The 72,089-nt window shown below is 37.3% G+C and overlaps 1 protein-coding gene across 1 annotated transcript; it reads left to right on the forward strand.

Moving 5' to 3' along the window:
* The first annotated feature begins 21,055 nt into the window (after positions 1–21,055).
* On the forward strand, positions 21,056–50,347 carry FSCB (fibrous sheath CABYR binding protein). The gene is given in 2 exon segments (XM_055309047.1): positions 21,056–21,130; positions 47,307–50,347. A coding segment is annotated over 1 exon segment (3,033 nt). The 5' UTR covers positions 21,056–21,130; positions 47,307–47,314.
* Positions 50,348–72,089: the final 21,742 nt, after the last annotated feature.

Raw genomic sequence — 72,089 nt, forward strand, 5'->3', positions numbered from 1 at the left:
TGTTTAAAAGTGAGTCTATTTTAGGGTACTAGGGATATCTCACTAAGACAAATCTCTTTAAAGAGGATAAGCATGTAATTCTCACCTGATCATTTGCTTCTTTTGCAGCCCCAAGTAATATAGCAGTATTTTTAGATTCTTTCTGCTATGATCTATTTTACCCTCCAAGTAAAGCAGCTCTTTTTCCCTTGTTCTTGAAGTGCAAATCATTAGCAACTCAGGATTTACTTCCTTGTTCTACCATTGGGAACAGCTAGCCAGAGGAAATAATGCTTTAGATTGCACAGGTGTGAGTAGGCATCAGACCACTGGGTCTTCCAATTACAGAAGCCATGTATTTAGTCCTCTGAGTTAACTCATTGAAATCCCTTTCCCTGAGGTGGAAGTGCATTTCCTCCTTGCAGTGAATGAAATTCACCACACAGTTCCAGGTCTCTTTAAAGAAATACTTTCTTCCCTATCCTTCAACTCCAGATCCTTTTATACCTCAATTTGAGTGAGGGGTTTGAGGGCTGTGAAATTTTACAAGGCGTACGTATGTTCTATCACCTCCTTTAGGATGTGTTATGTATGGTATCTTGTTGACTCAGCCCAAGTTCTTTTTTCACATCCTGTTGCATTTACTTTTATACATCTTTGATAAAGCATAGAAGGCACTAAAAATAAAGAAGGAAACAATTAACATATTCCATGATATAGATTTCATTGAAAGTTGATTGTTTTTCATCTCTAAAGGAGTAAGACTTCTGCTTTACCATGACAGAGTATCAGCAAGCACATTTACCTTCTCAATATAACAACAACAACAAAAGAATGGAATCCATAAAACAAGTGTTTTCAGACATTGAACAGTAAACAACATAGGACAATGATTCCTGAGAGAAGGGAATCATACCAGGTGAGCTCTATAATTGTCTCTGTATACTGCCTAGAGAGGTGTCCAGATAGCAGCAAAGAGCAAAGAATTCATCATGACCACATAAACATTATAAGAAACATTAAAAAGAAATCCTTCAAGTGGAAGGACAATGATACCAGATGGAAATATGGATCTGAGGAGAGGAATGATGAGCACCAAAAAGTGTCAATATGTAAGTGTAGCAGAACTGAAAGTCATCTCTAAAGTCTCCACTTAAGCCCAGTGCACAGGCTTATACTAACAAAAAAGGAAAGAACTATATTAATAGTCCTTTAGGAAAACTGATAGGTTGTATAGTGACAAAGTGGTCACGATTTTCAAACCAAAGTTAATCTCCATAAAGTCTTTTGTACTACTATCCATGCCTATCTGGAAGGACAAGATCAAGATTAATGGAGTCTTTGAATTGAGGATGTTTGCTGCACTGAAATATTCATTACTTTTCAGCTCTGTGTCCTAAGTTTAAGAAGAAAACAGCACAGCAAAAATATTCTTTTTGTATACTTTGAGTACATTGCTCTAACATAGTGAATATTGCAAAAGCACTTTAAACATTTCACGATACCCAGTTTTAGGCAAATTATCTTTATATGTGGGTGGGCCTTGATTTGAGTCTATTAGTTTGTCTGGAAGGCAGATTGCAGAGACGAAGTTAGTCTTCTTTGTCTGGAAGCCAGTATTGTATAGAGGGAGAAGGACAGGTGGATTTTATAGCTGCTCAATGTGGATAGGGCTTCCGGTACTTCCCAGAAACATCTGTACTCTTCCATAATACAACAAAGCAAGTAACTTCATCTTTAAAACACTAAAATTTTAGATGATCGTGTAATTCAAGAAAATTTTCTTTCTGGTATATTTTATATTTGTTGAAGAAAAAGGTAAACTTTCATATTTTACATGCATTCATGATTATTGTTTTTTTAGTATCCATATTTTTCAGTTGTATGAAGTTTAATCATAACATTTTATAAGTTTTCTGGGCAGTAGAAAAAGGCTCAGGGATCAGGAAAATACTTCATGAAAGGCAATTTCAAGAGTATTGCCTCACATGTATTGGAAATTATCCTAAATATAGCTCATGTTAGACTTTCAGAGCATCACTGATAATTTCCCACTGTTTTGGAAAACTAGGAATTTCAAATGTAGAATATTTCCAAACAAAGCAATAGACATTAGAAAGTAGATTTTGAAAACTTCATTGGAAAGCCAAGGCCTTGTGAATGATGTCAGATCTGATTTTACAATGAGACTGCAGGTAGCAGCAGCATTAGTTCATCAAGCATTATCACATCAGTGTGATATCCAGATGCGCAGTATTTAGAGACAGCCCTTTCTTTTTAACGCATTGGAATAACACATGGAGTAAGAGAACTAGCATGTTGAAATACAAATTAAATACACTCAAAGGCATTGGCAGATTGATTTTTAGACATCTCTATGATATTAATGATACAGTATTAAGTGAAAGTATTTTCTAATGTGCACTGTGAAATTTTCTCCTATTCACTATAATTTTATATGAAATGTTGAAATCATTGTTCAACTTTCTTCATTAGTGTAACTCTTATGTGATTACAAGATGATTCTTCTTCAGATAAATGTCTTATTTTAGCCATTTTTCACTCTGGGGGTAAAATTGATATATGCTTAAATGGTTATACATTATATAATCTTTGACCATATTTATTATATTGAGTAGGTTAAGCATACACTAGTCAGAAAAGCAACAGGGTGCTGGGACATTGGTTTTTATGTTTCCTTGAAAATAGTTTTGATGTGGAAATGTTGGGGTTCAGAGCCAATGGCCAAGAAAGAATTCTTAAGACAAAAAAGTGATTTTATTATAGCACAGGGACAGGATCTGTGGACAGAAAGGGCTGCCCTGGGATTGTGGAGAGCAGCTGATTTTACACTTTGAGTTTAGGGAGGTAAAGACAAGGGAAGTTTCCAAAAGGATTTTCATATGTTAAATAACACTCATAGGATCCTGAAGGTCTGGCTATCCTCAATCTAAGGGTGTTTTTCCCTGTAGCAAGGCATTAACATTAAGACATTTGGGAGTTCCTGGAGGAATGTCATACTCTGCCTGCCTCATGTATTTTTCAATCTGCTACAGGTTATAAAGAAATTTAATTTTATCTACATTTCCATTTGCTTTTGTTCTCCACAGGAGTTTCATACATTCCTCTCTATTTCCCCATCTATAAAACAAAAAATATATATTTAGTATATGTAATCTTTATAGAATGGGAATTTGTTTACTTGTCTGAATAATAGAACAGGAAATGATATACATGTGTCTCCCTTTTTATACAAAATTCATTATTGATATTTTGATTAATTTCAAATAAGTCATTCTTGTTGGGTGTCCTGATCTTTGGAGTCAGCTTACCACACCCTGATGAGAAGGGATGGTTGGAGAATCATGACCTCACTGGCTTCCCTACTATACTAGTAATCACTAATTCAGTAAACAATGAAAAAGCCATTTCTAATTATTAGTAAATGTTTGTGTAATAGACAAATATCCACAAGGCAAAACAATGAATTAAGAAAAAAATATGAATAGGTTATGTTAGCAATAGGACTATTTTTTAAAATTTGCAATTCTATTTAGGGGAAAACTGTGGACTTCTTTTCATACCATAGGATTGGATTGGTTCTTTGGTTTTTGTGCTCATAAATTTACATCTCACTGACTTTGCTTGTCCATTTTCCAAAAAGGTATTCTTTATGTTGGTTACCATAGAAACCAGAAGTGCTCCATGTATATGTAATTCTTTGCACATATTCCCTTCCCTTTCTTGCGTTTGAAGTCAGATAAATTGCCTTATGTGCCATTTATGTAGAATAACCTTTGTTTGCTTAAGTCTTCTGTGAAACAAAGCATTATAACTTAAAACATGTTACTTTATATTAATCTAAATCACAATGTTGACTTGTGAGTTGTGTTGAAAAATGACAGAAGAAAACAGAAATATTTTCTAAATAAAATAGCACACCACTTTAGGGTTGAAATTGAGTAGGAAAATCAAGACATCAGTAGAGCCCTTTAGAGGAGCTCTAAATGTTATGTCGCTAAACCAAGAAGAAAAGTCTTAACATAATTTCTGTATTCAAAGAATGGCTGTTTTGGCAAACATTATAATCAGTTACATAGAAAGCAGTTCGTGAGTAACAATTGGGGTCCAGCTTTGTCCTTGGATCAAAGGACTATAGAGACCTTGAGGATGGAGGCACTGTTTTCAAGGTGTTTTCAAATTAGTTTGAATGCAGGGACTATGTAGAATAGAGGCTGTGGAAGTTAAATTTTTCGAAGTCATACCACTTGAGGATATGCAGCATATATGTGCAATTTACACAATGAGTACACACTGATGAGACACTTTCGTCCCTTCTCTAAGTTTAGTCAAAAGCCTCCTGTAAAGATGTCCTCCCCACCAGTTTCTTTTCCTATGCAAGTTTTGATTTTGGATTATTTGCCTTTCCTGTACAGTCCCCCCAATAATATTTAAGAGAGGGTAGCATATAGAGCTAAAAAAGAATGTTGTACCGGTATCCAGGAAACCAGAATTTAACCTAATTCCACTAACTTAGTCTTTGGCACTAATTAGCTGTGAAACTGTGTGCCCTTGAGCAAGTCACTTTACTTCTCTCTATTCCTTGGTTTAAATCAGTAAAGTAAGAGAGTATATGAAGGTTCTTTAGATTCTGTGTCATCCGAGGAAATGAATTCTGATTCATTTATCTTAAAAAGATATTTTCAGCTTTTTAACATAAATTCTAAGCAGTCTGTTAGAATTCCCCAGAAGCCTCCAAAGTTATGTGAGGAATTTCAGCTGAATAGGAAAGCAGTGAACAAGCTGTCTTGGCCTGAGTCACCTTGTGGCTTCAGCGTGTTGACAGGTGTGAAGAATGCCCACATTTTGGGGGCCATTTTCCAATATGACAATCTCTATGAAGCAGCCTCATGATTGGGCCATCAGGAATCCACACCATCTGCTGAGTTAATTTGTATGGTTAAATATTTGGGAGTTACTGGACTACTACTAGGTTTGCTCATGTCTTCACTCTCATTGTGAATGTCTGTTGTCTGCCACTTTCATAGTTTTATTATGAGCAATAAATGAGTGGATGTAAGAGTATTTTGTAAACTGTAAAGTGTCATAGAAATATTTATTATTGCTTATAATAAGTGTTTTATGCCGCGTTGTGTGTTCCGATGAGAGACGAAATGATTACTGGGAGTCCAATACTTTGGAACAAAGAGACACCCAAAGGGGCTGCATGGCAGGCACTGCCTGCGAGTGCAGGCTCGGAGGTGAAGCACCTGAGTCCAGTGGACTCTTGATGTTGTTATCATAGATGTAAAGAATGCGGAAGCAAGGAAGGAAAACAACTCAAGAAACCAATCCCCTGAGTCAGCAGCCAGGGACTGCAAACGTGACCAACTTCCCGGGTTCCAGAGGAGCATTAACTAGGGGACTGCGGGGGTTGGGAGAACCGACGTCGGGCCTGGCTATCTGATCTACCGTCGTTGTTGTTTTCAGGTCGTACAGTTTTCAGCACGGACTGCGTGGCAGGAATCATCAGCTCTTGTCATACACATAGAGCTGATGCCATTTATGCCTATTCCTGTTCTTGGTGTTTCTTATACTCGCCGAGGTCCTGTTCTCCGACACTTTTAGTGTTCTAACCACCACAAAACTATGATCATTATAATCAGTGTTTTCACTTTCGGTAAAGGTGAAGTAGTAAGTGGTAAATACCTTTTTCCCACCTCGGTGTCCTCTTTGCCTAAATTGCTTCCATTACCATCCGCAGTGCAGAATCCTTAGCCTCCTTTCTGAATGTGGCTTTCAGATTGCTAATCTCACTTCAACAGAGCTCCTCTTGAAGATTTACCATCCTTCCTAGATCTCTCAAGTCTGCTTGTTTTCTCTTCCTTATTCCTTGTATATCACTCATCTGGAGATGAGGAAATGTCTTCTTTGTTTCTCATGGCTGCTTCCATACCTTCTCTCTCTCTCTCTCTCTCTCTCTTTATCTTAAACCCCTTCACCTGCAACCTAGGGTTTTTGTTGCTTTTGCCATTAACTGCACCACTCTTTAGTAATGTGACAGTATATTCTAAGCCCGTTATAGATACCACTTATTTAATCTTTACAGCAATCCTATGAGGTCAGGATTTTTATTGTCTTCATTATCTCCTTTGACACCTAACACAACTGAGATATAGACACTTTGAGTAACTTGCCTACGATTGTAGAGTTGTAAGATGCAGAACTAGCATTCAAACCCTAGCAGTATGGCTTCCCTCTACGATTCATGCTTTATCTGTACTGTCTCTATCTATAGTGCTTCTGGCCCCATTTCTCTCCATTCCTTTACTGTGATTTATTTTTCTTCAAAACACTTAATACCACCTAAAATATTATACATTTATTTGTCTGTTTGCTTATTACCTGTTTCCCCCTGCCAAAATGTCATCATCTCCATGAAAGCAGAGATTTTGTTTATTTGTTCAGTGCTTATAAGTGTATGAAATATAGTAGAAATTTAAAAAATATTTGGCGAACGAATGAATGAGCATCACATTAGGTGTTTATTTAGCAACTGCCTCTCTGCTGGAGCTGGGACACCGCAAACAACCTTTCTGCTTTGCAGGCTGGCTGGATCTCTGTTAGGATCTGCCAAATAGGGGCAGGAGGGGGAATCTGCAAGGCTAGAAAAGGAGACTGACTCCTCCCTGTCTGTTGCCTGCTCCTGTCAGCATCTTCCCAGCAAAGCTGCTTGACTTCAGCAACAGCAGTTTCTTGTAGCTGCAGGGGATCCAGATTGCAGCTTTTCTAATGTCTGTAGAACCAGCCCATCATGACTACTCAGAGATAACAGCACCAGTGCCCCCTTCTCAGAAATCATGAGTTTCAGGCCCTTGGGTCCCTTCTCCAGGCATCTAAGTTTTAGTCATTATTATCTCTTTCCATTGTTCCCTAGCTGTTGAGAGTTGTAAACTGCTCCTTGTAATTACTATTTCCATGAATCATAGGTTTTCTCTTTTTGTGTTTTTAATTTTCTAATACGGAGCTAACACTTCTTTATATTAAATTTTCTGCTCTAATCAGTGGTATAGTTTCTGTCTTCTGTCTCCTAACCAATACAGAATTGGTATGAGGAATCATCTCAGGAAAAAAAGATCTCAAAGATGGGAGCTGATGACTGGCTTGGTTGTACTTGAGCCTAAATAAAGTGATGAGTTCTGTATAAATGTATAGTGGGAGGTTAGTAACCCATGGTATGGAGTGTTATCAGGACTAATAAAAATTTCTGCTGCTATTGATTAAAGTACCTGATAGTCAAGTGCATTGGTAGTTATGACTAGTATGGCAGTAATGTGACTATAAGCATTGTAGCATGAGGTGGCTTCCTTTGAATACACAAGAGTATTCATGGAACAAATTCAAACTCAGATCTTTAAGCTCTCAGCCAAAGTCATTAACAGAGAATCAGAGAGCTTCTTAGAAGAACATTTTATTTCTTAGAGCTCCTAAAAATAAGCTACAAAATTTAATTGTACAGGTTGCAGAATTAAAACATAAGTTGCAATCTTGCCAAGTCTCTTATAAGGAAGAGAATTGATTGGGAAGAAATTAAAACTCAAGACTGGAGTAGGAGCATCTGAATGCATTCATGTTGAATGTGAATATTAGTCAATGGATAGTTTCATGAAAACCAACAGAAAACAGGAGGAAAAGAACCATATTTTAAATGGTTAATAATAAAAGTACAGAAAAGTATGTTCTTTAGTAGAGAGATCTCTATGGGTCAATCCAAATGTCAAATTGTTTCTGCCCAAAGAGTCACTGGAAATGGGAATGTTTGAGTCTATCAACACTGAAAAATGGGCTGTACTGGTAGGAACCATACTGAAAGCTCTGTTGTCATTCATGGAGTCCGATGTCCATAGTGGCCAATCTGCTTGTCATCAGCATCTGTCAGAATGCTTCCCTGCTTCATTGCTCACAACTACAAGTGTAAAAACCCTAGTCTTGCTCCTGATTTTAGTTACTTTCCTACTGTTTTATACCATCTTCTCATTCATTCTAAATTAGAAGGGTGACAGTCTATAGTAGCTGCTTCATGTGTTGATACATAATAAGACCCTAGTGATTAAATTTTCTTTTGGAATAAATACTGGGTGTGGATTTGAAATGTTGAGTTTATGGTAATATCAGCGCATGAGAGATAAACATGGTGTAGAATTAAGTGGATAAACTTTGGAATTAGAATTGTTTTGAAGCGGGATCCCTGGGTGGCGCAGTGGTTTAGCGCCTGCCTTTGGCCCAGGGCGCGATCCTGGAGACCCGGGATTGAATCCCACATCAGGCTCCCGGTGCATGGAGCCTGCCTCTTTGCCTCTCTCTCTCTCTGTCTGTCTCTCTCTCTGTGACTATCATAAATTTAAAAAAAATAAAAAATTAAAAAAAATAAAAAAAAAAAGAATTGTTTTGAAGCTTGGCTCAGACACCCATTAGCTAGGCAAAATTTGGGCAAGTTACCTAAACTCTCTAAGATTCAGTTCCTTAATCAGTTAAATATCACAATAATAACTAATTGATAGAATTTTATGAGGGTTAAATGAAATAATGGAACATTCAACATATTAGTTTCCTATTGCTGCTACAACAGGTGACCATAAACATGTGGCTTAAAACAACACAAATTTATTCTCTTATAGTTCTGAAGGTAAGAAGTCTGAAATGGGGGCACCCAGGTGGCTCAGTTGGTTAAGTGCCTGCCTTCAAGTCAGGTCATGATCCTAGGGTCCTGGGATGGAGTCCAGAGTCAGGCTCCCTGTTCAGCCGGGAGCCTGCTTCTCCCTCTCCCACTCCCCCTACTTATACGCGTGCTTTCTCTGTCAAATAAATAAATAAAATCTTTTTTTTTTTTAAAGAGGAAATCTGAAATGGGTCTCAGTAGGCTAAAACCAAGGTTTCAACAGGTCTGTATGGCTAGTAGATGCTCCAGGGGAGAACCCATTTGTTCACCTTTTCTAGCTTCTAGAAGCTACCTATATTCCTTGGCTTATAGATCCTTCTTCTACCTTCAAAGGCAGCAGCGTGGCATCTTCAAATCTCCCAATCTTTGCACTTCCTTTTTTCACTCATAAGAAAAAAGTACATTTAGTTAGTTACATTTGGACTACTTGGATAATCTAGGATAATCTCTCCATCCCCAAATCATTGATGAACAACTTTAATTTCATCTGCAGTTTTAATTCTCTTTTGCCATGTAACCTAACATATTCACAGGTTCTGGATACTTGGGAGGTCTTTGGGAGATCATTATTCTGCTGATCACACTTAACCTTAAATAAATAGTGCATGTGAAGTGCCTGACACATGGTATCGCATTAATAGAGATATTATTTTTTAGTACCATAGAAAGTTCTACAAATACTTCTTTAGATAATTAAGAAAAAAAGGAATACAAATAGTCTGGGGGAATTTAAGCAAATAATGACTAGTGTATGGATGAATTCATGCCTTGTTGAAAAAAGAGAGCATTGGTCCACCTACTGATATTCACTGTAGCACATTTTGTCTTCTTCCTTCTCCAAGCATCATCTACATTATCTCACGAGAGAGCCCCATATCCTTTGAAATTTTCTTTTTGTCAATTATCAAGTATGTTGGCACGCTTTATAGTTCCACCAGGTGTTCTGATATCACTGATATTTACCTGGTTGAATAGTCAAATATTTATTTCATGACCATTCAGAAAAATTGGCAGTATTGTTAATTATGCAACTCAATACTGTTGAGGATATCTGTCTAATCTGAGAAATTGCTCTCTGACAAAAACATAATGGGCCTGGCAATTATTTTTTCTCTAGGATCTATTATTTTTTATTTTTACATGTTAGAAAGTTATATTTTGGTTTAATATTTTTTAATGATATGTATAAACAGATTATTAGAACCATCAGTGTATTTTTGAATTTTTTTAAAAAATTTATTTATTTGAGAGAGAGAGAGAAAGAAAGGGAGCAGGGGAAGGGGCAGAGAGATAGATAGAGAAAGTCTTAAGCAGGCTTCTGCTGAATGCAAAGCCCGATGCAGTGGTCAATCTCAGGACCCTCAGATCATGACCTGAGCAGAAAGCAAGAGTTGGATGCTTGAGTGACTACACCACCGAGGTACGCTTTTTAAAATAAAATTTTAAAAATTTATTTATTTAAGATTTTATTTATTTATTCATAAGAGACAGAAAGAGAGAGTGAGTGAGTGAGAGAGAGAGAGAGAGAGAGAGAGAGGCAGAGACATAGGCAGAGGGAGAAGCAGGCTCCATGCAGGGAGCCCGAATGCAGAACTCGATCGCGGGACCCCAGGATCGTGCCCTGGGCCAAAGGCAGGCGCTAAACCACTAAGCCACCCAGGGATCCCCATCTGTTCATATTTTCTGCCCAGTCTTTCTTTAATTGGATTATATGGGGGGTCTTTTGGGGTTAAGTTGTACAAGGTCTTTATGTATTATGGATACTAACCTTTTATTGAATATGTCATTTGCAAATACCTTCTCCCATTCAGTAGGTTGTCTTTTAGTTTTCTTGTTCTTTTCCCTTGACTGCACAGAATCTTTTGATTTCAAGGTAGCCCCAATAGCTGATTGCTTTTGTTTCCCTTGCCTCAGGTGATGACATATCTAGAAAAATGTTGCTGAAAAGGTTGCTAATAATAATCAACTATATAATTGTGGACTTATTTCTGGGCTTTGTGTTTTGTTTCATTGATCTATGTGTCTGTTTTTGTGGCAATACCATATTGTTTTGATTACTACAGCTTTATAGTATATCTTGAAATTTTGGATAGTGATGCCTCCAGTTTTGTTTTTCTTTTTCAGGATTGCTTTGGGTATTTGGGGTCTTTTGTGGTTCCATGCAAATTTTAGGATCTAAAATTTAGATCCTAAAATTTAGGTTTGTTCTAGTTCTGTGAAAAATTCTGCTGGTATTTTGATAGGAATTGCATTAAATCTGTAGAGAGCTATGGGTAGTATGGACATTTTCACAACATTGGTTCTCCCAATCCACCATCATGGCATGCCTTTCTATCTGTGTCCTCTTCAGTTTTTTTTTTTTTTTGTATAATTTTTTTTATTGGAGTTCGATTTGCCAACATATAATATAACACCCAGTGCTGGGCAGCCCGGTGGCTCAGCGGTTTAGGGCCACTTTCAGCCCAGGGTGTGATCCGGGAGACCAGAAATCGAGTCCCAGGTTAGGCTCCCTGCATTGAGCCTGCTTCTCCCTCTGCCTGTGTCTCTGCCTCTCTCTCTCTCTCTCCCTCTCTCCCTGTGTCTCCCATTAATAAATAAATAAAATCTAAAAAAAACAAAACAAAACAAACAGCCAGTGTTCATCCCATCAAATGTCCCCCTCAGTACCCATCGCCTAGTCACCATGCCGTCCCACAACTCCCCTTCCATTACCCCTTGTTCGATTCCCAGAATTAGGAGTCTCTCCTGTTCTGTTACCTTCTCTGATATTTCCCATTCATTTTCTCTCCTTTTCCCTTTAATCCCTTTCACTATTTTTTTATATTCCCTGTATGAGTGAAACTATATAATGTTTGTCCTTCTCTGATTGACTTACTTCACTCAGCATAATACCCTCTAGTTCCATCCACGTCAAAGCAAATGGTGGGTATTCATCATTTCTAATGGCTGAGTAATATTCCATTGTATACATAGACCACATCTTCTTTATCCATTCATCTTTCGATGGACACCGAGGCTCCTTCCACAGTTTGGCTGTTATGGACATTGCTGCTATAAACATTGGGGTGCAGGTGTCCTGGCGTTTCACTGCATCTGTATCTTTGGGGTAAATCCCCAACAGTGCAATTACTGGGTTGTAGGGTAGCTCTATTTTGAACTCTTTGAGGAACCTCCACACAGTTTTCCAGAGTGGCTGTACCAGTTCATATTCCCACCAACAGTGCAAGAGGGTTCCCCTTTCTCCACATCCTCTCCAACATTTGTTGTTTCCTGTCTTGTTAATTTTCACCATTCTCACTGGTGTGAGCTGGTATCTCATTGTGGTCTTGATTTGTCTGTCCCTGATGGCAAGTGATGCAGAGAATTTTCTCATGTGCATGTTGGCCATGTGTGTGTCTTCTTTGGTGATATTTCTGTTCATGTCTTTTGCCCATTTCATGACTGGATTGTTTGTTTCTTTACTGTTGAGTTGAATAAGTTCCTTATAGATCTTGGATACTAGCCCTTTATCTGATAGGTCATTTGCAAATATTTTCTCCTTTTCTGTAGATTGTTTTTTAGTTTTGTTGACTGTTTCTTTTGTTTTGCAGAAGCTTTTTATCTTGATTAAGTCCCAATAGTTCATTTTTGCTTTTGTTGCTCTTGCCTTAATGGATGTATCTTGCCAGAAGTTGCTGTGGCCAAGTTTAAAAAGGATGTTGCCTGTGTTCTCCTCTAGGATTTTGATGGATTCTTGTCTCACATTTAGATCTTTCATCCATTTTGAGTTTAACTTTGTGTATGGTATAAGAGAATGGTCTAGTTTTATTCTTCTGATGTGCCTGTCCAATTTTTCCAGCACCATTTATTGAGGAGACTGTACTTTTTCCAGTGGATAGTCTTCAAGCTTTGTCAAATATTAGTTGACCATACAGTTGAGTGCCAATTTCTGGGTCCTCTATTCTGTTCCATTGATCTATGTGTCTGTTTTTGTGCCAGTACCACACTGTCTTGATGACCACAGCTTTGTAGTACAACCTGAAATCTGGCATTGTGATGCCCCTGGTTCTGGTTTTCTTTTTCAATATCCCCCTGGCTATTCGGTGTCTTTTCTGATTCCACACAAATCTTAAGATGATTTGTTCCAACTCTCTGAAGAAAGTCTATAGTATTTGATAGGGATAGCATTGAATGTGTAAATTGCCCGGGTAGCACTGACATTTTCACAATATTAATTCTTCCAATCCATGAGCATGGAATGTTTTTCCATCTCTTTGTGTCTTCTTCAGTTTCTCTCAGAAGTGTTCTATAGTTTTTAGGGTATAGATCATTTACCTCTTTTTTGGTTAGGTTTATTTCTAGGTATCTTATGCTTTTGGGTGCGATTGTAAATGGGATTGACTCCTTAATTTCTCTTTCTTCACTCTCATTGTTAGTGTATAGAAATGCCACTGGCTTCTGGGCATTGATTTTGTATCCTGCCACATGCCAAATTGCTGAGTTCTAACAATCTTGGGATGGAGTCTTTTGGGTTTTCTATGTACAGTATCATGTCATCTGCTAAAAGGGAGAGTTTGACTTCTTCTTTGCCAATTTGAATGCTTTTTATTTCTTTTTGTTGTCTGATTCTTGAGGCTAGGACCTCCGGTACTATGTTGAATAGCAGTGGTGAGAGTGGGCATCCCTGCTGTGTTCCTGATCTTAGGGGAAAGGCTGTCAGTGTTTCCCCATTGAGAATGATATTTGCTGTGGGTTTTTTGTAGATGGCTTTTAGGATGCTGAGGAATGTTCCATCTATCCCTACACTCTGAAGAGTTTTGATCAGGAATGGATGCTGTATTTTGTCAAATGCTTTCTCTGCATCTATTGAGAAGATTTTTTTTTTAATTTTTTTTTATTTATTTATGATAGTCACAGAGAGAGAGAGAGAGAGAGAGAGAGAGAGAGAGAGAGAGGCAGAGACACAGGCAGAGGGAGAAGCAGGCTCCATGCACTGGGAGCCCGACGTGGGATTCGATCCTAGGTCTCCAGGGTCGCGCCCTGGGCCAAAGGCAGGAGCCAAACCGCTGCGCCACCCAGGGATCCCTATTGAGAAGATTATATGGTTCTTATTTTATTCTCTTGTTGATATGATCTATCATGTTGATTGCTTTATGAGTGTTGAACCAACCTTTCCTTCTGGGACAAATTCTACTTGGTCATGGTGATTAATCTTAATGTACTGTTGGATCCAATTGGCTAGTATCTTGTTGAGAATTTTTGTATCTGTGCTCATCAGGGATATTGGTCTATAGTTTTCCTTTTTGGTGGGGTCTTTGGTTTTAGAGTTAAGGTGATGCTGGCGTCATGAAATGAGTTTGGAAGTATTCCATCCCTTTCTATTTTTGGAACAGCTTTAGTAGAATAGGTACTGTTTCTTCTTTAAACATTTGTTAGAATTCCCCTGGGAAGCCATCTGGCCCTGGACTTTTGTGTCTTGGGAGGTTTTTGATGACTGCTTCAATTTCCTCCCAGGTTATTGGCCTGTTCAGGTTTTCATTTCTTCCTGTTCCAGTTTTGGTAATTTGTAACTTTCCAGAAATGTGTCCATTTCTTCTAAATTGCCTAATTTATTGGCATATAGCTGTTCATAATACGTTTTTAAAATTGTTTGTATTTCCTTGGTATTTGTTGTGATCTCTTCTTTTTCATTCATGATTTTATTAATTGGAGTCTTTTTTAATAAGGCCAGCTAATCGTTTATCTAACTTATTAATTCTTTCAAAGAACCAACTCCTGGTTTTGTTGATCTGTTGTACAGTTCCTCTGGTCTCTATTTAATTGAGTTCTGCTCAAATCTTTATTAACTCTCTTCTCCTTGGTGTAGGTTTTATTTGCTGTTCTATCTCCAGTTCCTTTAGGTGCAAGGTTAGCTTGTGTATTTGAGTTTTTTCCAATTTTTTGAGGGAGGCTTGTATTGCAATGTATTTCCTTCTTAGCACTGCTTTTGCTGTATCCCAAAGATTTTGAATGGTTGTATCTTCATTTTCATTAGTTTCCATGAATCTTTTTAATTCTTCTCTAATTTCCTGGTTGACCCATTCATCTTTTAGCAGGATGGTCTTTAACCTCCACATGTTTGGGTTTCTTCAACATTTTTTCTTGTGATTGAATTCTAGTTTCAAAGTATTGTGGTTTGTAAATATGCAGGGGACAATTCCAATCTTTTGTTGTTAGTTGAGACCTGATTTGTGACCCAGCATGTGGTCTATTCTGGAGAAAGTTCCATGTGCACTTGAGAAGAATGTGTATTCAGTTGTGTTCGGATGCAAAGTTCTGTATATATCTGTGAAATCCATCTGGTCAGTGTACATTTAAAGCTCTTGTTTCTTTGGAGATGTGCTTAGATCTGTCATTTGCAGAAAGTGCTGTGTTCAAGTCTCCTACTATTAGTGTATTATTATCTAAATATGTCTTCACTTTGGTTATTAATTGATTGATATACTTGGCAGCTCCCAGATTAGGGGCATAAATATTCATGATTGTTAGGTCTTCTTGTTGGATAAACCCTTTAAGTAGGATATAGTGTCCCTCTTCATCTCTTACTACAGTCTTTGGGATAAACTTTAATTATTTGAGGATTGCTACCCCAGCTTTCTTTTGAGGACCACTTGAATGGTTCTCCAACCTTTCATTTTCAGGCTGTAGGTGTCCTTAGGTCTAAAATGAGTCTCTTGTAGACAGCAAGTAGATAGGTTTTGCTTTTTTATCCAGTCCAAAACTGTGTCTTTTGATGGGATCATTTAGCCCATTCATGTTCAGAGTTATTATTGAAAGGTATGAATTTATTGTCATCATAATACCTATTCAGTCCCTGTTTTTGTGGATTATTTCTTTGGGCTTCCTCTATCTTTTACAGGGTCCCCTTAATATTTCTTGCAGAGCTGGTTTGGTGGTCACATATTCTTTCAGTTTCTGCCTATCTTGGAAACTCTTTATCTCTCCTTCTCTTCTGAATGACAGTCTTGCTGGATAGAATATTCTTGGCTCCATGTTCTTCTCATTTAGGACACTGAATATATCCTGCCAGCTCTTTCTGGCCTGCTAGGTCACTGCGTCTCTGTGGAGAGGTCTGCTGTTAATCTAATATTTCTCCCCAAATAAGTTAGGGATCTCTTGTCTCTTGCTGCTTTAAGGATTTTCTCTTTATCTTTGGAATATGCAAGTTTCACTATTAAATGTTGAGGTGTTGAATGGTTTTTATTGATTTGGGGGGGCACCTCTATATCTCCTGGATCTGAATGCCTGTTTCCCTCCCCAAATTAGGGAAGTTCTCAGCTATGATTTGTTCAAATATGCTTTCTGGACCTCTGTCCCTCTCGGCGCTCTCTGGAACCCCAATTATACATAGATTTTTTTCCTTCTGAGGCTATCATTTATTTCCCTTAACCTTTCATCGTGGTCTTTTGTTTTTCTCTTTTTTTCCTCAGCTTCCTTCCTTGTCATCAACTTGCCTTCTATTGTCACTCACTCGTTCTTCTACCTCATTAACTCTTGTCATTAGGACCTCCAGTTTGGATTGCATCTCATTTAATTGATTTTTAATTTTGGCCTGATTAGATCTAAATTCTGCAGTCACGAAGTCTCTTGAATCCTTTATGCTTTTTTCCAGGGCCACCAGTAGCTTTATAATTGTGCATCTGAATTGGCTTCCTGACATCGAATGTAATCCAAATTCTGTAACTCTGTGGCAAAGAGTACTGTTTCTGATTCTCTTGTGGTGAGTTCTTCCTTCTAGTCATTTTGCTCAGTGCAGAGTGGCTGTATGAGTGGGCTGAATCAAGAATATCAACCACGATATAAGTATGTTTCAGTCTAGATGATTCTATGAGGTCAGAGACCAGAAATTGAAAACAAAGATCAGAATGAAATAAAACAAAAGGACCACTAAAGTGAAAAACATATTTTAAAACAAAGCAGTAAAAAATAAAAGGCCAAGAATCCCAAAGAAGAAATAAAGAAAAAAGAAAAGAGAAAAAAAAAAAAGCAAAAGTAAAGAGGAAAAAAAAAAAAGAAAAGAAAAAGAGAAATACAAGGGAGGGACTGGGAGGTGGTGGTAGTGACAAGTTGTAGTGGATATCTAAGTGGATATCTAAGTGTAGTGGATATCTACCTGAGGGATCCTAGAGGGTGATCCTCTTGGTTCTGAGTATATTAAGTTTTTATATTAGAAAGATGCTCAGTCCCAAATTTATATAAACCAGAAATACTTGTAGAGGGTCCCAACATTGACCACGAAAACATAAATGAGATAAAAGAAGGGGGGCAGAATGGGAATGAGAAATCTCACAGAATTAACCAGCACTGTATACCACTTGGTTCTAGGTGCATTATGGTCATGTTTTAGAAGGTATTAACTTCTGCCATTGTAGAACAGAATGAGGCAGAGGAAACAAAAAACACAAAACAAACAAACAAAAAAACACCTCTTGTATATCTCCCAAAATTGAGTATGTTGAAGGGAATCTAGAAGTGGAAAATATATCTAGGATCTGTAATTGTAGAAATATGAAACAAAAAGACAGAAACTTAAAAATGAAGAGGTGGTAAAATATTGTAGTTAAGGTGGGAAAAGAAAACAAACTGGAAATTTACAGTCTGATATAAAAACGAGTTGTAATGGAAAAAGGAAGGAAAAAAAAAGGAGGGGTATCCTCTGGTTCTATATACTGTAAATCCCTCGGCCTCCCGTAGAGCTTCCAGTGCTGCTTGGTCAAGGACTTGCTCAATGGAATATTACTCAGCCATTAGAAATGACAAATACCACCATTTGCTTCAACATGGATGGAACTGGAGGGTATTATGCTGAGTGAAGTAAGTCAATCGGCGAAGGACAAACAGTGTATGTTCTCATTCATTTGGGGAATATGAATAATAGTGAAAGGGAATATAAGGGAAGGGAGAAGAAATGTGTGAGAAATATCAGAAAGGGAGACAGAACATGGAAGACTCCTAACTCTGGGAAACGAACTAGGGGTGGTGGAAGGGGAGGAGGGCGGGGGGTGGGGGTGACTGGGTGGCAGGCATTGAGGGGGGCACTTGGGATAAGCACTGGGTGTTATTCTGTATGTTGGCAAACTGAACACCAATAAAAATATATTTATTATTAAAAAAAAAAAAAAGGACTTGCTCTTCCCCTGTCCTTCCAGCTGGTCTTCTGGGGAAGGGGCCTGCTGTGCTGATTCTCGGGTGTGTGTACCTGGAGGAGCTGCCCCACCCCCTGCCAGGTGCACGGCTCGGTGGGAGCTGTTTATCCTGTGATGCCCCTGCTCAGTCCCAGGTACAAGGTAACACAGGAGGAACAACCCCACTGTTGGCAGCCAGCTCTCCAGCTCTGGAGTCAGCTCCCGCAATAACTACCGCAGTCTCCCAGTCCGCACTGGCCTGGATGCTCCGGGGGCGGGGGGTGCTGACCTGCACAGCTTGGGGGCACCCAGTGCCAATAGCCAGCTCACTGTCCTGTGCCCTCCCTGCCTCTGCCTGTCCTGGGGGGAGCGCAGGATCCTGGGCTGTGTCCCCGGCGCCCTGGGATCCGGGGCCTGCGCTGCTGGAATCGCGTTCCTGGTGCGGCCCCCGAAGGCAGCAGGGCGCAGCCCCCTCCGCCCCGAGGCCCGGCCGGCGCGCTCCAACCTTTTACCAAGCTCCGCCCGCAGTGCGTGGTGCGCTCTCCCCCGGGTGCGCCTCCGATGTTAGTGACCCCGGAACCTGGGGCTCCCCTGTCCCTCCTGCGGTCCTGCCCGAGTTCCCTGCTGAGCGCCTTTCCGTCTGGGAAGGATCTGGTATGGATTTTTAAAGTTCCTGCTTCTCCCGGGCTGGGTTTTCCTGTCCCCAAGGCTGTCGCCACCCCTCTTCGCCCGGCTCCTTGGGAGGCCCCTCCCCCACTGGATTCTTTTTTATTTTGTTTTTCCGCCTTCCTACCTTGTTAGAAGTGAAAGCCCTTCTCTCTGTAGCTTTCCAGCTGTTCTCTCTTTAAATCTCAGGTTGGATTCGTAGGTTTTCAGGATGATTTGACAATTATCTAGGGGAGTTGGTGGGGCCGGGTGAGGCGAGGACCCTCCTCCTTCATCAGCTTGCCCCTCCTCTGTCTTCTTCAGTTTTGTTCATCAGTGTTTTAGAGTTTTCAGAGTACAGTTCTTTCACCCCCTTGGTTAAGTTTATTCTCACAGGTTTTATCATTTGGTGCAACTAGTTGTAAGTAGGATTGTTTTCTTAATTTCTCTTTCTGCTACTTCATTTTTCATGTTTAAAAATGCAACAGCTTCTCCATATTGATTTTGTATCCTGCGGCTTACTGATTTCACGTATCAGTTCTAGTAATGTTTTGTTCATATATAAGCTTATTGTAAAATTAAATCAGTGCGTTCTCTGAAGGACAGTTGCATGTCAGTTTGCTTTTTCTTTTTATGTAATGACTTTGCCTCTTATTAAACTTGCAGCAACTGAGTTAAGACCTTTGCGTTTATAGTCACATAAATATATATGTAGAATTAACCCATCATACAGGTATGTATGTATGTACACATACAAGTGTATGTATAAATTCTGATTTAAATTTTTCTGAATCTGATTCCAGTTTTAGAAATTTTGAAATTACTATTCCATCTTATTTGATGCAGCATTGGTATTTAGTTTGTACTGATATTCTTCATTTCATGCCTACTTCAAATCTCTGCTACAGGTGAACCTGTTTGGTTTCATCTTTGTTCATTGATTTGGCAATACTCTAAAACTACCACTGGAAAGAATGGTTTTACATAGCTCTTTTAAAACAATAGCATACAGAAGAGTAGTAGTATAACTGCTTATTTGTATGATTGAAGCAGAAAACTTATATTTAGAGTTAAGAATGCTTTCCAGTTTTTCTAAATGCATCATCATATTTTTCTCTTGAGCCCTGTCGGCTTTATGCTTAAAGAGATCTAGGTATGCACCGAATGCCACATAGTGCAATATCATCCTGAAATTCAGGAGAGTCGGGATCCTATTTCCTCAGTCTGACTTTTATTACTGTCAGTGGTTTCCAGTGTGACTCCTGGTGCCAAGTAGTTAGGAACAATGTTATCATCAGAGAACAGTGCGTGGGTTTTAATGCCTTGTAATGCGAGAGCAGACAAGTCATACTTTCAGAATGAATCTCCAGAGTCATGTGCTATGCTCCATTTGTGTGTGCAGTAGCCTCTGTTGTCCACAGAGAGCTTTGACCTTTCATCAAAAGCTGAGCATGTCCAATACAAGGAGTTATGTTGTTCAGCTGAGTTAGAACTTTTACTTCTTTATACATTCAGCCCAGCTCTTAAACAAAGAATTATTTCAAATGCTTTTATTTCACCGAGATATATTTTTTTTCTCAACTGCTCTAATGCTGCTTTTGTTATGTGTTTGTTAGGTCATAGGCTTTCAGGGACAGCCTATGTGATGACTTTTTATTTTTTAAGATTTTTTTATTAATAAGAGACACACAGAGAGAGGCAGAGACATCGGCAGAGAAAGAATCAGGCTCCCTACTGGGAGCCCTATGTAGGGCTGGATCTCTGTGCCTGGGATCACACTCTGAGCCAAAGGCAGATGCTCAACTGCGGAGCCACCCAGGCATCCCCCTATATGATGATTTTTAACCCTTCTTGACACCATTGGGTTATCTGAAGCTAGCAAGTTCTGGAATTTAGTGGGAAAGTTCTATTCCTATGGTCAGAATTGTCAGGGAGCACTTGAGTTTAGAGGGTTAGATATGATTTGGGTAAAACACAGAAACACCTCAGATCCTACCACTCTATTGCAAAAACTCTGGTTTCTTTTACCTTCTCTTCAGATGAAGATTTTGTAGGACACAGAGGCAAGCAGGTAGGTTTATTCTGGACAGAGCAGCAAATATTTCACAAGTAGATTAACTCACACTCTTTTTATAGAATCAGTTGGTGAGAGTATTTATGGAAACGATCTGTAGTCATCCATGATCTAAAGTCAGAATGGATAGAAGAGAGACATATCCTTTTAAAGTTCTTTCTCAGCAACTTCATAATTTGTCCCTGGAGGATATTTCTAAGCACTTTTTTCTTGGCATGTTTAAAAACTTTGGTCTTCTTTTTCTAATAAAGAAGTTTTAATAGCCTTTCAAAATGCTGAATTTGCATTTTTAATAGTTTCTTTCCTGCTTGAGCATTTCTGCCTCTTTATAATTAGAATATTTCAAAATAGAGCTTATGGGTACTTTTTCATATTTCTGTCAAAATGATGCTGTATTTTAACAATATAATATTAAATAAGTTTTAAAAAGTAATGATAGACTAAATAGAAATTTTCATTCAAAGGGTTTATTCAAGTTTTTATATATGGACAATTAACTCTTTAAGCAGGCTCATATATCATTTGTCTGAGAAGAAACTAAAGTTAGAAGGAGCCCAACAAATTACACAGGTATGAATATTTTTGTTAATAGGATTTGACTAACATATATTCTCTAGATCTGGAGAGGTGACATTTTAGATTTAGACATGATCTGGAGTAGTGATTTAATGTTTTATTATATTTCATTTTGATATGTGATTTTATATATGTTAAGTTTTAAATCTACTTTGGGAATTTTGTTAAGTTCTCTTTGTAATTCATTGTTTCAAGATAAAAGCTAAAGAGAACAAATGTTAAATCTGTAGAGGAACTGTAAATCTTTGGATAAGAAAAGGAATGTTAAGACCTTGTATTGACCAGTAATTGCTGTCTACAAAAATGATTTTGTCCTTTGTGTTAGAAAAATATTTCCACTAAATAAAAAAGTGTATTTAAAATTTTTTTCAATTAAAGAATTTAATTCTTATTGAATTCCTATTCTAATGTAAATTTTTGAGTTGGACCAAGGGGCAGAACCCATTTCTGGTGAAGAAATTACACATAAAAAGTTTAGCTCTGGTCACAAGGAGGGACTACTTTGTGTTCATCCTACTCTTTTCTACATAACTTATACCTTTTGCAAAAAGACTAAGCTGAGACCCAGTAGCATCTCTTCTGTGATCCCAAAGGACTAGCTACTCTCCTTTCCGTTGCTAGGTGATATTCATCCCAAAGGAGAATTCCTAGATCATTGTAGTAGGACTAGGGAAGGAAAGAAGGAAGAAAACTGTTGTTACTAGAACTCCCTCCCCCTGATTCCTATAATGTAGTCTATTTATTAAGAGTTCAATTGATATTATAATTAATACTTAACTCAGTTTTCCCACATGGGTGGACTAAAAAGAATTGGCATGAGCTGTTTTCTCAACTCCTTTGTTTCTCTAGCTAAACTTGGGTGTAATCTGAAACAATTAGTACCATTTACCTAAAATATGTAGACAGAGGAGAATTTTGGTAACTGTACTTTTTTATTATCTGGGATTTATAATTTAAACCATATAACATGTAATAATGTCAAAGTATATGATATAATAACATCCTCAAATCTGTGGGTTTATGTGCTATATTTGTTAATCCTCACAGGGAAATATTCTGATTAATTTGAGAATTTAATAAGGGGACCAATCATAAATGTCTGGGCACAGTACGAGAGAAATTATAAAAGATTATAGAGTGCCCTGAACTGGTAACATTAGTATCTAGGCTGGAAAGGGAAAGGTAAAAGTGATTTAATGAAGAAAGGGAGAGGGAGAGAGAAAGTGAGGAGAAAGCTATCGGCAAAGGATTTTATAGCTGCTGTGAGCCTTGGCAGAGACTGATAGGTTGAACCAACTCTTCAGTGAAGGAAATGGAGGAACCTCATTCTTCTGCCTTTTTCAGATCTACTGACAAGTATACTCCATTTGCTGAATCCAACCAAAGTAAAAAAGCAAGGTTATCCATTATTGCAGTCCATTTGGACTGGACTTGAGGTATAGCATAGGGTGGAAAAAAGTGAAGATCTAGAATAACAAATAGAAAATATCAGAATAATATGTAATTTAAAATTTGAAGATTCAAAAGATGCTGAAATATTTTTGAATGTTTATGAATAATTGGCATGAGCATCAGTTCTTATGTACTAATATTTTAGGACATAATTCTAAATATGTAATAACTCACCAGTAATTCTGGAACTTGCTTTATTTAATTAATTCTGAATATCTATCTATCTTATTTGGCATCTTGTTATAAAATGAAGGATTGCAATAGCATCCACAGAAAAAAACAATAACCTCCTATCTTGCTTCTAGTTATTTACTTTTTTTATTTGAAGTTTTTATTTAAATTCTAGTTAACATATACAGTTAAATTGGTTTCAGTTGTAGGATTTAGTGATTCATCATTTACATGCAACACCCAATGCTCATCACAAATGCCTTCCTTTTTCTTTTCTTTTTTTTTTTTAAGATTTATTTATTTATTTATTCATGAGAGACATGGAGAGAGAGAGAGAGGCAGAGACATAGGCAGAGGGAGAAGCAGGCTCCCTGGGAGGCCCCTGATGTGGGACTCAATCTCGGATACTGGGATCACACCCTAAACCAAAAGCAGACGTTCAACCCCTGAGCCACCCAGACAACCCATAAGTGTCCTCCTTAATACTCATCACCCATTTAGCCCCTCCCCTCAAGTCCCTTCATCATAGTTATTTACATTTACAGTTTCTATGTGTTTCCTCTATTGAAGAAACGATGACAAAAATAATATTGAAAAAAGCAAACCCTGTCCTATATACAGTATAATACAGTATGTCTTTTTTTTCTTACCATAAATCCTTAATAGAAAGAAGAATGGAAAAAAATAGTTGTATAACCTCTAATTAAACAAGGTTTTCTAGAATAAGGTTTTGTAGTCTGTGTCTACAAGGAGTACCTTGTAATTTTAGGTGTTTTGAGAACATCGTGATCAAAATATCTTACAATGCTTCATATCCTTGTACTTTTGGCCAATATCCATACTGAACTTTCCCTGTATAATCTATTCTTTTACTCTATCAAAGGAAAATATTGTACAGAACAAAGAACAGGAAGAAAGACTTTATTCAAGGCTATTTTAACAGAGGTGAGGAGCCAAGACAGAGTCTGAACTCAACTCCACTAAAACAAAGTACAGGATAACATTTTCTTTTTCTTTTCCTTCTTTTTAGGTTTATTTATTATTTGAGGGGGAAGGAGGAGTAGAGGGAGAGGGAGAAAATCTCTAGTAGGCTCCACACTCAGTGTGGATGTAGGGCTCCATCCCATGACCCTAAGCTCATGACCTGAACCAAAATCAAGAGTTGGATACTTAACCACTGAGCCACTCAGGATCCCCAGGATAGAATAACTTTTAAAAGCTGGGTTTGGGTGAATCTTAGGCCATCTATGTTTTTTAAATCTTCATGATAGGAGGCAGTTTTACAACTTGGAGAAAAGTGCCTCTGCCCACCAAAGCTTGGTTACTACTTTCTCACAAAAATTGAGAAAGAGGTGAGATACTGTTTTCCTTAAAGATTACATTTAAAAATGATGACTCCCAGATCCTTGGGAAAGACAAACCTGAGTTATGAAACTAGTAAGAGGCTTTTAAAAAGATTTACATCTCAAAGAAGTAAGGAAAGAGTTTACAGTTACACAGTTTTGTAAAGAAAGTGCTCTAAGCAAATGAAGGTCAGGTGCTTCAGATAGGAGGAAGCCTATCTCAAGTTTAGTCAAGCTGAGGCAAATTAAGGCTATCTTGGTCATACACTTTTGTTTCTCTCCTTTTCTAATCTTCCATTGATCCCATTCAGTTTAATCCTTTTACTTTGTGCATTTCCCCTTCCCTCCCAAAAGCTTCCATACATTGTTAATATATTGATGGTCTGCTATATCCATCTTTTTTGTTTTAACTGAAGATACAGCATTCCTTGTACCCCCCCTTTTTGAAAAACATAGATTTATTTATTTATTTACTTACTTATTTATTTATTTATTTATTTATTTATTTATTTATTTATTTATTTATTTATTTTAAAGAGAAAGAGATGGGGGAGGGACAAGCAGACTCTGAGCCAAGCACGGAACCTGTCATAAGGCTGGATCCCACAACTCAAGTCCATAACAGATCAGGACCTGAGTTGAAACCAAGAGTCAGATGCTCAACTAACTGAGACATTTAGGCACCCCACCTTGCAAACCCTTCTATTTGAGACTCTGTTTCCTCAAACCACAAGCATACTGAGATGGGGAGTAAGAGCCCATGACTGCTTTAGTTCTTCCCTTAATTGATATAGAAATTATATTTACTGCCTAAAACTCATACTTAACAGACTGTAGCAATATCTATTGCTTCTTGTCCCTGTGCTTGATCAACTTCCTGGATACTTCTGCAGATTTGATAAAATCACTGGCTTCAGACTTAGAATCATTTTCCTTACCCCTGTCCTGGATTATCTTCTATCACCTCAATGTCTAATCTCAATGTCTAATCTCAATGTCTAACCTCAAAGTTCCTGGAATTCCTCAAATTTAGAGACTTACTCTTTATTTCTATCCTAGTCATATACTTGGCTTTATTTTAAGCAACATTACTTTGCCTTTTTAAACCTTACATTATAGCATTATATTCTCTCACTGCTTGTTCCTGGTTTTCTGTTTTCTCCTTTGCTCCCACTATGGTTGTTTATTGAGCTTCAGTCCCTTTATTTCTTCCCCTACATCTCAGTTTATATTCTTCCTCACTTTCTATTATACTTGGCCTTAAGTTGAAAACTCCCTTGTTCATTTTTACTTTCTTGCCCAACTACCTAAGTAAGCCCTAAAACTTGCCTCAAACTCTCACCCTTCCATAAGTTTGTAGTTTTGCTAAACACACTTGAAAAAAATTAAACAATTGTAAAAATTAATGGAATAAGAATTTTGGGTTTGGATCTGTACTGAAATGACTAGGTCTTGGGAATCCTCTTACTCAGCTCTGTTATTCCCTACAGTAGGTATTTTAAAGACTCCAGAATAGCACTTTATTATAGCCATTCTTATTTTCTCTCATTAAAACATAGATACTGTTTATTTTGAAACATTAAAAAATATAGAGGAATATAGGTAAAACACTGAAATGACTTTCCATCTATTTACTAATATATAGCCAATAACTATACCATTCTTTTTCTAAACATTTTATATGTATAAAGAAATTCATAATGTGTAATATATAGTATTTATTTTGTGAAAGTAGAATCATACTTACAATTTTATATCCTGCTTTTTTTCCCTACCTAATATTTTGTCATGGATTTTTTTGTGTCATTACATGTTTTTCATTAGTAATTTTTTAAGGATGACATTATTTCAAAATAAAGATATATTATTTGTCCTTTTAATATTATAGGTGATATCTACTTTTTTGTTTAGTGTGACAGCAAGCATTATTTTTTATATTTGTACTGAAGCTTTTGGAAAGAGTTGTCTACTTGTAATTCTCTCCATTTTTCTTATCACCTGCCATATGGCTTCAACTTAGCACTCCAGTGAAAATGCTTTAGCTAAATCCACCAATGGCATCCAGTTTGACAAATACAGTAGATTTTTAGTTTTTATCTGACTAGATTCTATAAACACCATTTGACACTAATCCATTTTCCACCATACTTTCTGGAAACATTATCTCTTGACTTCCATGACAACACAAATTCCTGTTTTCCGATATCCTTAGCTGTTTATTTTCAGTCATATTTTTGCCAGCCTCATCCCTCTACCTGACATTTAAATGCTTGATAAACGAGTGGGTTTAGTCTTGGCTCTATTTTCTTGTCCTTCAGGATTCTTTTCCTAAGTGATCATATCCAGTCTCATGGCTTGAAATACCATACATATCCAATGAGTCTCAAATTTATGTCTTTGGTGCTGACTGCCCTTCTGAATTCTGAACCTGATATTAATCTACCTAACATCTCAACCTGGGTGTATTAGAGACATCTCAAAGTTAACGTCCAAAATTGAGCTCAGGATATTGTTGTCACCAATTGTTCCTCATTCATTTTTTCCCTTATCTCGACAAGTGGCACATCTGTTTACCAAGTTGCAAAAAACCAATGCCTAGGGATCATTCTTAGCATTTTCTCTTCTTTTTTTCCTGATACTCAGCTCATCATCCATTCCAGTTGATCCTAGCTCCAAAATGCATCTATATTCTGCTTTTTTCTCTCCATCTATACTTTAATCAACCTAATACTCTAATACTCATTTTTAGTCCTTTTTTTTCTAGTCTTTTTTTTTTTTTTTTCTCTCTACCTGGCATTTGAATGCTTGATAACTTAGTGCTTTGTCTTAGACTCTTTCCTTAATTGGCCTTCTGGCTGATTTTCATGAGTCCATTCTTGACTGGTAGGCAGGCAAAATTCTAAGATGACCCCAAAGTTTCCTGCTCCCTAGTCTGTATATCCTGTAAAATCGTTCTTTTTGTGTTAGTAGAGTCTCTTAATATTATGGGATAGTCAATAGTTGAAATAGAATAGTTGATTAGGTGATGTTATATGATAAAGGAGATGGGATTATTAGTCATGTTTGTATGTAAGATCTGTTGTAGCACATCGGAAAGAGATTGTTCTACTGGGTTTGAAAAATTAAATTGCCACATTGAGGGCTACATGGCTAGAACTTGAAGGCAGCCCCTAGGAATTGAGAGTGAATTTAGCAGACAGCCAGCAAGAAAATTGGGATGTCAGTTATATGAACACTAGGAATTAAATTTGGTTATCACTCAGTGAGCTTGGAAGAAGATCCCTAGATCAGAGGTGATCTCATTTCAGGCTGATACTGATTTAAGTGAGATCCACTGGTGAGATCACTGGTGAGATCTAGATCATAGGACCCAGCTAACCTATATCTTAAGATAATAAATTTATGTTGTTTTAAGAAGCTATATTTAGAAAAGAAGAAATCAATACATCTCCTTTCTTTCTTGTTCCCACAATCATTTCAAACACAGAAAAGAAGAAATTTAAAACCATTTATATATTTATATGACATTTACAATGAAATAACAATTCTCTTTTATAGATTTTTTGAGGTAAAATTGACAATATATTTATAATGAACAAAAAATATATTTAAAGCAGACAAAGATATGATTTGATATATATATCAAAAATGAAAGTTTTCCCCAAATCAAGGTAATTAACATATCTATCATGTTAGATAGTTATTTTTAAGTTATTTTTAATATTATTTTAATTCCAGTATAGTTAACATACAGTGTTCTATTAGTTTCAGGTGTACAATAAAGCGATTCAGCAATTCCATATACTACTCAGTGCTCATCATATTAAGTATATTCTTAATTACCCTCACCTAGTTCATTCATCCCCCCCCACCCCCCCATTTCTTCTCTGGTAACCATCTGTTTGTTCTCTACAGTTAAGAGTAGTAGTAATCTGTTTCTTCCTTTTTGTTTTGTTTCTTAAATCCCACAAATGAGTGAAATCATATAGTATTTGTCTTTCTCTGAGTGGCTTACTACACTTAGCATTATACTCTTTAAATCTATCCATGTAGCTTGCATATGGCAAGTTTTCATTCTTTTTAATGGCTGAATAATATATATGTATATATTCCAAATATATCTTTTTACCTTATTTATATGTTATATATGTAAATATGATATACATTTCACATCTTAATGTATATATTATATATATACATATATATATGTGTATATATATATATATATATATATATATATTTCACATCTTCTTTTTTTATTCACTCATCTATCAGTGGACACTTGGCCTGTTTCCATAATTTGGCTACTGTACATAATACTACAGTAAACATAGGAGTGCCTATATCTTTTCAAATTACTGTTTTTGTATTCTTTGGGTAAACATTCAGTAGTGTGATTACTGGATCATAAGGTAGTTCTCTTTTTAATATTTTGAGGAAACTCTCTCCTGTCTTCCATAGTGACTACACCAGTTGCATTACCACCAGCAGTGCATGAGTGTTCCTTTTTCGGCACATCATCACTAACACTTGTTGTTTCTTGGGGTTTTGATTTTAGCCATTCTGACAGGTATGAGGTGATATCTCATTGTGGTTTTGATTTACATTTCCTTGATGATGAGTGAGATTGAACATGTTTTCATGTGCCCATTGGCCGGCCATGTGGACATTTTCTTTGGAGAAATGTCTGTTCATATTTTCTGCCCAGTCTTTCTTTAATTGGATTATCTGGCGGGTCTTTTGGGGTTAAGTTGTACAAGGTCTTATTATGGATACTAACCTTTTATTGAATACATCATTTGCAAATACCTTCTCCCATTCAGTAGGTTGTCTTTTAGTTTTCTTGGTTTTTTTCCTTTTACTGCACAGAATCTTTTGATTTCAAGGTAGCCCCAATAGCTGATTGCTTTTGTTTCCCTTGCCTCAGGTGATGACATATCTAGAAAAATGTTGCTGAAAAGGTTGCTAAAAATAATTAATCAACTATATAATTATGGACTTATTTCTGGGCTCTGTGTTTTGTTTCATTGATCTATGTGTCTATTTTTGTGGCAGTACCATATTGTTTTGATTACTACAGCTTTATAGTATACCTTGAAATTTTGGATAGTGATACCTCCCATTTTGTTTTTCTTTTTCAGGATTGCTTTGGGTATTTGGGGTCTTTGGTAGTTCCATCTAAGTTTTAGAACCTAAAATTTAGGTTTGTTCTAGTTCTGTGAAAAATTCTGCTGGTATTTTGATAGGAATTGCATTAAATCTGTAGAGAGCTTTGGATAGTATGGACATTTTCGCAATATTGGTTCTCCCAATCCATGATCATGGCATGCCTTTCTATCTGTGTCCTCTTCAGTTTTGTTCATCAGTGTTTTATAGTTTTCAGAGTACACCCCCTTGGTTAAGTTTATTCTCACATGTTTTATTATTTTGGTGCAACTAGTTGTAAATAGGATTGTTTTCTTAATTTCTCTTTCTGCTATTTCATTTTTCATGTTTAAAAATGCAACAGTTTCTCTATATTGATTTTGTATCCTGCAACTTACTGATTTCATTTATAAGTCCTAGTAATGTTTTGGTGGACTCTTTAGGGTTTTATACATATAGTATCATGTTATCTGCATGTAGTGAAAGTTTTACTTCTTCCTTACTAATTTGGATGACTTTTATTTTCTTTTATGTCTTATTTCTGTTGCTAGGTCTTCTAGCACTATTTTGAATAGAGGTCATGAGAATGGACATCCTTCTGTTGTTTCTGATCTTAGGGAAAAGCTCTAAGTTTTTTCCCATTGAGTATAATGTCAGCTGTGGGATTTTCATATAAGGCCTTTATTGTGTGGAGGTATGTTCCCTCTAAACCTTTTTGCGAGTTTTTATCATGAATAGATGTTGTACTTTGTCAAATGCTTTTTCTGCATCTACTGAAATGATCATATAACTTTTATCCTTTCTCTTATTGATATAATGTATCACAGTGATTGATTTGTGAATATTGAACCACTCTTGCATCCCAATAATAAATCTCAATTGATTGTGGTGAATGCTGTGCCCAAGATTGCGAATCCGAGAAACCACCAAGGAGCCTACACCGATGCAAACACACGAGGGTTTATTTACAAGCTTGAGCTTGGGTCCAAGTATACCCGACACAGTGGAGCAGGGACTTGGACCCCGAGGCTAAGAGGCATAGCAGTTTTATAGGGGCCAGTGGCCAATGGGATTGTAACATACACAGAAAGTTGCACAGTCATGTGGGTCCACACGCAGGTGGCTGATTGAATTACATTTTACCCGATAGTATCCGTTTGAACTGGCCTATTACTTTGGTCAAAATTGGCGCACAGTTTTGGCAGGCACAAGGCAGGGTTACATTGTTATGAGCCGATTTCCAATAAGGGTGTGCCCAGTGGCTTGAATAGGGTGGGGCAGCGCCTTAAGCAATAAGCAGGTCATGTGGGGGTCATACAGGAGGTGGTTGGTGTAGCACAAAATGGAATTAGTCCTGCTCTGCTTGTCCAGGGGTGGGGGATTTTGTTAAATTTCCTGGGTCCCACAGTGAATGATTTTTTAAAATGTGTTGTTGGATTTGGTTTGCTAGTATTTTGTTGAGGATTTTTGCATCTGTGTTTATCAGAGATATTCACCTATAGTTTTCTTTTATGAAAAGAAACTGTGTTGTCTTTCTCTGGTTTGAGTATGAAGATAATTCTGACCTCATAGAATGAATTTGGAAGTTTTTTCCTCTTCTATTGTTTGGAAAGACTGAGTAAGTTTGAGAAGACTGAGTATTCACTCTTCTTTAAATGTTTTTTAGAATTCACCTGTGAGCCATCTGGTTCTCAACTTATGCTTGTTTGGAGTGTTTTTGTTTTTGTTTTTAATTACTGATTTTATTCCATTGCTAATAGTTTGTTCAAATTTTCTGCTTCTTCCTGTTTCAGTTTTGGTAATTCATATGTTTCTAGTAATTTATCCATTTCTTCTAGGTTGTCTAGTTTTTTAGCATATACGTTTTCATAATATTGTCTTAGAATCCTTTGTATTTATGTGGTGTCACTTGTTTTTCCTTTTTCATTTATGATTTTGTTTGAGACCTCCCCCTCCCCCATATTGATGAGTTGTTGGGTTTATCAGTTTTGTTGATCTTTTCAAAGAACAAGTTCCTGGTTTCATTGATCCATTCTGTTGTTGTTGTTATCTTTTATTTATGCTCTAATCGTTATTGTTTCTTTCCTTCTGGTTTGTGGTTTTGTTTGTTGTTCTTTTCCTAGCTTCTTTGTATAATGTTAGGTTGGTTTTTGAGATTTTTCTTGCTTCTTGAGGTAGGTCTGTATTGCTATAAACTTCTGTCTTAGTACTGCTTTTGCTGCATATTCATGATTTTGGATCATTGAGTTTTCATTTTATTTTCTATCCATGTAATTTTTCATTTACTCTTTGATTTCTTGGTTGATGGCATTCACTGTTTAGTAGCATGTTATTTGACCTTGATGTATTTGTCCTCTTTCCAGAGTTTTTCTTGTGATTGACTTCTAGTTTCATAGAATTGTGGTCAGAAAAGATGCATATTATGGCTTCAATCTCGTTGAATTTATTGAAACTTGTTTTGTGGCCTATTATATAGTCTATTCTAAAAAACCTTCCATGTACACTTTAAAAGAATGAGTCTTCTGCTCCTTTAAAATAGGATGTTCTGAATATACCTGTCAAATCCATGTGGTCCAGTGTGTTATTCATGGCACTGTTTCCTTGTTGATTTTTTGTTTGGATCATCTGTTTGTTGATGTAAGTGGGGTATAAGAGTCCCCTACTACTGTTGTAGTACTATTGATGAGTTTCTTATGTTTGCTATTAACTTTTTTATTTGAGTACTCCTATGTTGGGTGCATAAACACTTACAATTGTTGTATCCTCATTATATTGTCCCTTTTATATAGTATCCTTGTCTCTTGTTACAGTCTTTGCTCTGCATCACTTGCCATTAGGGAAATACAAATCAAAACCACAATGGATACCACCTCACACCAGTGAGAATGGGGAAAATTAACAAGGCAGGAAACAACAAATGTTGGAGAGGATGTGGAGAAAGGGGAACCCTCTTGCACTGTTGGTGGGAATATGAACTGGTGCAGCCACTCTGGAAAACTGTGTGGAGGTTCCTCAAAGAGTTAAAAATAGACCTGCCCTACCACCCAGCAATTGCACTGCTGGGGATTTACCCCAAAGATACAGATGCAGTGAAACGCCAGGACACCTGCACCCCAATGTTTCTAGCAGCAATGTCCACAATAGCCAAACTGTGGAAGGAGCCTCGGTGTCCATCGAAAGATGAATGGATAAAGAAGATGTGGTTTATGTATACAATGGAATATTACTCAGCCATTAGAAACGACGAATACCCACCATTTACTTCGACGTGGATGGAACTGGAAGGTATTATGCTGAGTGAAATAAGTCAATTGGAGAAGGACAAACATTATATGTGCTCATTCATTTGGGGAATATAAAAAATAGTGAAAGGGAATAAAGGGGAAAGGAGAAAAAATGAGTGGGAAATATCAGAAAGGGAGACAGAACATGAGACACTCCTAACTCTGGGAAACGAACAAGAAGTGGTAGAAAGGGAGGTGGGTGGGGGTTGGGGGGGACTGGGTGACCGGCACTGATGGGGGCACTTGATGGGATGAGCACTGGGTGTTATTCTATATGTTGGCAAATTGAACACCAATAATAATTTTAAAAAAAAGTCTATTTTGTCTGTTGTACATATTGCTCCCCTGGCTTTCTTTTTAACACCCAGCTGCATGATAAATATTTTCCCTTATTTTCTTTTCTTTTCTTTTCTTTTCTTTTCTTTCCTTTCCTTTCCTTTCCTTTCCTTTCCTTTCCTTTCCTTTCCTTTCCTTTCCTTTTCTTTTCTTTTCTTTCTTTTTCTTGATAGTCACAGAGAGAGAGAGGCAGAGACACAAGCAGAGGGAGAAGCAGGCTCCATGCACCGGGAGCCCGACGTGGGATTTTATCCCAAGTCTCCAGGATCGCGCCCTGGGCCAAAGGCAGGCGCTAAACCGCTGCACCACCCAGGGATCCCCATTCCCTTATTTTTAATGTGCATGTCTTTAGGCCTGAAATTATCTCTTGTATATAGCATGTAAATGGGTCTTTTTTTTTTTCATTTTTTTTAAAAAATATTTTATTTATTTTTTCATGAGAGACACACACAGAGAAAGGCAGAGACACAGGCAGAGGGAGAAGCAGGCTCCATGCAGGGAGCCTGATGTGGGACTTGATCCTGGGTCTCCAGGATCATGCCCTGGGCTGAAGGTGGTGCTAAACCGCTGAGCCACTGGGGCTGTCCCATTTACCCTATGTCTTTTGATTGGAGTGTTTAGTCCAATTATTGACTGTTATTGGTAAGTATGTATTTATTGCCATTTTGTTACTTTTTTGAGGTTGTCTCATACTTCTCTGATCCTTTCTTCTTTTGGTCTCTTTCCTCATGGTTTGCTGGCTTTTTTTTTTTTTTTAAGTTTTATTTATTTATGATAGTCATCACAGAGAGAGAGAGAGAGAGAGAGAAGCAGAGACATAGGCAGAGGGAGAAGCAGGCTCCATGCAGGGAGCCTGACGTGGGATTCGATCCTGGGTCTCCAGGATCGCGCCCTGGGCCAAAGGCAGGCCCTAAACCGCTGCACCACCCAGGGATCCCTTGCTGGCTTTCTTTAGTGATGTATTTGTATTCCTTTCTCTTTATTCTTTGCATATTTTTACTGTTTTTTGATTTGTGGTTACCATTCAGTTTGTACATAACATCTACATATAGCAGTCTATATTAAATTGATGTTTGAACTTTTCTTTACTCCCCCCCCTCCCCACGTTTTAGGTAAGTGGTGTCATACCTTTTATTTTGTGTACACCTTGATTGATTTTTACAGATATACTTACTTTTACTTTTTTTGTGCTCCCTATATTCCTGATTTATGGTTTTTCCTTTCCACTTGACCAGTCCCTTTTAACATTTCTTGTTGGGTTAATTTAGTGGTCATGAACTCTGCTGGCTTTTTTCTTTTTCTTTTTTTCTTTTTTTGGTCTAGAAAACTGTTTATCTCTCTTATTCTGAAAGTTGGCTTTACTGGGCAGAGTATTCTTGGCTGCGCATTTTTTCCTTTCAGCACTTTAAATATATCATGCAAAATTTTTGCCTGCAAAATTTCCTTTGAAAAGTTCACTGATAGCCTTATGGTGTTTCCCTTATATGTAACTGTGTTCTCTCATTGCTTTAAATTTTTTTTATCATTACTTTTTTACCGTTTAAATACTATGTGTCGTGGTGTAGATCTCCTTGAGTTGATATTTTTGGGAGAATTTTTGTGCCTTTTGGATGTGGATATGTTTCTCTCTCCTGATTAGGAAGTTTTCTCTCTCTTCTTTTGGGATCCATATATACAAATGTTGTTATGCTTGATGGAGTCACTGAGTTCTCTAAATTTATTTTCACTTTGCATAAATGTTTTTCTCTCACCTGCTCAGGTTGATAACTTTCCATGACTCTGTCCTCTAGGTCACAAATTTGTTTTTCTGTCTCCTCTAGTCTATTTATGTCCTCCAATTTTTCTCAAGTCCAGTGAGTTGTGGAGGCTGAGAAAAGTAAGGCCATTCCACTTTAAGTTCAGTGTTAGCACAAGAACAGCCATCACAGGCCCCTGTGAATAAGAGCTGAAATTTACATTACTTCAGTTACAGGAAGAAAACAGCTTACAGCTTAATGTCCTAGAAAGCCCCATATTAGAATAAGAACAGAGCCCAAGCCAAGGGCAGGAAGCCCCTATTAGAAAAAGAACAGAGCTCAATGCCCTTGTAAGCCCCATATCAGAATGTAAACAGAACTTGAGAAATTCCTCCACCCCTTCTGGAGGTCCTCTAGACCAGCCCTTACAACTAAGCTGAAACCCACCTCGGGGTCCAAGTCCCTGCTCCGCTATGTCGGGTATACTTGGACCCAAGCTCGAGCTGGTAAATAAACCCTTGTGTGTTTGCATTGGTGTCAGCTTCTTGGTGGTTTCTCAGATTCGCAATCTTGGGCACAACATGAGTATCTTTATGATCATTACTTAAATTCTCTAGCAGGCATATTACTTTAATCCAATTTAATATGCTTCGGTCTCTTATTATGGTTTTGTCTGTTCTTTCATTTGGGATGTATTTCTCTGTCTCCTCATTTTGTCTAACCTCTGTGTGTTTCTGTGTGATAGGAAAGTCTGCTATGTCTTTTGCTCTTGAAAATAATGGTCTTATGAAGAAGTGGTCCTATAGTGCCAAGCAGTGCAGTGTCCCCTGTTCAATAGAAGCTGGGCTTCAGGGATGTCTTCTATATGTGTAGTGTGCACTCTGCTGTTGTGCCTTGGCTGCTTTTTCTTTCACTCTGGTCATCTGCAGTGGCCCTTTTTGCGTATTGTGGGCAGTGTTTGGTTTCTGTGGTGGTATAGTGCACCAGTCTGTGACCATCTTGGGCTTTATTTGAGTCAGACCAGGCATTTGCTAGAGATTCAGTATCACCAAACTGCATGGCATTTTCTCAGTGTTGTCCCCTGAGAAGTTTTCATTGGTAGGCAGGGCCTACAATCAGACCAATGGTCTGCCCCAGCTCCTGGCTGGGGTTGCCATTTGACTATTATGTGTGGTTATCTTCCTTCACTCCAGGGTAGGATTCACTTTGGAGTGGTTGGTGATGGTTCCTATCAGGGTTAGTTTGCACACTGCCAGGCTTGTGACCCTAGTTTGAATGGACTCCAGCTAAGAGCATGGTGGAGGGACTGGGCCAGTTGGGATGGAGCACACAGTTTTAACAAGCTTTACTCCAAGCTTATGAAAGGAGACTCACTGTCTCCACCACTGCTGCTGGCACCCCTGCCACAGGGACCAAGGTCTTGCACAGTGTAGAAGACCAAGGTCCTGCATGGTTTGTGGGGCAGTAGATGCTTTGTTGGCAAGGTTTGCTTTGGTTTTCTTGGTAAGGGACTTGCAGTGTTGGGACTGAGACACATGTGACTAGAAAAGGCAGATCTGCCAAAGCCTGGGGTCAGGAAGCACGGCTTGGTGTAAAAATGTTAGGTGGTGAATGTCCATTGTGGAGGTGGTTTCCTCAGGTGGCCATGTGTTTATGCAGGGGTAGGGGAGTGGAGGGAAATGGTGCCTGCTGGTTCCTTTGTTCCTGGAGAAGTCCCTCAGGGAACTTCCTCTCTGGATACTCCCCAGGACACACTCTGGATTTAGTAAAGGAGTTTCCCTCCTATTGTTGGACCCTGGCTCACGGGTGCCAACGTGGCCCGGTGGATGCCCCAGAGACCCAGACCCCAGACAGGCAGATGAAATTAGCAAGAGGGTTTATTGAACGTTTGCGCAAACGGGCTATCCGCCTCCGAGGAGGAAAAGAGCCCCGTTTAGCAATTACAGGGATCTTTTAAAAGGCAAAAGGAAAGAAACTGCCCAAAGACAAAAGAACCGTGGGAGTCGCATGGCATCCAGGTTGATTTTGGGGAGGGTCAACATGAACCTATTCAGGGACATTCCAATCAGGGTGTTGGGCGGGGAAACGGTTTTCTTATTGTAAACAGAATGCTTTTAGTTGCTAAAATTTCAGGAAGACGCCTGGATGGGCTGCCTTTGGGTTAGGGCTGGCCCTACTTACAAGGGGGGGAGGTTTCTTCACTATATGCCCCAAGTGTTTTTCCAACTGTTGTTTCTGTGCTCTATCTCTGCAGGCTGTGTGTCATGCTGTCTCTTTAATAGCAGGGACTTAGTTTCCTGTCACTTTTTAGGCTTTGCCAGAGCTCAGCCAACTGATTTTTTAAATTCCAGGCTGTTGACTGTAAGAACTCAAGAAATTTAGCCCTTCTAGTTTTCAAGGTCAAATGCTATGGGGATTTGTCTTGCCAAGTGGCCTTCCCAGTGTGAGGGTCTTTCTCTCTCTTCTCTGTGCCCACAGGTCCCTCCCTCCCATGCTCGGCTCATGGTACATTTAGCTCCCCACAGCATGTCTATCTTTCCTACCCTCTTCAATGTGATTTCTTTACATTTAGTTTGTTCTGTCCTTCTTTGAATCATTTTCCAGGTTATTTATACTGATGTGAGTGTTATGTAGTTGTATCCCTGGGACAAGGTGAGCTTAGTGTTTTCCTACTCTGCCATCTTTGAAGAGGTCCCTAATTTTTAAATTATTTCAGGTGAGAATGCCTAAGATCTGTTCTCAGCAAATTTCATTTAAACAGTCACCATGTTTGTATCCTTTTACCACCTTTTCCCATATCCCAGTTACCCAGCCCTTGATAAACACCATTCTATTCTCTTTTGTATGAGTTCAAACTTTAAAAAAAAAATCCATATATAAACCTTGTAGTTTTTATTTTTCCCTGTTTGGCTTATTTCACTCAGCGTTATACCCTCCAGGTTTATTCATATTTCCACAAATGGCAGGATTTCCTTTTTTTTTTTTTTTTAAGGCCGAATAATATATACCATCACACACACACACAGACACACAGACACACACACACACACACACACACACACTTTTCTTTATCATCCATACAAACGGGACACTTAGTTTGTCTCCATATCTTAGCTATTGTAAATAATGTTGAAATGCACATGGGAATGTAGATGTCTCTTCATGATAAAGTGATTTCATTTCCTTTGGATATATACCCAGAAATGAAATTAGTCGATTATATGATAGTTCTATTTTTAATTTCTTGAGAAAACTCTACTATTTTCATAATGGCTGTGCCAGTTCACACTCCCAGCAGTATATGAGTTCCCTTTCTCTATATCCTCACCAGCATTTATCTTTTTTTTTTTTATAATGGATACCCTAAAACATGTGAAGTCATACTTCATAGTGGTTTTGATTTGCATTTCCCTGATGATTAGTGTTGTTGAGAACCTTTTCATACATGTATTGACCATTTATATCTTTGGGAAAATGTCTATTCAGGTTCTTTGCTCATTTTTTCATTGTTATTGTGGGGTTTTTTTCTTTTGGCTATTGAGTTGTATTAGTTCTTTATATAATTTAGATATTAATCCCTTATCGTATAAATTATCTGCAGATATTTTCTTCCATTCCATACGTTGCCTTTTTATTTTATTGATTTTTTTTTCCTTAAGCAGAAGCTTTTTAATTTGATGTAGTTCCATTTGTTCCTTTTTGCTTTCTTTGCCTTTGCTTTTAGTGTCAAATCAAGAAAAAAATCATTGGCAAACCCATGTCAAATATTTTACATACATACGTACATTTATTTATTTATTTGTTTATTTATTTATTTATTTATAGGACTTTTATAGTTTTTCATCTTATGTTCATCTTTAACCCATTTAAAATTTTTTGTGTGTAATATTTGTAATATGAGTCTAATTTAATTATTTTCATGTGAATATCCACTTACACTTAACATCATTTATTAAAGAGACTATCCTTTGCTGATTGTGTGTTCTTGGTGCCTCTGTCAAGAATTAATTGATAATTTACTTGTGGGCTTATTTCTGGACTCTCTATTCTGTTCCATTGATTTTTTTTTTTGAGAGAGAGAGTAGGTGGGGAGGGACAGAGAGAGAGGGAGAGAGAATCTTTTTTTTGGTGGGGGGAGAATCCTAATTCCATGCTCAGTGCAAAGCCCAATGTGGGGCTTGATCTCATGACCCTGAGATCATGACCGAGGTGAAATCAAGTCAGACTCTTAATAGACTGAGCTACTCAGGAACTCCTGTGTATCTGTTTTTATGCTGATACCATGTTGTTTACTATAGCTTTGTAGTAAAATTTGAATCAGGAAGAATGATGCCTCCACCTTTGTTTTTTTCAAGATTGCTTTGGCTTTCTAGGTCTTGTGTGGTTCCACATGAATTTTAAGATATTTTTTTCTATTTCTGTGAAAAAAGCTATTGGAATTTTGAAAGGAATTGTATTGGATATATAGATGGATTTGGGCAATATGGGCATTGTAACACTATTAATTCCTCAATCCATGAAAATGGACTATCTTTATTTGTGTCTTCATTTTTTTTTCATCAATTTCATAATTTTCATTATCTAGATTTTTTATCCGTTTGGTTAAACTTGTTCCTAAGTATTTATTTTTCATACTATTATAAAAGAGGTTGTCTTCTCAATTTCTCTTTGATAGTTTGTTAGTATATAGAAATGAAACTGATTTTTTTTTTTTATTTATGATAGTCATACAGAGAGAGAGAGAGAGGCAGAGACACACGCAGAGGGAGAAGCAGGCTCCATGCACCGGGATCCTAATGTGGGATTCGATCCCAGGTCTCCAGGATCGTACCCTGGGCCAAAGGCAGGCACCAAACCGCTGCGCCACCCAGGGATCCCGAAACTGATTTTTGTTTATTGCTTTTGCAACTTTGTTGAATTTGTTTAATCTAACAGGTTTTTTTTTTTTTTTTTAGTCTTTTGGGTTTTCTTTTTTAAAGATTTTATTTATTTATTCATTAGAGACACAGAAAGAGGGCCAGAGGCATAGACAGAGGGAGAAGCAGGCTCCTTGCGGGGAGCCTGATTCGAGACTTGATCCTAGGACCCTGGGATCATGCTCTGAGCCAAAGGCAGACACTCAATCACTGAGCCACCCAGGCACCCCAGTCTTTTGGGCTCTATATAAAACACCATATCATGCACAAACAGACAATTGTAATTCTTCCTTTCTGATTTGGATGCCTTTTATTATTTCCTTCTTTTGCTGAATGACTCTGGTCAGTACTCCTAGTAATATGTTATATAGAAATGGTTATAGTGGGCATGCTTGTCTCTTTCCTCATCTTAGAAGAATAGCTTCAGATTTTCATTCTTAAGTATGATGTTAGCTGTGGCCTTGTCATAAATGGCTTATAATGTTAAGGTACTTTCCACGTATACTAATTTGTTGAATGTTTTTATCATAAAAGGATGTTTAAATTTTGTCAAGTGCTTTTCTGCATCTTTTGGGATAATTATGTAATTTATCTTTTATTAATGTGGTATATCACATTTATGGATTTGTATATGTTGAACTATCCTTGCATCCCAGAGATAAACCTCACTTGATTGTGAACTTTTAATGCATTGTTGAATCATTTTGTTGAGAATTTTTTATGTATATTCATCAGAGATATTGCCCTGTAATTTTTATTTCTTATAAAGTCCCTGTCAGACTTTGGTGTTAGGATGATGCTGGTTTCATAAAATGAATTTGGAATTGTTTTTTTATTTTTTAGAGGAGTTTGAGAGGTTTTGTATTAATTCTCCTTTAAATGTTTAGTAGAATTCACCAGTGAAGTTTCCAGAAAAGCCTGGGCTTTTCTTTGTTGGCAGCTTTTTTTTTTTTTAATTTTTTTATTGGAGTTCAATTTGCCAACATATAGCAGTGCTCATCCTGCCAAGTGCCCCCCTCAGTGCCCATCACCCAGTCACCCCAACCCCCCACCTATCTCCCCTTTCACTACCCCTTGTTCATTTCCCAGAGTTAGGTGTCTCTCATGTTTTGTCACCCTCACTAATATTTTCACTCATTTTCTCTCCTTTCCCTTTATTCCCTTTCACTATTTTTTATGTTCCCCAAATGAATGAGACCATATAATGTTTGTCCTTTTCCGACTGACTTATTTCACTCAGCATAATACCCTCCAGTTCCATCCACAACGAAGCAAATGGTGGGTATTTGTCATTTCTAATGGCTGAGTAATATTCCATTGTATACATAGACCACATCTTCTTTATCCATTCATCTTTCGATGGACACGGAGGCTCCTTCCACAGTTTGGCTGTTGTGGACATTGCTGCTATAAACATCGAGGTGCAGGTGTTTCACTGCATCTGTATCTTTGGGGTATATCCCCAGCAGTGCAATTGCTGGGTCGTAGGGCAGATCTATTTTTAACTCTTTGAGGAACCTCCACACAGTTTTCCAGAGTAGCTGTACCAATTCACATTCCCACCAACAGTGCAAGAGTGTTCCCCTATCTCCACGTCCTCTCCAACATTTGTTTCCTGTCTTGTTACTTTTCACCATTCTCACTGGTGTGAGCTGGTTATCTCATTGTGTTTTTTTTATTTTTCTCATTGTGGTTTTGATTTGTATTCCCTGATGGCAAGTGATGCAGAGCATTTTCTCATGTGCTTGTTGGCCATGTCTATGTCTTCCTCTGTGAAATTTCTGTTCATGTCTTTTGCCCATTTCATGATTGGATTGTTTGTTTCTTTGCTGTTCAGTTTAATAAGTTCTTTGTAGATCTTGGATACTAGCCCTTTATCTGATAGGTCATTTGCAAATATCTTCTCCCATTGTGTAGGTTGTCTTTTAGTTTTGTTGACTGGTTCTTTTGCTGTGCAGAAGCTTCTTATCTTGATTAAGTCCCAATAATTCATTTTTGCTTTTGTTTCTCTTGCCTTCATGGATGTATCTTGCAAGAAGTTGCTGTGGCCGAGTTCAAAAAGGGTGTTGCCTGTGTTCTCCTCTAGGATTTTGATGGATTCTTGTCTCACATTTAGATCTTTCATCCATTTTGAGTTTAACTTTGTGTATGGTATAAGAGAATGGTCTAGTTTCATTCTTCTGCATGTGGATGTCCAATTTTCCCAGCACCATTTATTGAAGAGACTGTCTTTTTTTTCCAGTGGATAGTCTTTCCTGCTTTGTTGAATATTAGTGACCATAAAGTTGAGGGTCCACTTCTGGGTTCTCTATTCTGTTCCATTGATCTATGTGTCTGTTTTGTGCCAGTACCATACTGTCTTGGTGATCACAGCTTTGTAGTACAACCTGAAATCTGGCGTTGTGATGTCCCCAGCTATGGTTTTCTTTTTCAATATTCCCCTGGCTATTTGGGGTCTTTTCTGATTTCACACAAATCTTAAGATGATTTGTTCCAATTCTCTGAAAAAAGTCCATGGTATTTTGATAGGGATTGCATTAAATGTGTACATTGCCCCGGGTACCATTGACATTTTCACAATATTAATTCTTCCTATTAATGAGCATGGAATATTTTTCCATTTCTTTGTGTCTTCCTCAATTTCTTTCAGAAGTGTTCTGTAGTTTTTAGTGTATAGATCATTTATCTCTTTGGTTAGGTTTATTCCTAGGTATCTTATGCTTTTGGGTGTGATTGTAAATGGGATTGACTCCTTAATTTCTCTTTCTTCAGTCTCATTGTTAGTGTATAGAAATGCCACTGATTTCTGGGCATTGATTTTGTATCCTGTGTTGGCAGTTTTTGATTACTGATTTAATCTCCTTATTTGCTTTTGGTCTGTTCACATTTTCTATTTCTTCATGATTCAGTCTTGTTGGGTTCTAATTTTCTAGGAATGTACTAATTTCTTCTAACTTTTCCAATCCATTAATACATAATTGTTTAGTAGTCTTATGATCCGTAGTATTTCTACATATCAGTTGTAATGCCTCTTCTTTTATTTCTATTTTTGTTCTTTGCTTTTTTTCTTAGTCTAGTTACAGATTTGTCAATGTTATCTTTTGAAAAAAATTATCTCCATTTTATTAATATTTTCTATTGTCTTTCTGGTCTTTATTTCATTTCTTTCTGCTTTAATCTTTGCTATTCCCTTTCTTCTTCTACCCCTAGATTTAGTTTGTTCTTTTTTTTTTTTAGTTCCTTAAGGCATAAAGTTATCTATTTGAGATCTTCCTTTTCTTAAAATGTAGGCATTTATTACAATAAACTTCCCTTTTTGAACTACATTTACTTCATCCTATTAGTTTTGTTAAATTGTTTCTATTTCATTTATTTCACGATATTTTTTATTTTTCTTTTGATTTCTTCTTTGACCCATAGGTTATTCAGCAGTATGTTGTTTAACATCCATGTATTTGTGAATTTACCTGTTGTCTTCTTGTAATTGATTTCTAATTTCATACCATTGTGATTAGCAAAGATGCTTGATATGATTTAAATTTTCTTTAATGTTTTAAAAACATGTTTTGTCAGGTAACATATGATATATCCTGGATGATGTTTTGTCTGGGCTAGAGAAGATGTTTATTTACTTGCTGTTGGAAAGGATGTTCTATATGTATCTGTGAGGTCTATCTGGTCTAAAGTGAAGTTCAAGACCAAGTTTCCTTATTCATTTTCTATCTGGGTTATCTATTCATTAATGAAAGTGGTGAGTCCCCTACTTTTATTGTGTTGGTGCACAAATATTTACAGTTTCTATATCCAAAATAACATACTTAGAATTTGCACGTTGATGCATCATCATTCCCCTATCTACTTCTTCCAGCACATTCTAATCGATGATTTCCTTAGCTCACCTAGTCTTTCCTCTTGCCTCTTTCCAGAATTTTTTTCTTACAGTTCCTAAAATTTTCTTCCTATTGTTACTCCCTTGGATACTTTATCAATTACTCTATCCTATAAACCCCTTTAGTCCTATTACTGTAGGTAATATATATTTTCTCTTCACTACTGAATAATATTTTCCACAATTTTTATATTTGTTTATTCAATTTCTCCCAGTATACAGTGAGATTCATAAGGACAGCAAAATGTGTTTTTTGTGCTCTTGTTTCCCCAACCTGGCAACTCTCCCTTGAATATATAAATGCTCAGTATTTTTTTGAGGTAATAATTACTTCCAAAAATTAAATAGAATTGGAAATAGACTTGTTGGCAAATGGTATGCACATTTTAGAAACATTTGGTATTTACTTTCAAATTATCTAGAATAAAGTTTGTATCAATTTAAACTTCTGCCAGTAATGTATAAACTATCCACTTAATAATATTCTCACTTTTGGGGCATATTAACTTTAAAATAAGCTTTGCAAATGTTACATTGGTATTTTAATTTTTATTTTAGAAGTGAACTTGATCTCTTTTATCTATTTATTGGTCACCTATTTTTCTCCTATAAATTTTCTATTCATGTCCTTTGTTAATTTTTCTATTGTTAGTTTTAAATTGATTTCTAAAATCTTTTAGATATTAAATATAGCTCTTTGTCTATGTGATATTTTGTACTTATTTTTCCTACATTTTTATTGCACTTTAATTTTATTTTTAATTTACAGGGATTTTAGAATTTTGTGGCATCTATCTCCACCTTTCTACTGAAATTGCTCTTACTAAAATTACCAATAGTCTTATAGTTATTATATCCAGTGGGCATTTTTCAGACTTCACCTTTTTTAATCTACTCAGAACAAAGCAATATAGGTCACAGTTTACATATTTGGTGTATGTTGATTTGAAACATCTCTGCCACCTCTAAATAATAGCTTTCAAAGTTATTATAATAAAAAAATGAAACTAAGTGCTACTTAGCACATTTGTTTTTGGTAACATTAAATGCAAATCATCAGGTAGAAGCTTTTTAGCAAATCCCTCTGGTTTTATGAATATGGAAATGAGTCAAATATTGTGTGAAACCAAATGCCAGACCTGAATTAGAAATAAAGAAACTAGCTCTAGAGATTGAGAAAGAATTGGAAGTACAGCATTCCAAGTAGAAGTCAGAAGTATGGGGTTCTGAAAGAATATCATATTAGTTTCCCAGAACTGCTATAAGAAAGTACAACACACTGGGATAAAACAACAGAACTTTATTTTCTCACAGTTCTAGAGAGTCAGAGTCCTAAATAATTGGCAGAGCCATGGTCCCTCAGAAGACTGTGGGAGAGAATTCACTGTTTCTTTTAGCTTCTGGTAGCCCTAGGTATTCCTTGCTTTATGGCAACATAACACAAATCTCTGCCTCCATCTTCACATGGACATCTTCATTCTGTGTCTTTTCCCCCTCTTTTTATAAGGACAACTTGACCTGATTAAATTTGCAAAGATCCTTTTTCCAAATAAGGTCACATTCACAGTGCCCAATATATCTTTTTGGGATACACAATTCAATCCATAACGGATGTAAACCAAGTAATTGGGAAAAAACTGAATCATGTGAAATTTCTAACAAAGGGTAAAACACCAAACCCTAAAGTGTCAAGATAGGTTGAATAATGATTAGTTCGTGAGATAGATCAGCAGGGAAAAAGGAGCATTTTAAGAAATTTGAGAAATATGAGAATTTAAGAAATATGAGGAATTGCTGTGAATTTAAGAAATATGAGAAATTGCTCCCTGAAATCCCTTGTAATTCCATTTGGAATTTCAAGTAAATTTTTAATTGATTATTTAGGCATGTTATGTTGCTTCTATAAATAAGCTAGTGACAAAGGCAGTTTAGTATAATAGGTTGGTGTAACTAAGATTGATCAAAGTCTTGTTATTTATTGGAGGGGAAAATAAATATCAAATAATTAGAAACTGAAAATTCAACTGATATTGAAAATTCAATTTATGTCTATGGAAGATTTGGTAAAACCTTATTTAAGTGGAGGCAGCAAAGTTAATCTAGTACATGCAATTGCATAATGCAACTAATGCAATATTGGTTTTGACATTTATTTCTTGTTATAAATCAACCCCCCAAAAAAATAAAAATAAAAAAATAAAAAATAAAAAATAAATCAACCACAGATGGACTTTGAAGATACTCTATAAAATCTCTAAAATCTCAGAAACTTGATTACAAAAGACACATGCAATGTGTGACAGATGTATTTGATAACACCAGACCACAAAGAGGTTGATAAAAACCTAATTTTCAAAGTACAACAGGTCTGATTAAAAATTATGTCCATTCTTTTGTAAAATGATTATTGTTATACGTCACTCTATTAATTCTTATAAAGATAGAACATAGTGGAGCAGAATAGACAAAAATTAAAGCAGAGCAAGTTGAGATGTAGGACAAGCAACATGGTTTCTAACACATTTGTCCAATTACACTGAACAAATATTCACTGATTCCTGCCAAGAGACTGAGGTGGTTTTAGGGGCTAGGTCAAAGAATGTTAAAAGTGTTAATTTATTTGGCTAAGATGACCTAACTACAATTATGGCTAATGCATGTCAAACAAGGGTAATTATTCAATGACATTTTCATATTTCCTAGGGGCATAAAGAAATTTAAAAATATTTCTAGGTTAATCAAATTATGATTGTTTAGATATATTTGTCTCTGTGACTACATTTTTGAAGTCTGTATTTTTCCTTTTAACTTTCTGTAGACCAAAGTTATGTTTTTTTTTGTACATCTTTTGATAAACTTTCATCTTGCTAGTAAAATTTTTGTGATGTGTAAGGTAAAGTTTTATTTACATTCCTAATATATTATACCATTTACAATTTGCTTAATTCAGTTTCCTCAATTTCAAGGCTTCAATTTGCAGTTTTTATCTTCATTAGAGAATTTATTTCTACTTGATTATTCAGTAGCTTATATATTTAAGAAAACATTTTATTTCACTTGACATATCTTTAGACATAACTTTTTTTTATTTGGCAAACTTTGGGTGGAACTGTTTTCTGAAATAGTTGAAAATAAAAATATCTCAAGTTGTTTGACAATGCGAATATGCTATCTATAGATATATAGATATAGATAGATAGGCTCTTGTAGTTACTGAGTGCTAAGGACATAGGAAAGGAGTTTACATGGAATGGACCTCAGAACTCACATTGTTCAAGCAATATTCACTTTCTTCTAAATCATGTAAGTATACATTTTGATAGAACATTGCCACATACATGTCTCAGTTGTTTTCTTCAACAATTGAAAATAGGCTGCAGCATTCTGAGTTCTGCAGTATAACTGTCTTTGATAGCAGGATGAAAAGAGCAGAATTGAAAGTTCAAAAGCATCACTTTCGCTATTAGGAAGCAGCGTTACTAGAGTTTACTTGACATTCCTCCAATAGATAAATGCTTTTTTGAACTTGGTGTTTCAAACAGTAGCTCTCTGTCTTGTAGTCATTCTCTACAAAAGTATTTATACCATGTTAAAAAGTGCTTGGAATGCCACCAATGGAACCTTGTAGGGAGAACTGACTGTGATGTCATAGACCTTTAAGGGAAACTTCTAGAAGTGAGATTAGTCATATGAGAGACTAAACAGGAAAGATGCTTACTGAGTAAGGTGGGATCCAACAAGAGTGTAGTACAGAATGCAGTAAGTTATGAATTACTTTTTTTCTAAAGTAGCTTAATATACAACACTTAATGAAGAAAGGCAAAGGCTTACCTATCTGGTACATTTGTGGTTCTTGATGATTAATTACTTGAAGACTAATACCTTTGAAATTCACCAGTTTTAGAAATGGAAGAGAGTGATGAAACTGATCAGCCCATCTCAGCAGGGAGGCAAGAAATTCGAAAGAGAAGACGACTCAGCCAATCAATGGTAGACAAATCCCAGCAGACTGAAGTAACAGAGAAAAAGAAACACCTGCCTATATCACAATCATATGGTCCTAAATCTACCGTTAGTATTGGTAATATTCCTGGAAGCAAAGTCAATTATGAGTCTCTCAGAGTATCTTCTCAACTTCAGCAAACTTGGACAAAGAGAAAGCATGTACAGGATATGACTGATAAATCTCTGCAAACAGAGGTTATTGTAGAAGAGAAAAAAGAAGAAATCAGATCAGTCGGTGAAACAGTGGTACCTGAAGAAAAACCAGCTGCTGTTGGAGAAGCAGTCCCTGAATTTCCAGAGACTGTTCAGGAAGTAGAAATTCCACCAAGCAGACATTCAATTCAACTAAAAATAGACAGATCTCAGCAGACCAGTTGTACTGGAGACTGGTCAGTGATGAACATTCCTCAAAAAGAAAAAGTGGACAAGGAACAGCAGACCTACTTTAGTGAAACAGAAATAGTAGTTATTGGCCAACCAGATAGCTCTTTCTCAAAGTCAAATGAAGTTGTGCAAAAAAGTGAATCCTCAGGGAAGCTTTTCATTAGTGAATATCCTGAATTGCTACCCTCAACAAGTAGAGATGAAGAAATTAGGCGGATAAGTATTAGCAAATTTCTATTTAGTCAACAAAGCAAAAAAGGTTCTTTGGAACTTTCAGAAAATGAGCAATATGTTCTAGGTGATGTACAGTCTCCCACAGCAGAAGAGATCTTTGCTGAAGTCCAATCTCTGCCAGATGAGACTATTGCTGAAAACTTCCCTACTGAACCTCAGCCTCCACCAATTGAAGAGGCTCCTATAGAAGAGGGCCTTGCTACAATAGAGCCCACCCTAAGTGAAGAGGCTCTTTCAGAAGGGCCTCCTGTTGAAGTTCAGTCTCCAAAAGTTGAAGAAGCTCCTGTTGAAGTACAGATTTTCCCAGCTGAAGAGATTTCTGCAGAAGAGGCCCCTGCTAAAGTAGAGTCTATCCCTGCTAAAGAGGCTTTCTCAGAAGAGGTTTATCCTGAAGTTCAGCTTACAACAGCTAAAGAGCCTCCTATACGAGAGACTGAAGAATTTCAGCCTCTACTGGCTGAGACCTCCCCTGAAGTTCAGCCTCCACCAGCTGAGAAGGCCCCTGCAGAAGAGGCCTCAGATGAAGTTCAGCCTCCACTGGCTGAGACCTCCCCTGAGTTTCAGCCTCCACCATCTGAGAAGGCCCCTGCAGATGAGACCTCTGATGAAGTTCAGCCCCCACCAGGTGAGACCTCTTCTGAAGTTCAGCCTCCACCAGCTGAGAAAGCCCCTGCAGAAGAGGCCTCAGATGAAGTTCAGCCTCCACCAGCTGAGAAGGCCCCTGCAGATGAGACCTCTGATGAAGTTCAGTCTCCACCAGCTGAGACCGCTCCTGAAGTTCAGCCTCCACCAGCTGAGAAAGCCCCTGCAGAACAGGCCCCAGATGAAGTTCAGCCTCCACCAGCTGAGGAAGCCCCTGCAGAAGAGGCCCCAGATGAAGTTCAGCCTCCACCAGCTGAAAAGACCCCTGCAGATGAGACCTCTGATGAAGTTCAGTCTCCACCAGCTGAGACCGCTCCTGAAGTTCAGCCTCCACCAGCTGAGAAAGCCCCTGCAGAAGAGGCCCCAGATGAAGTTCAGCATCCACCAGCTGAAAAGACCCCTGCAGATGAGACCTCTGATGAAGTTCAGCCCCCACCAGGTGAGACCTCTTCTGAAGTTCAGCCTCCACCAGCTGAGAAAGCCCCTGCAGAAGAGGCCCCAGATGAAGTTCAGCCTCCACCAGCTGAGAAAGCCCCTGCAGAAGAGGCCCCAGATGAAGTTCAGCCTCCACCAGCTGAGAAAGCCCCTGCAGAAGAGGCCCCAGATGAAGTTCAGCCTCCACCAGCTGAAAAGGCCCCTGCTGAAGAGGCCACAGATGAAGTTCAGCCTCCACCAGCTGAGAAGGCCCTTGCAGATGAGACCTCTGATGAAGTTCAGTCTCCACCAGCTGAGACCTCTCCTGAAATTCAGCCTCCACCAGCTGAGAAAGCCCCTGCAGAAGAGGCCCCAGATGAAGTTCAGCCTCCACCAGCTGAGAAGGCCCCTGCAGATGAGGCCCCAGATGAAGTTCAGCCTCCACCATCTGCAAAGGCCCCTGCAGATGAGACCTCTGATGAAGTTCAGCATGCACCAGATGAGACCTCCCCTGAAATTCAGCCTCCACCATCTGAGAAGGCCCCTGCAGATGAGCCCTCTGATGAAATTCAGCATGCACCAGCTGAGACCTCTCCTGAAGCTGAGCCTCCTTCAGTTGAGGAGGTCCCTACAGAAGAGGCCCCAGATGAAGTTCAGTCTCCATCAGCTGAGGAGGTCCCTGCAGAAGAGGCCCCAATTGATGTTCAGTCTCCACCAGCTGAGACCTCTCCTGAAGTTCATGCTCCATTACTTGAGGAGGCCCCTGTAGAAGAGGCCGCAGTTGAAATTTGTTCTACACCACCTGAGGAGGCTCCTAAAGAAGATACCTCAGCTAGAGTTTGGTCTGAACCAGCCGGGGTAGCTCTTGTTGAACCTCAGCATCCATCAGCTGAAGAAACGACTTTAGAAATGGTCCCTGTTGACAAACAGTTTCCAGCAGCTGAAGAGGACTTTTTTACACAAATTTCTGTAGAAGATGTCCTTGCTGAAGTTCAGCCTCCACCATCTGAACACACTGCTGCAGATGAGCCTTTGGTAGACCATATGTCTACTGAATATCAACATCTCCAGACAGCAGATGTCCCAGTGGTAAAATTAGAATCACTGGTTTTGGAAGATCAGCAAAAACCTGAAGAGCCTTTGGAACTAGATCCTGTCCCTGAAGATTTGTCTAATATCAAGAAAGAACAGGCTCCTGCCTTTGAAATAGAGGGTGTCTTTCATATAGAAATAAAATAGAGGCCTCTTTCTCAGCTGTAATCAGGTCTTAACCAAGCCAGCAATCAGAAGCTAGGGACTTATGGATGTACACACTTTAGAAAAGTGTAGCATTTGGAAGTCACTCTGTGAACAAGGAAATAAAAGGAAACCCCAAGACATGGACCACTGGTCAGAAAATGAACAATAAAAACTACAGGTTTAAAGTTACTGTGTTATCTTAATTCAAATCTAGCATATATAAAATACCCATTTGGAAATGAAGTAAGTTGATGATTGAAATAATTACTTAAACTATCCTTTCTATAATAAACCCTGTTGAAAAGGGTAAAGTAAGCTCTATAGCTGTATATTCTTCTCAGTACATGTAGTTTGTAGTAGAAAAGGCAGTTTCTTTGCTACAGTTCTCTCCTCTCCTTTAAATTCCTTGAGTTTTAGTCACATGGCTAAAGGTTTGTGTTTTTTCCCTCCTTATTAAAATACATCACATTTCTAATTCTTTTTCTATTTGATTCCTTCTGAGACCAGTATTCCTTTCGTTTTCATCCCTATCTTCTTTCATATTTTACATTTCCATACCTGGATAGGGAAATTTAATTCCTTTGTAAGTCTTTATTTTAATGAAGATAGCCTGGATAAAGTATTTTAAAAGGTGTGTAAACATAAAGAAAAATATGCTTCGATGGCCATGAGGGCATATTTCTACTTTTAATTTCATCTCAACTTAGAATGTAATGAGTCCTTTGGAAGCTTGGCTCAATTTTTGTATCCTGAATTTGTATGAAGAGAAACTTGAATAAAGTCAAATGATTAGTTGTTATATAGTAGTCTCCCCTTATCTGCAGTTTTGCTTTCCATAGTTTCACTTACCCAAGATCAACTGTGGTCCGGAAGCATATTTTCCTTCTGATGTACTTTCCCTTGAAGGTCAATAGTAGCATACTGCTACATCACAATGCCTCTACCGTTCACCACACTTCATCTCATCATGTAGGCATTTTATCATCTTACATCATCATCACAAGGAGAAGGGTGAGTACAGTACAAGAAAAGATTTGAAAGAGAAAGACATTACATTCACATAACTTTTATTACAGGATATTGTTCTAATTGTTCTAATGTATTATCAGTTATTGTTGTTAATCTCTTATTGTGCCTAATTTATAAATTAAGCTTTATTGTAGATACGTATGAAATAGGAAAAAACAGTATACGTAGGGCTAATACTATACAGGATTTCAGACATTCCCTGGGGGTCTTTGACAATACTCTCTGTGGATAAGAGGGAACTATTGGATAAGCTATTGACATTTCTAAAGAGTAATTATGAATTAATATAAGCTATATGTTAATAAATGACATCTTGGTTTCTATGGTTATGGTGACTTTTGGGAAAATATTTTCTTTAGCTACAATTTAGTTGCTATATGCTGAAATGAGGTGATTCTCTTAAAAAATTTAATTTGGTTAGTGTATTTTTCTGTTTAGTAAAAACTCTAGATTGATGATTCCAGACTTTATTAAACTTTGATGCTCTATAATTGTTAGATTTTTCTCACATTCATTGTTACCTATGTTTAGTGTATGATAAGAGCATGTGGCATTTTAAAAAAGATTTTGTTTATTTATTGAGAGAGCACAAGCGGAGGCAGGGAGTGGGAGAGAGAGAAGCAGGCTCCCCACTAAACAGAGATTGCCACATGGGACTCCATCCCAGAACCTGGGATTATGACCTGAGCCAAAGGCAGATGCTTAACTGAGCCACCCAGGGGCCCTAGAACATGTGACATTTTGAAGTGATTTTTGTTAAGTACAATATTTTAAAAATATGTGCCAGATTTGAGGTTGACAAACATTATTCTAGACTTCTTTTTTTAAAATTTTTATTTATTTATGATAGTCAGAGAGAGAGAGAGAGAGAGAGAGAGAGAGAGGCAGAGACATAGGCAGAGGGAAAAGCAGGCTCCATGCACCGGGAGCCCGATGTGGGATTTGATCCTGGGTCTCTAGGATCGCGCCCCGGGCCAAAGGCAGGCGCCAAACCGCTGCGCCACCCAGGGATCCCTATTCTAGACTTCTTGAATGAGAGTTGCTTTTTTGGTATTTCCAAGTCCTTAAAATGATTTTGTTTTCTAAGATACTTAAAATCCAGTTAAACTCCTTTTTCTAAATTTGAAGCTTTTTCTGTTTTAGATTTTTTAAAGGTTTTTGTTTAAATTTGAGTTAGTTAATAGTGTAATATTAGTTTCAGGTGTACAATATAATGTTTCAACATTTCCGTACAACAACTGGTGCTCATCATGACATGTGTACTCCTTAATCCCCATCACCTAGTTCACCCATCCCCTCACCCTATCCTTCTAGTAACTATAAGTTTGTTCTCTATAGTTAAGAGTCTGTTTCTTGATTTGTGTCTCTTTTCTCCCCCTTTGTTTGATTGTTTTGTTTCTTAAATTGTGCATATGAATGAGATCATATGGTATATGTCTTTTTCTGACTGACTTATTTCACTTAGTATAATACTCTAGCTCCATCTATGTCATTACAAACAGCAAGACTTCATTCCTTCTTTGGGTAATATATATTATATATATATATTATGCATATATATATATATGCAACAGCTTCCATATCTATTTATCAGTTGGTGGACTCGTGGGCTGTTTCCACAATTTGGCTATTGTAAATAAGGCTGCTATAACAATTGAGGTGCATATATCCTTTTAAAATAGTATTTTATATTCTTTGGGTAAATACCTAGTAGTGTGATTGCCGGATCAAAAGATAGTTCTATTTTTAACTTTTTGAGCAACCTCCATACTGTTTTCCAGAGTGGCTGCACCAATTTGCATTGAACAGTGCACGAGAGTTCCCTTTTCATTACACCTTCACCAACACCTGTTGTTTCTTGATTTTAGCCATTCTGACAGGTGTGAAGTAATATTTGTAGTTTTGATTTGGCTATTGAGTTTTAAAAGTTTTTAATATATTTTTGAATGCTAACTCTTTATTAAAAATGTCATTTGCAAATATCTTCTCCCATTCTGTAGGTTGCCTTTTAGTTTTGTTGCTTGTTTCCTTTGCTGTGCAGAAGCTATTTATTTTGATGTTGTTTCAATAGTTTATGTTTGCTTTTGCTTCCTTGCCATGGAACACCTTTCTAGAAAAATGGTGCTATGGCTGATGTCAGAAAAATTACTGCCTGTGCTTTCTTCAAGGACTTTTATGGTTTTCTGTCTCATATTTACATCTTTAATCCATTTTGCATTTATTTTTGTGTATGATGAAAGAAAGTGGCCCAGTTTCATTCTTTTGTATGTTGATGTCCAGTTTTCTTGACATCATTTGTTGAAGAGACAGTTTTTTTCCCATTGGATATTTTTTCCTGCTTTTGTTGTTATTTCTTCTCTCTTGTTTGTGATTTTATTTATTTGAGTCCTTTCTTCTTTTTGGTACGTCTGACTGGAGGTTTATCAATTTTACTAATTTTTTCAAAGAACCAACTCCTAGTTTCATTGATTTAATCTATTTTTTGTTTTTGTTTCTATGTCATTTATTTTTGTTCTAGTTATTATTTCCTTTGCTCTTTTTAATTTTTTCCCCCTAGCTCTTTTAGATGTGAGGTTAGGTTGTTTATTTGAGATTTTTCTTGCTTTTATCTCTGTAGTAGAGGATCTCACTGATTTCTTCCATTCTTTCCTCAAGTCTAATGAGTATCTTTATGATCATTGCTTTAAATTCTCCATCAGGCATATTACTTATATCTCTTTTGCTTAATCTCTGGCCATAGCCTTTTCTTGCTTTTTCATTTGGGATAATTTCCTCTGTCTTCTCATTTTATCTAAGTCTCTGCCTGCTCTCTGTGTTAGAAATGCAAGTTAAACCCCTCCTGCTCCTGCAAGTAATGGCTTTATGAAGAAGAGGTCATGTAGTGCCTGGAATCTGGTACTTCAGGGAATGTCTCTGGTATGTGCTATCATACACTCTACTGTTCTGTTCTAGCTGCTCTCTCCCTCAGGCTAAGTCATCTGCAGGGGCTCTGCTTGCCTGCTGTGGGCAGTGTTTGGTTGGTCCCTGGCCTAAATGTGGCAGATTTTAACTAGATGTGCTCTGGTCTGCTTGTGAAATGAGAGCCATCACCACCTCCACTGGAACTGAGGCCCTGCAAAACTATCTGGTTGGGAGACATGTGGAGGCAGGGGTTTGTGCTGGCCTTCTGGAGGAAGGGCCCACCATACTGGGACTGAAGTGTGACTGAGAAAGGTAGTTCTCCTGGAAGTTAGTGTAAACAAGTTTGGCAGTCAATGTCCACACTGTGCTGGTTCCCACAAGTGGCCTTGTACTTATGCTGAGGGGTATGGGAGGGAAATGGTACCAGCTAGCTCCTTTGCCCCTGGAGAAGTTTGTCCATTAACACTCTCCTTTAGAGACATACTCCAAGAAGAACAAATAATATCTCCATTATGTGCCCCCAGGCACTCTTCAGATTGCTGTTTCCATGCTCTATATCCCCAGGTTGTTTGCTTGCTTTATCTCCAAGAGAAATCCCAGTGTTTCTGAACTCTCCTAGAGCCCAGACTGCTGAGATTTAAAACTTCAGGCTTTATGTCCCTCTGCTTGCAAGAAGTCACAAAATTGAGCTCTTCTCACTTTCCAACTTAATGGCTATGGGGAAACATTCTCCTTGTGCATTCCCCTATGATCTCCCTCTCTCTAGCCCTTCTCCATGACTGCATCTCCCTCTTCTCTGCAGCAGCCAGGTTCTGTTTCTCCTCTAGACCATGTCTCCATACTTCTTATCTTTGATGTGGCCTCTTCTCTACCTTTATTTTTTTTTAAGATTTTATTTATTTATTCATGAGCGACACGCAGAGAGAGGCAGAAACATAGGCAAGGGAGAGACTGGATTTGTATGGGGAGCCTGATGTCTGACTTGATCCCAGGACCCTGGGATCATGACCTGAGCCAAAGGCAGATGCTCAACCACTGAGCCACTCAGGTGCCCTGGCCTCTTCTCTACCTTTAGTTGTGGAATTTTTCCTGCTGGACTTTAGGTCAATTTGTGGGGTATGGTATTTAGGATGATTTAATAGTGATCTAGTTGTATTCATGGGTTGAAGAAAGCCAGGGTCTCCTACTCTGCTGCCATCTTCCCCGGATCTATTTTAGATTTTTATGTCTTCTTTGGAATGTTTATTCAGGTCATTTGTCTATTTTAATGTCAGTTTTTTTGGTGTTTTTTTTTTTTTTTGTATGAATTCTTTGTATACTTTAGAAATTAACTCAGTATTGGATAGATGCTTTGCAACTATCTTTTCCCATTTCATAGGTTGCTTTTTCATTTTGTTAATGGTTTTCTTTTGCTGTACCAAAGCTTTTTAATTTGAGGTAGTCTCTCGTTTATTTTTTATTTTGTTGTATTTGCTTTTGGCATCTAAAAAAAGATCATTGCCAAGACCAATGTCAAGGTGCTTACCCTGTATGTTTTCTTCTAGGAGTTTTATGACTTCTGGTCTTCCACTCAAGTCTTTAATGTATTTTGAGTTAAATTTTATGTATGATGTAAGATTAAGAGTGCAGTTTCACTTTTTTACATGTGAATATACAATTTATTGAATGCCATTTATTGAATAGACTTTCCCAATGCATATTTTAAGCTTCTTATCTACTTAAGTAACCCCTATACCCAATGTGGAGCTCAAACTCACAATCCTGAGATTAAGAGTATCATGCTCTTCTAGCAGAGCCAGTCAGGTGACATCCCCCCATTTCATATTCTTAGTAACTTTGTTGAAGATTAATTGAACATTACTTATATGCATGTGTTAATTTCTGGGCTTTCTATTCCATTGATCTACACATCTGTTTTAATGCCAATAACATATTGTTTTGATTATTATCATTACTTTTAAATATTTTATTTATTTATTCATGAGAGGCACAGAGAGAGAGAGAGGCAGAGACACAGGCAGAGGGAGAAGCAGGCTCCATGCAGGAGGCCTGACACGGGACTCGATCCCAGGTCTCCAGGATCACACCCCGGGCTGAAGGTGGCACTAAACTGCTGAGCCACCAGGGCTGCCCTGTTTTGATTATTAAAGCTTTGGTATAGCATTTGAAATCAGGAAATGTGAAGCCTTCACCTTTTTTCTTCCTGGTCAAAGATTGCTTTGACTTAGGGTTTTTGGTGGTTCCACAAAAATTTTAGACTTTTCTTTCTGTTCCTGTGAAAAATGCCACTGGAATTTTGGTAGGGATTGCATTGAATCTATAAATGGCTTTAGGGTAGTAGGGACATTTTAACTATTTATTTTTTCCCATCCATGAATGTTGAATATCTTTCTCTTTATTTGTGTCTTTAATTTCTTTCATCAATGTCTTTCAGTGTACAGATGTTTTATCTTCTTGGTTAATGTATTCCTAAATAATTTATTGTTTTTGTTGATACTGTAAATGGGATGGTTTTCTTAATTGCTCTTTCCAGTAGTTCACTTTTAGTGTATAGAAACTTAACTGATTTTGTAAGTTCATTTTGTATCCTGCAACTTTACTGAATTCATTTATTCTGAAGTTTTTGGTAAAGTCTGTAGGGTTTTCTACTTAAAATATGTCATTATAGGTAGAGATAATTTTTTTTGTCTTCCTTTCTAATTTGGATGACTTTTATGTCGTTTTCATACCTAATTGCTCTTGCTAGGATTTCCAGTGCTATGTTGAATAAAAGTGGCAAGAATGAGCATCTCTGTCTTGCTCCTGATCTTCAAAAGAAAGCTTTCAGCTTTTTGAATATGATGTTAGCTCTGGGCTTGTCATATGTGGCCTCTATTATGATGAGATAAGTTCCTTCCCTATCCAATTTGCTTGTAGTCTTTATCATAAAAGAATGTTGATTTTGTCAAATGCTTTTTCTGCATCCTTTCAGAAGATTATGGAACTAACAGCTGCTTTTTTTATTTTGGTCCTCTGTGAGTTGAATGCAAACCTTGTTGGCCTTCAGAAGTAGATAATTTAGAGTCCCAAACCATTTGGTGGTGGTCTTAAAAGTTGGGGCACTGGATGTGTGGTTCAAGCTTTTTACTCCTGAGGAAGAACCTGGGCATTAAAGAGTTCCTTCCTGATTATACAGTGCTATGCCTTGGGGTAGGATTTATAGAAAGAGTATGTCTCAGACTTTCTTATCTATTTCAAGTATTTTCTAATTTGCTTGATATGTAGAAGTTATTCAGCTAGTTTCTGAATTTCTCTCAGAGGGAACTGCTCTATATGTAGCTGTATCTGTGCATCTGTGGAAGGAGGGAAATACAGGAACATCCCATGTTGCCATCATAATAAAAGCCATCTTGGTCTGGACCCTAAGAGGGACTTTTGCTCGGGAAAATCCCCACAAGAAAGTTACATAAAAAATTATATTTCTCAAAAGATGTATGGCTGTTTGTGGTATCTGCTATAATATTTCATCTTTTTTATGTCCATAAGATCTGTATTGATATTCTGTTTCTAATTAAGATAAAATTATCGGTATTTTATATCAATAAATATTAGTAACTGTTTTCTTTCTCTGACTCTTTCTATATCTATTAAAAAAATCAGTCTGGCTTGAGGTATATCAGTTTTTTTTTTTTTTTTGAGGTATATCAGTTTTATTGATCTTTCCAAAGAATCAACCTTTGGTTTCATTTATGTCCCTACTTTTTTTTTTAATTTAATGACTTCTCTCATCATCATTATTTATATTTTTCTACTTATATTCCCTTATGTATTGTTTTCTTTTTTTTCAGATGTCATCTGATGTCATTGATTAAATCTTTATATCTTTTTCTTTTTTTTAAAGATTTTGTTTATTCGTAGAGAGACACACAGAGAAAGAGGGAGAGAGAGAGAGAGAGAAAGAGAGAGAGAGAGAGAGGCAGAGACACAGGCAGCGGGAGAAGCAGGCTCCTTGCAAGAAGCCCAACGTGGGACTTGATCCTGGGTCTCCAGAATCACACCCTGGGCTGCAGGTGGCGCTAAACCGCTGCGCCCCTGGGGCTGCCCATCTTTATATCTTTTTAATGTGGTCTTTTAGTACTGCACATTTCTTTCAGCAGTGTTTTAGCTGCATCTCATAAGTTCCAATACCTCGTGGTTTCATTGCCATTCAGTTCAAATATTTTACAACTTCATTTTGTATCATTTGATATATGAGTTACTAAAGAATATGTTATTTGATTTCTAAATATTTGGAGATTTTTCAGATTTATTTCTGCTATTGATTTTAACTTAATAATGTTTTTGTCATAAAATGTACTTAGTTTGATTTGACCTTTTCAATTTATTGAGACTTGTTTCATAGCCTAGCATATGGCCTATCTTGGTAAGTGCTCTGTGTTCTAAAATATTCTATTGTTTTTGGTTGGAGTGTTCTATAAATGTCAGTTTTAGAATCAACAATTGGTTGACAGTGTTGTTTACTTCTTCTATATCATTACTGATTTTCTATCCACCTGTTCTCTAGATTATTGAGAGAGTTATGCTGAAATCTCTAACTATAATTATGGATTTGTCTATTTCTCCCTGAAGTTCTATCAGTTTTTGCCTCATGTATCATGAGGCTTTTGTGTTGGCTGCATAAATGTTTAGAATTATTGTCTTCTTGATAAAGACTCCTTTTATTCCTGGTAATAGCCTCTCATCGGTAACATTGTTACTTGTCAGGTTTAGATCCTTAATATCCTTTCCTTTATTTACTGTGGCCATTATGTGCTTTTCTTATTTTAGCCTTTCTTCTTCTAAATAATCTTTCCTATTATTGCCAGAGTTATTTTTTTTTATAATACACATCTGCTCATGCAGTCATTTGCTTATAGAATAAATCCTATATTCCTTACAATGATAGCCATGACCCTTTACATCTACTATAACCTACTTAAACTACCCTTATTAATTATAGAGTAGTAGTAGAAAGTAAAGGTTAAAATCATGACTGCTAGTTAGCAAATCCTGATTTATTACTTACGAGCTGTTTAGCAAGTCAGATTAATTAACTGCTCCATGCCTCATTTACTCATCTGAAAAATAATAAGCATAATACCTAACCAATAGGATTGTTGTAACAAAATAGTTAATCCATATTAAGTTCATTGAATGGTACCTAGCACAGAATCAGCAACAAATGCTGGTTCCTGCTCTCATCATTGTTACTTGCATTCTTTCTTTCTTGGGATATTCAGTTTTTGTATTTAAGTTCTTATCATACCTGGCAATTATTGTTATGCTACAACTGTCTCTTATTTGTTCATTATGTTTTAGTCATTGGTGTCCAGGAGAGCCTGGGTCATATTAATTAACTAATTAAAGATTTATTTGTTTATTTATTTTTAGAGAGAGAGAGAGAGAGAGAGTAAGCACATAAGAACAGGGGGTAGGGGCAAAGGGAGAGAGAGAATCTCAACCAGACTCCCTGCAGAACATGGAGCCCAATTCAGGGCTGGATCTCATAACTCTGAGATCATGACCTGAACCAAAATCAAGAGTCAGATGCTTAACTGACTGAGCCATGAGTCATATTTAAAGTTTTTATTTTAGCAGGCAGCTGCCCTGCTTTGGTTTACATATCCTGGCCTACTTTTATGGGCTGCGGTTCCAATGAAGATTTAATTTTCAGAGACTTTGTAGTGCTATTTTGGTCTGCCCTTTACCTTGGAACTTCCACTGGTTCCTGCTGAAGCCACCTGAGGAGGCCAAAGGAGCTTTTCCTGGCCAGGCTGCCTGGTGCCTCTCGGGTGCAGGAGGGAGAGGTTCATTCTTACCAAGAATAAGAAGCAGTTGTGTGGCAGAATGTTCCTTGCCAGTGTCCCTGCTACCCTGTGTCACCTTTTGGAGGATGGAGCATTTCAGGCCCATGAGGACAAACAGGCTTCCAGGCTAGACATTATTGTTTGTTTGTTTTTGTTTGCTTTAAAATTTTTTTTTTATTGGAGTTCGATACGCCAACATAACACCAGTGCTCATCCCGTCCAGTGCCTCCCTCAGTGCTCGTCACCCAGTCACTCCGTCCCCCTGCCCACCTCCCCTCCCACTACCCCTTTTTGTTTCCCACAGTTCCCCATGTTTTGTCACCCTTTCTGATTTTTTCCCCCTCATTTCAGGCTAGACATTATTGTGATGGGATTTCCCTTTCCTTGTGCCAATAGTATCCCTAGGTAAAGACATGTTGGAGGAGAATCTCAGATCTGGCTAGAAGGAGAGAACTTCCCTGGCTTCACATTATTGGTGGAGCTCCTGATCCATTTCCTTTTCAAATACCTGCTGTGTTTGCTTGGTCTTGATGGCGGGCTTCCTTTTGACCCAAGGGAGGAAGAATACTACCTGGACTACCTTCTGTGGCTAGGTTGTGCACTGGGAAATAGTGCGCCTGTGTCATGGTCTTTGGTTGGGGAAAGGCTTGTAAGATGCCCTGCCAATACACTCACTGGACCTCTAGTCCTGGGGTCTCTAACCAGTCTGCCTGCCAATTTCCACCTTTCAGATTTCTCCTTCTCATTGCCTCTTGAATTATTTCCAGGGTTTAGAGTTGTACTTAGCAGGGTAGAAAAGGGAGAAATGAGTATGTGCAATCTTTCTGGGACTGGGAGTCTCTTTCTCCTCATTTGGAATTTTCTTGATCTCCATTAATTACCTCTAATTTATGAGATCCTATTTATTCATCAAGTCATAGTTTAGCCAGCAACTTCTCCATGAGAATTGCCTTGAAGCTGGTGCTTATCATCTTCTATATCTACTCATTGACAAGCTTCTTTTCCTGTGGATTTTATCTCCTTTACTGTTACTCTGAATAATTTTTCTTGGTCCTAACAATGGCCAATCCCTTTACCGAGGTGCCAGATTCTATTCCTTCCTGCTGACTCAATGATACAGATTAGGCTAATCTCTTCTTTCCCCCTGCATCATCAATGTTTCACCAGGTCTCATCAAAGTTTCTCTTCCTACTCATTCTCATTTGCTTTCAAACATGCTTTTTATTTTCACCTATCTTAAGTAAATAGCAAATAGATATCCTCTTCATACTTTCCCCTTAAGCTGCTGCTTCATTCCTTGGCTTTCCTTGATAGCAAGTACTGTATTCAATTACTCTCTGTCCTATTCTTTTGAACTTTTTCTAAACAGGCTTTCACTCCTACTGCTCCAGTGTAACTGCTCAGTAATCACTGGCAAATGCAATAGGTAACACCTATCCTCATTTAGTCTAATAACACAATTTAACACAGTGGAGCATTTGCATTTGGTATTCTTTCTTCGTTGATCTATCATCCTCTGTACTTCTGGGATGCTTTCCTCCTATCTTATTGGCTAATTATTCTCGATCTTCTTTGCTGATTTCTCTTTGTCATCCTGATGCTGAAGAAACCCCAGGGTTCTGTTACTGTATCTCTTTTCTCTCTCTACATTGACTTCCTTCATAAACTCATTTAATCCATAGCTCAAATCCCATCTGTATCATTTGATGGTGTATATGGCCTACCCAAAACCTCCACTTGTATGACTAATAGACCTCTTTCCACTGTAAAGGTGCTACTATTTTGAAATAGCCAGAATGTTGTTTTTTCATCTCCATCAGTATCTTGAGACAATGAAACCAATTTTGAGGCCACAACTGGCTATGAAAGACAGGAATGCTTATAGTGGCACACTACATCCTGAGAAGTATAGTTCTATAAGAAAAAGAAAAAAAAGGGAAATGGAGATTAGATGGGGAAGTGGGAAAAAGGCTTTGTTTTGAGCATATTTTGATATTATAAATAAAAATTTGTTCCATTATTTTTGAGTGTCATGTAGCTAAGTGGGGGAAGATGGTTGGGTAGAAGTTTTTATCTCCTTCAGCAGAACGCTAAGAATGAGTCTTGAAAAAGATAACTTGAAGTTACTCTTCAAGTCATAAGAGATAACTTTTAAGACCATCAACCAGAAACAATTCTCAGATCATTAGGAGTCCTTTAGGAAGCCAACTACACATAATTGAACTGGCAAGCAAAATACATCTCTGAGAATGTGAAGTTGTTGGTATCTTTTTTTATAATAGTATATAAGTGAAATTTAAAAAAAAAAGGAACTCTTGGTTATTAGCATGATCCTTTAATTTGACACAAGAAATATCTTTTGGGATGCTTTTCTTTTTGTTAGGTTTTACCGTAGAACTCACATGTGCATTCTTACTTAGGCCTAGAAAAAAGACTAAAGGAATTTTTGTATGGCTATGATGGCTAATAATATTGTTACTTTGGCTAGGCTATAGTTATTTAATAGTTATTTAATAGTTATAGTTATTTAACCCAGTTATTTAATCAAATACTTAGGCCTAACTGTTGCTGTGATGATATCTTAAAGATACAGATAATAGCTACAAGTTGACTTTAAGTAAAGGAGATTACCCCTGATAATGTAGGTGATCCTCATCCAATCAGGTCCAGGGTTTATGAGCAAAAATAGAGGCTTCCTGGTGAGGGAATTCTGTCTGAAGACTGAAGCATAAATGCTTGCCTGAGTTTCCCACCTTCTGGCCTTCTGTATGGATTTTGGTTTTGGTAACCCCCACATTTGTGGAAGGCAATTCCTTAAAATAAGTCTCATTAATTATATATATAATTGTATATGTAATTGTAATATGTATATATACACATATAATTATATATATTTATGATAAAAAGTATTTTATTATATAAAACAAATATATCTATCTCCTATTATATCTTGACTGATATAGTATTTATCTTTGAGTTTGGAATTATGGGTGTCTTTTTCTTACTTTGTATTTTTCTATATACCACATTGTCCTTAATGAACATATTTTACTGTTTCAGGGAAAGAACATAAAGTGGGTTTGACCAATCTCCCAAGTATTTAGGAACTTTTAAGAGAATTCTGTTTTCTGTGATGAGAAATTGTCACTTTTGGCCGTGCTAGAGATATATTTGCAATTTTCATGCCAAGTTGGGCTAACCCAAATTATGTATTTGGAGTTTCAAGCAAATTTTGATATATTTCTCTTAAAACTTGTTTTAAAATATCACCATGGGAATTGATGATTAGAAAGATTTTATGGCTATGGTAATAACTGGCATAGAGAGAGAAGAAAACAAAACCCAAACCAAAACAAACCAAAACAAAAAAGAAATCCTATAGCATGTCATAATCAAGTAATGTGACAGAATAAATCATATTACCATATTACTGGCTTATTTCCTTTACTAATGAGGTTTCTGAATTAGCAAGTTAGAAAAAAGTTAGACTTAGTGAATTCTGATTTTAGGATTTGATGAGATTTCTTTTGATGTCTAAAAAATATGAAGAACTTCTAGGCTAGATGATGCTTGATTTAGATGTTGAGTTACTGAATCTGCCTGATACAGTCTATATATTTTCTCTGTGGATTATGAGCATGGCTATCAGCTAAGAGTAAGGGGACCGGAGATGGGATTTAATAGAATGTTAAACGGAGATTTTTGACTAGTATATGTGGAGGAATGGAAGAGGAACTTGACCAGAAAGTATAACATGATTGCAAAGAGGGATTGAAATTTAGCTAAGGTAAGGTCAATGTGATGCATAAATGAACAGCTAGGCTGCATTAATAGAAATGGTATCTAGAATGTGAGGGAGGTGCCTGCCCCATTCCACTCTACACTAGAAGGCTGGATTTCTTCTGGACTATGATACTCTAACTAGAAAATATTTATGGGTGACCAGGCAGATGTTAGGAACTTGGCTCAATATCATGTCACATGTTAAATGATGGGAAGATTGGAGACGGTTAGCTGAGAGAAAAGCAGACTTCCGGAACGGGCCTCAGATAATTGAACTGGAATCGATAGTTGGGAGTTACAGGGAACCTTTTTACAACAGTTTAAGGAAGCATTTAAAAAAGCTGTTCAAATACACAAAGTATAGCTTTAATCTAGATATTTGATCACCCGCTAGAGATGTAAGTGCAGCAGGGCTAAGGTGAGGTCCAAGAATATGTAATTTTTAAAACTTCCCAAGATAATCTGTAATATAGCTAGATTTGGGTTGCAGAGCTGGTTAATGTAGTGAATATTTGAACTAAATGATAGCTCAGATCCTTTCTAAACTGGAATTGCATGAATCTGCAATTGACCACATACTAGAGACCACCAGAAGTTGTTTTCAAATAAGTACTAATCCTTATGCAGGCTTTTCTTGTAACTTTAGGGAACAGTTGACTTCTGGATAATTTGTTTTCTGTGGCTACTCAACATAGCTCTGCCCATTGCTTAAGATATGACTCACTTAATGCAACCTATCTAGTTACTCATCAGTGCTGATGCTGATCTGTGTCTGAAATGCTTTAGTCAGAAGTACTAGCAGGAGTGCAGTTTAAGGCTGAGTTCTTGTACTCATGCATAAGGAGGTCACTTGGGATTTCCAATTTTGGAGGGCTTCAACCCTGGCAGAAGATGAAGCATATCATTAATCCTGGTCTGCTGTTCTTCATTGTCTTTGTTGGCCATTTTGTCTGTATTCACAAATCTGGAAATGGTATCCAAAGCAGTGGCTGAGAAAATTCCCTCTACAATATCCATGGAAAGGAAAAGTTACTAATGATATTTCTACAAAGTACATTTTCAACAGTTTTAGGGACAATAGCTTCATAGAGAAGAGGTCAAGCACTTCCTCCCATGGTGTTCTGTCAGACATCAACTTTCTTGTAACCAAAAATATAATAGTCCCTGCTCCTCTGGGGCATGATAGACTGAATTTTGCTTCTAACAACAATTTTTAAAAAAATCTCTTTTAGTTATGTCATTCTCATGAAAGGATGTTACTCTCTTTGTAAGCCATGGTCACAGATTCTAAGTTTTTAGATACCCTCTTGGCCAAAGTTTCCCAAACATGTCCAATGATAAGAGTCATTTGGGGGAACTTATTAAAAACACAACTTCGTAGGTCTTAGCACTGGAAATTCAGATTCAGTGGTTCTAGGATAGGCCTGACAATCTGTATTTTTAATGAAGTATTCAGATGGCTCTCTAGATTAGCAGTTCCCAAAGGTGGTTTCTAATTAGAATTATCTGGAGAGTGGTCACACATAGACATTCATAGGTCCCAGGCATACATACTGATTAAAAATTTCTGGAAGAGGAACTTGAGAAATTTGTATTTTTAGTTTCTCCAAAGGATGCCCATGTGTAGCCCCTATGAAGCATAAATACCTCTGGATTTTACTTCCCATAAGAGAGAGTATTTGATTTGGGCCTTTAGGTATGGTTGCCTCATTAAATGTAGGAAGAACAATGATATCTTTAGAAAGAACCAAGATGAAATTCTGTACTGATCGCAGGGACAAAACATTCAGTTTGATTTAAATTGTATAACATCTCTAGAACAGGATTTCTCAACCTTAGGACTACTGATATTTGAGATGGGACAGTTGTTTGTTGTGGGAAGCTTCCCTGTGCATTGTAGGGTGTTACACAGCTGCTCTGGCCTCTACTCACTAGATGTGAGTAGAATGTTGAAACTGAAAAATGTCACTAGACATGGCAAAATGTCCTTGGGGGAGAAAATCACACTGAGTTGAATACCACTGTTCTGTAGAAAAGGTAGAACAGTGATGGCAATTTAATCAAACTCTAAAAATCTTTATACTATAAATAAAAGAGCTGCCCTAATCACCTTGTTTTTTTATCCTATGGCCTCTCCACGATATGATATAGATTCTTAGGACTGATCTTGTGGGACATAAGCGCTTTCCAAACACTGAAAGTAGGCAGATAGGATATTGTTTATTGAATTAGAAAAAAAAAACACCTGTCAGGTATCACAGGACTCTGGACTGGATATTACAATTTAGACCAATTTATCATTTTATAGAAAAATAAAGCCTCAATTATAGTGTAATCCTTTCAATATGCAAAAATCTTAAATATTTGGTAAATCTTATGGATGTGGCCTTCACACAAAATTAGGGAACCATATCTATCTTTAGCCAAACAAGCATTAAGTACTTGAAGATATTTTTTAAATTATGTAACTTCTTTGTCATAAAAATGTATGATTGGTAGAACAGTGATGCTTCAGAAGAGTCCAGTGATTTGCTTTTTAAATATTTTTTTGAACACTTTACCACAAATGGCAAACTTGGAGCCAGGAATTGTCATTTATATGAACTTAAATGATACAAAATCATTTTACTCCAGAATTAGCGAACCATAAGGATTAAAGGCACTGCCCCTAAGACTGCTCTGATTTCTAACACCAATTGCAAGCTTGAGAGGGCTCTCAAAGCCACACAGGTTTTTTGTTTTTTTTTAACTTAAGTAATAAAAATTTATTGACAATTCTTGGGATGGTTCTTATCACTTCCCAACCTGGAGAGAGGAACAAATACTGTAGGAAATCACTCAGAATTCACAGTGCCCTAATGCCTCTGGCCAACACAGGGATGAACAAAATTATTCTCCTGAAAACTGGTCAGTGTTTGTTCATCCAAGAAGAGTTGGGAAGATAGATGCAGAGGGGACTATCATATGATACTATGGGTATGCTGGACCCTGAGCTGGCTCCTCAAACACCAGAAGGGAAAACATACCCATTTCTCTGGGAGTCAAAGCCACCCAGTTTTGATAATTGACTAGAAGGAGTCACAGAACTCACTGACAAGTATTATACTCTCTGTTATGACTTATTACTGGGAAGGGATACAACCAAAGGAAGAGACTTTTATAGGACAGAGTCTAAGTGGGTTCCAAATGTGAAGCCTCCTTTGTCCTCAGGATATATACCCTTACAGAATTGATGTGTGACAATATGCGCTGAGTATTGCCAACCAGGGAAGCTCAGCCTAGCCTCAACGTTCAGAATTTGTAGGGGGCTCCATTATATAGTCATGATGGATTGCTTGATTATGCTTGTGTTTGAAACCAAATGCTAGGTTACAGATGCCATGTGACCCATATCTCACACCCTAAAATATGATTGGTCTTTTGGCATAGCCAGTCCCCACTGCAGACTGTTGAGTGTGACAAGTTTCACCCATTTGGGAGGCTAGCCTCTCCTTTAAACAAAGACATTTCTATCAGATATGACATAAAAATTGACATGACATGACATCAAAAATTGAGGGCAAAGCTAGACTTCTCTTTGGGCAAAACCAAGTTCTTTACAGCATATATTTTAAAGGTAGAAACTTATAGAGCCTGTCTGACATATATGTGTAAATTATTGAGGATCCATTATGCTTCAGATGTTTTCAAATAAATTATTTCCTTAAATCCTCACATCAATTTATGATATAAGTAATAGTATCAGAAAGCCACAAGCACAATGATTAGACATGTGTTACATTATTATTTTTATATTTTTTAAAATTTAAACTTAAATTTAAAGTCTTCCTGTTTAAATAGTGGTGGAATTTGCTTATTATTATGCAACATATGATTTGTTAGATCAATCTTTTCCTAAGATCAGTGTTTATCCATTCCTCCCTTAAACTATAGTTATGGTTTCTAAAAATATATTTAAACATAACTTTGGGGTGCCTGAGTGGTGCAGTTGGTTAAGTGATCTGCTCCTGGTTTTGGATCAGGTTGTGATCTCAGGGTCATGAGATTGAGCCCCCCCCATCAGGCTCCAAGCTGATTAAGACTATCTCTCGCTCTAACCTCTGCTCCACCCCACCCCCACACATGTGCGCTCTCTCTCTAAAATAAATAAATCTTAAAAAATAAACATAACAAAATAAATTACTATAAAGAACCTAATCCTAATTGAACAGCTAATACCTAATAAGCCAGATTTTGAAGCTAGCTCTTTAGGTCCCATGGTTTCCTGTTATTTCAATGCTGTATAATATAATAAAAAGTAGTAGTATTCACAGGACTCTGGGATTGTCTTAGAACACATGAATAGCCTTTGGAAAATATTTCCATTGATCTGTGGGGACTCAATAGATGCTTAGAGGCTTCTGGTCATCTGATATGATAAACGAAATTGAGAAACATGTTGTTTTTGTGACTAAAATGAAAGTCCATGTGGCAAACCAGAAAATTTGTTTCAATTAATGTCCAGGACCATGTAATTTTGGTTCATGACTTTTTTGTTTATTGAATAGGCTATTTGCCATCTCAGAGATTAAATCAAATTTGGGTCATGATGGTCCCCTTTACAAAAGAGCATACTCTTACTTCTTCATTATGAGGAATATATTTTTGTATTGCCATTGACTATTGGACACAATCACTTTAGGAAGATTATTGTAGTTTACATAAGTGTTATACAGGTATCCCTTCTAAGTCTAAAATGCTAATAGGACTTAGAGAATTACTCATGACTCTTTCTTAAAAACACTTGTTTCTACTGTTTAAATAATGATACAATTTGCTTATTACTTATCAGACGAAAATTGATTCCATTTTTTCAAGAGAGAAGTAAACTATGATTAATACCTCCTTGTGCAGTTTTGTAGTTAGAATTATTAAAATTATTCTGGCCTATCAGTCCTAGTAGTTGTTGAATGAAATAGTTTTAAGACATTCACAAAAAAGGTTTATTAATGGGCAGATAACCCCACTAGATTAAGTTGAAAAGAAATAAAGCATATCACAGTAGTTCACAAGTATCAAAGATCATAAGCAATATTGTTGAAAACCTTAGTGGTGACATGTGAACCAGACCTCTTTGAAACATCTACAAGCATCATTTCATGTAGCTTCTTTAAGAAATAGCCAGGCTCATTGAACACTGCCACAGACAAAAGGAGTATATTAGGCACTAAAATATTAAGATAGTAATAATAATACCTTATGTTGAATATTTCTTTGCATTTTCCAGAATGTTTTCTAATATATATAATCAACAAGAAAGAAGAGTAAAGAACTGTCACTCAAACTTTTTAGTTGGCTGTCTTTGATGCCTTGCTCAGTGTCCTGCAGTTGTTACAATGTTGGGACACCTCAAAGGAAAATGTGTTTGGCCGCCTGAAGATATATTTATTGTGGTTTCCCTACCAGAAAACTTGTATTTTGTACTCCAAATCACAAAATTTTCCTGAGGTTTATTTGTCTCTCATCAGTGTAGGGAAGAAATAAAGAAAACATATGTATAACTAACAATATCAGTGTTAAAATAGAAAGATAGTCAGGTTAGAATCTTTCCATAGTGGTTTTTGAATACTAGCTTAATGGTAAGATCAATCTGAATTATACTGAACACTTATTGAAAATACAGAATCACCAGAGATGGGACTCGGCAAACTTTTGTTTTAACAAGTGACTCCGGGTGATTCTTATGTCTATGCAGATTTCAGAACCACTGCCTTACTGAATCAAATAACCTGAGAATTCTTCTTAGGGAATAAGTATCCACAAATAGTGAAGAGCTTAAGTTAGGTGGTATCTAGTATAGGAATGGGAAAAACTGATAGTAAGATTAGGAGGTGTAGTAAATGGAGGTCACCTCTGTTGAGATTATAGGTATCCAAAAAGAACAATGTACTTCTACACAACAGAGAGGCATTGGCTAGAAGAAGAAATGGGCAGATCCACATGATATAATCAGATGTTTCTCTATTGCTTATCTGGATATGGAGCATAAGGGAAGAGCTTCAATCTTTTAGGGCCCATGATTGGCTGGAAATCTTGAAAAAATTGTTCCTGTGAGACACTGAGAAACTGTGGGACATCACTGAGCTTCCAGGGACTGTAAACTGTTATAGAAAAATGGTGTAGAAAATTTGAATGACATGATTTGCCTATTGCAGATCATATGATTTTCTATGATTCCCTCCTTTTAATTTAAACTTAAGAGCATCAAATTATATGTTTGAATGTTAAAAATGCTGGGTCTAATTGGTTATGTTTCCCTACATTTCTGGGTGAGGGCTTATGCTGATATATGACAATTACTCTTTGTCTTCATGTAACTGTGATTTATCATGCATCTGACTAAAGGTATATATACATTATATTATTTGATTCTCTTTTTTTTTCTTTTTTTAAAAATTTTATTTATTCATGAGAGACACACACACAGAGAGAGAGAGAGAAAGAGAGAGGCACAGACACAGGCAGAGGGAGAAGCAGGCTCCATTCCATACAGGGAGCCTGACATGGGACTCGATCCCGGGTCTCCAGGACCACACCCGGGACTGAAGGCGGCACCAAGCCACTGAGCCACCCGGGCTGCCCTATTATTTGATTCTCATTGCTCTACAATTGTACCTCAGGGGGGACTAGACTTGATTACATGAACTTGGTCCCCTTATAGTGGGCATACAGAAATAAAAGATCAGTCTCTACTTTCAAAGATTTCTTACCAAAGTAGGAGAAAAAGAAATAAAACTATTACCATACATTATGATGGGGACTGTGAAAGAAATCTGTGTAAGTTTGTAGTATAGGTCACCAGGAGCACACAGATGAGAAATTACCAGGTCATTTTGGGAACAGAATAGGAAAATATTTCATGATGAGTTAAGTCTTAGACAAAGGAATAGGTTAGGCATAAAGGTATGCTAAGCAGGGATGCCCGTGTGGCTCAGGGTGTGATCCTGGGGTCTTGGGATCAAGTCCCACACTGGACTCCCTGCATCAAGCCTACTTCTCCTTCTGCCTATGTCTCTGACTCTCTCTGTGTGTGTCTCTCATGAATAAATAAGTAAAATCTTAAAAAAAAAAAGGTATGCTAAGTAAATGAAGTGGTGGTGATGGGCTTTCCAGCCAGAAGGGACAACATGACAGGAAATCTAGCAGGTGATAGAGGACACATCACATCTTCAAACAGTTCAATTTGTCCAGGGCATAGACCTTGAGGATTAGAACAGTAAGAGATGCTGCTCCTGGAGAGGCAGGCAGAGAATTGTGAAAGATTCTATTTGCCATCATAAGGAATTTGGATTTTTTAAAAAAGATTTTATTTATTTATTCATGAGAGACAAACAGAGAGAGAGAGAGAGAGAGGAGAGAGAGAAAGAGGCAGAGACACAGGCAGAGGGAGAAGCAGGCTCCACGAAGGGAGCCTGATGTGGGACTCGATCCCGGGACTCCAGGATCATGCTCTGGGCCAAAGGCAGGTGCTAAACTGCTGAGCCACCCGGGGATCCCCAGGAATTTGGATTTTTCATGAAGGTAGTGGGTATTTGTTGAAGGCATGGAAACAGGAAGCTAAACAATGATTCAATGTGCAGCTTAGAAAGAATTTCTTATAGTGGTATGAAGGATGTACTTCAGTCAGAGGACTTGGGGCTATAGAGATACTTGTTGGATGGCTGCTAGAACAATCCAGATCAGAAATGAGGATGGAAGCAAAGTATTGACAGGAGTAAAATGATGCTAAAGAATGATTAGGGAGAGAAAAAAAAATATGTGACTTGGTGATAGGTTGGATAGAGAGTGACAGAAGAAGGAAGGTTCATGAATACTTTGTGGATAGCGGTGTCATTTATAAAGATGGCAATTCATAGTGGAATTAGATTTGGAGTAAGATTATAAACAGAGTTTGGGGTGTGTTGAGTTGTAAATGCTTTTGATATTGATGAAGAATTGCAAGTTACCACAAAATGCACATAATTGTTTTGCTTCACCAATTTGTAGCTCCCTTAATGTACCACTATGTTCTTTCTGTGTCTGGCAAACATAAAATGTTTTCTTATCCAAAAAGTTGTAATATTTGCCATGGGTTGGTGAAAGAAGGTTTTGTTTTTGTATTTGTTTTTAATAACTGAGTGGAACAGTATATACAGTTAAAAAAAAAAGAAGAGAAGTGAGAGTAGAAGACTTGGAACAAGTTAAAA

Source organism: Nyctereutes procyonoides, unplaced genomic scaffold (assembly GCF_905146905.1).
Source record: "Nyctereutes procyonoides isolate TBG_1078 unplaced genomic scaffold, NYPRO_anot_genome, whole genome shotgun sequence".
NCBI lineage: Eukaryota > Metazoa > Chordata > Mammalia > Carnivora > Canidae > Nyctereutes > Nyctereutes procyonoides.